The sequence below is a fragment of the Pinus tabuliformis genome, chromosome J (genome assembly GCF_031772625.1).
Source record: "Pinus tabuliformis cultivar Carrire ecotype Pingquan chromosome J, CPIR1, whole genome shotgun sequence".
NCBI lineage: Eukaryota > Viridiplantae > Streptophyta > Pinopsida > Pinales > Pinaceae > Pinus > Pinus tabuliformis.
The window spans coordinates 1,121,912,494-1,121,984,582 of NC_142295.1; the positions used below are offsets into that span (position 1 = coordinate 1,121,912,494).

The 72,089-nt window shown below is 36.3% G+C and overlaps 1 long non-coding RNA gene across 1 annotated transcript; it reads left to right on the plus strand.

Moving 5' to 3' along the window:
* The first annotated feature begins 70,789 nt into the window (after nt 1-70,789).
* LOC149231015 (uncharacterized) lies at nt 70,790-71,755 on the plus strand. The gene is made up of 3 exons (XR_016247408.1): nt 70,790-71,149; nt 71,243-71,307; nt 71,392-71,755. It is a non-coding gene; the product is annotated as an uncharacterized LOC149231015 (long non-coding RNA).
* The last annotated feature ends 334 nt before the right edge of the window (nt 71,756-72,089 follow it).

A 72,089-nucleotide genomic window follows, 5' to 3' on the forward strand; every position in this document is an offset into this window, starting at 1 on the left:
TCCAACGACTGTAATTTTTCAAATCAGACGACCAAGATCTATATCTGACGACTGTGATTGCTCAAATTGGATGACCAAAATCTACTAGATCTGATGGCCAAGATTGCCCAGATCAGTCGACCATAATGGCCCAGATCTGACGGTGATAATTTCTCAAATCGGACGGCCAAGATTTACTAGATATGATGGTTGTGATTGCTTAAATTGGACGACCAAGATCTACCAGATCTGACGACCACGACTACCTAGATTATATTGCCAAAATGGCCTAGATCTGATAACTACCATTTCTCGTCTCAAATGACCAAGATTGACTATATCTATGGCCATGGTTTACTAGATCGGATGACTAAGATCTATCATATCTGACGACTATGATCGCCCATATTTGATGACCAAGATCTGCTAGATTTCACGACTATGATTGCGCAAATCGAATAGCCAAAATGGCCTAGATTTGATGGCTACAATTTCTCAAATTGGACAGCCATGATCTCTCAGATCTAACGACCACGATTTGTCATATTTGACAGTTGTGATCACTCAAATTGGACTGCCAATATCTACCAAACCTGACAGTCAGAATGACCTAGATATGACGACTGCAATTTCTCAAATCATACGCCCAAGATCGCCCAGATGTAATGACCATGCTTTACCATATTGGACGACCAAGATTTGTCATATTTGATGGTCTAGATTGCTTTGATCAAACAATCGAGATTGTCCATATCGGATGACCAACATCACCTATATCTGACTGCCACAATTTCAGATGTTAAGGCGGAGATTACTTTGATCGAACTGCCAAGATTATCTTGATTAGATGACCAAGATCACCCAAATTTGATGATCACGATTTCTGAGATCTATGATCGATATTGCTCTGACCAAATGGCTATTAGAGGGCCAAGATTGCCCAGATATAAGGGCCACTATTTATTAGATCGGATGGCTTCGATTTTTTAGATTTGACAGTCACGATCGCTTTGACTGAATGGCTGAGATTGTCCATATCGAAGGGCCAAGATCTCAGATTTGAAGATCAATATCGTTTTGATCAAATGACTGAGATTGTCCATATCAGAGGACCAAGATCAAACTAGATGGCCACGATTTCTCATATTTGACTGTCAAGATCGATTTAATCGATCAATCGAGATTGTCTAGATCAAATGACCAAATTTTCCTAGAGCTGGAGCCCTTGATTTGGGTAGTGGATCTCACGCCACTTGGAAGTTAGGTTGATGGTTGGTGTGTATAAGTTGTTTGACACATGGCATCCCTACAGTCATAGATCGATCGGTGAGTCGATATGTGATTTTTCACAATATGGTAAGTTTGTCAGTTGGAGGCGTTGTCTGGTAATTTTGTAGGAATGTGTGTTTGTGAGGTTTATAAAGGATCAATATGATTTAATTTTAATGTATGTAGGAGGAATTCAATGTGGTCGCCAAAGGAGATGTGCAACCTGCAAAACCTTAGTAATGTAGACAACCATTTAAATCACCTCACAGGGCCTATAATTGCAGTATTCTCCCTAAAGAGTGGGAATTAGAGATGGCGGACTTGTCCCAAAAAAATTTAGGGGCTCAATACCTTTGAAAGAGGGCGATCAACACAATATGCAATAGTTGGTTGTGTCGCACAATTCACTGAGCGAAGTGATACCCTCTTTAATCAGCATGATCTCAGCTCCAATACCTCTTTTGTTGGGAAATTTGGCATGATTGAAGACTCTGGAGCTCAATAAAAATCTTTTTAGTGGAGGAATACCCAATACATTTCTAAATCTCACATCTCCATTGGAATTGAACCTATCCTAAAGCTTTCTTGTTGTAATAGTTTTGGTATTGACCATCAAAGAATTCACTACAAATATAATCACTCTACCATAAATCAGATTTGGTTTGTTATGTTTTAAACTTCTTAAACTAATAAACTAGCCATTTTTTAGTAATAAATTAGCCTTGAAGTAAAATCATGAGCAAAAGGCATAGCCTAAGATGAGATATAGTTTATAAGCCACTAGCCTTAGGGTGAAACGGGTATACTATTGTGTTTAAATTTAAAAATTGAAAATTATATATTAAAATTTTCTTTGAAGTTTAAAGTCTTGAAAAACATAGTCACATCACAATAAATTTATGTTAGTAAAAGGCAACAATACCTTATGGTTATGGTTATTCCCATGCTTATTCTTAGTGTAGAAAGATCATGTTATATATTAATGTTTTTATCGTTGATGTGAAGTCTCTCAGCTAATGTGGAATTTTTGACATAACAAACATTATATAGTAGAAACAAAGTCATTATGTAGGTGTATGTTGGGTGATCCCATATCCAATAATTGTACCATCTATGTTGACTTGATGGTGTAGGTTTGGTAAAGATTATGTGTTAACTTGATGGTGTAGTTTTGGTAAGATTATATGGTAGGTTTTTACCACTAAGTTCATCCTCTATTGTGCATACCATGAATTACAAATATGTCACCTCCAAGGAGTTTGTGGTGCACTACCTGGTTAAAGATCAATAAGGGTTAATGAGGTTTGACTCACTTGACCCCATAAATAACAAGTTCAAAGTAGATTTGGATTTCCATGTGCCCAAAATAAGGTATTCTAACTATGGTCTAATAAGAACTTTGCACGGATAATTAGATCCATAAATGTAGGAATTGCCCAAGAAAGTGTCCAAAATGTCAAAATGAGTGAAAGTTGGTGAACAAGGGATAAAAAGAATCCAAGGACACCACCTAAGTGTTATACATCGTAGCAAGGCCCCAAATTTATGATAATGTGAAGGGTATTACAAGGAAATGTTCATCACATTAAAATAGTAATTGAGAGGTATTATTTTGTCATTGGGCAAGTTACACATGAATCTAGTGTTGGGTTGAACCACATAATGCACTTCTTATTCTAGATAGGCACATAGGAATCAAGGATGAAGTAGGTGAAAATGCTAGGTTAGATGTATAAAGGGCCAGAGAAAGGAGGTGGAAACACTAGGGTGGCCTTATTGAGTGAAGAGAAGAGAGGTGACTATTCTAGGCTAGATTAGTGAGGACAAAAGAGAAGATAGAGTAATAGGTGTTATTAGTATGATCGGGAAAGTGACCATGTAGCTACAATTAACCACTTAACACTCAATGTCTTGCAGGAGTGGTTGTTGACTAAGATTCCATCTTCTTAATTTGGCCCTACTCAAGATAATGATCCATGAGGAGACCAACCAAATGAACAAAGTAGAAAAATGACCAAGAGCTTGGAGAGATGGAAGGAAAATAGACTACCTTGAGTAGGCTTGAGTTGTCAAGGAGAGTAAAAAATGAAGCATAGGAGAAGTACAATTCCATCAACCCTTAATATAGCCATTAATATTAGATAATAGAGGGCCAAGTTGGCCCTATAAAGGTCTTATTCAAGTCGAGTTTTAATTTGACTTGTTATATCCTTATTGAAAACACTTACAGATAAGAAAAATTGTATTAGGGCACTGGTGAAATATGGATGATAGAGGAGAGACCTACATCAAGTGTTTGGATGATAAGGGAATGAGGGATAATTAGAGCTCCTCTAAGCTAGTTGAGAACAACGAAGATGTGACAAAGTGGGAAGCCCATGTGGAGTTCCCTTGAGGATAATCATGTATTAAAATAAAAATAAAAGTAAGTCTTGATAAGTCTTACCTAGTCACACAAACTTTTGAGTAATAAGGAGAGGAAGCAAACTTTGAAGAAGATAGGATACTAGACTAAAGAGACAAGGGATAAGCCTTGGAAGTGATATTTGGAAGGTGAGAAAAGGGAACGAGATAATAAAAACAAAATAAGTCATCCCCTCATGAAAAAACAAGAGCTCTTCCTAAAAGGTATATAGAATCATCATCATTGCATCCAAACAAGGGTGGCCATGGAGGATGTTATACTTCAAGTCTCATGGGAGAAATGAAAATTGGAAGGGTGGCCATGGAGGATGTTCTACTTCAAGTCTCATGGGAGAAATGAGAAATGTGTATTCATTATCTCGATGCCAAGGGATTAGGGAATTTCAATGACTTTGAGAGGTCTTGTCTTATATTTTTAAAACTTTAAATGGTCCAAGGAGTGGTTGAAAAGTGCATAGTGTTGAGGGCATGCCATACATGAGTTGTTATGATGTTACAATCACTCATTTGATCATGAATTCATTGTAGCAAATCTCAATAAAGAACAAATTCACTACATTAACCTTTCATTTACTGAAAAAGGGTATGTTGGGAAGGTTAAAGGAAAGGAATTGGGCATGTTTCCAGGAAATCTTAGGGGAGAACTCAAAGAGGGATTCAATTATGAGGTAATTTTGATTAGGGCTTGCCCTAAGGATATCTATAAATTACCTTTGGGAGGAGTGAGAAGAGAGGACTTAGAAAAAGGGAGCATGAGGGAGTTGAGGAAGCCATGGTGTGAACCATTGTAGGATGAGAGAGGATAGGAGGGTCAAATGTTTTTTGTCGACTTTTCATTAGAGAAATTTTGAGGTAAAAAATGGGCCTAAAAAATGTACAACAAAAATTAACTTTATAAGAACCAATAGGATTCAATATGATGCTATCAACCATGGGGGATGATTCACCATTTTTGGAGTAAAAAGCAACATGGGTACTCCTTGGATGCAAAATTAAATTCTGTATCCAAAGAGTACTCTTGCTTGAAGTTTGAGTAAAATCAAAGGGAGATAAGTTGAAAATATGAGTTGAAAAAGTAGTTTTTTCTTTTTACCCTCCAAAACTTGATGAGGTAATCTAATCTTATTTAATATTTCCACTAATATTTTATAATATTCCTTAGGAGGCCCATTTTAGACCTCAAAGTTTCTTTAATTAAAAATTGCTTCAGTCCAAGGAGAGGGAAAGGTGCATTCAACATCACTCAAGATAAGAGGGGAATCATGCATGGGTTTGTTTGGAGAGATACTTACATGATGAATTAGGAGATTGGTGTCAAGGTCAATGAGGTTAGGGAGGAATCCTATGGAGGGAATTCCTTCTTAGGATATGAAACAATCATAACTCTGATCTAATAAGTAGTGGATATTGACTACTTATTTCTAGTTGACTAATGACTCTTCCACTGTAATTCCTTCATAGAATTGTAAACGAGCAGCGAGTGCAATGAAACATTTTACCTAAACAATAGTTAATTTAGAGTACAAGACAATAATATATTATCTAAAAACGTTGTACAAGAGGCAATAATCATTGCTTACATAAAAAATTACTAACAGATGCTTAACCTCGATACAAGAAGTAAACTTAAATCTAAAATATAGTACATCTATCATTCAAAATGATAGACCATATCATCTAACCAAATTTTTTAGAAAGCCTCCTTCGACCTATTCCTCCTGATTATACACAATGGATCCCCACACACCAAGCATATAGCCCTCTATTGGATAAAGAAGTCACTTCAGAAAGAATATACAAATCCATTAGAAACAACAGAGGCATCACCTCCTCTTCAAGCATCCCCTTATCTATTGAATTTCTTGTTATCCATATCATAGTGTACTAAAATGGAATAGGTTGTTTGTGTAACGATACCTTTAGACACAAACCAAGCTCCTAGCATCACTGCCACATAACATGTGAGGTGAGTGCACATCTCAATATACCCATTGCAACAAATACATATTATATTCCAATGATTTTGTAGTGAAATTTTTACATCTCAACACACTCCCAACAATGGGGACAATCATATAGAACAATAGTTGCACAATATCCAAATATTTATCTCAACCACAACACCCTCTTAAGCCTCTTCGCCCCAATGATTTTAATAAGTATACATGTCAACAATGTTACAAATCCTAGTTGACACACATCAAGGCAAGTGGAACACAACCTGCCCTTTAGTTCAAGCCCTTCTCCCAACCAGTATATAAACTAGGGATAAGGTAGCCCCTCTTAAGAATAATGCTTCCCCCTTTGGAGAATATCCCAAAACCTAAATCATGGTGGTAGAAGGAGGTGTATGACAACAATACTTCTATTGAGTAGATATTTAAACTTCCTTTCACTCCACATATTGTACAAACACAACTTCCTCCAAATCAAATTTCGAGGAACATTCTCAAGCCTCTTTGCCCCATGGTTTCTAATAAGAATAGATGTCAAGAACGTTATAGGTGCTATTTGACACATATTAAGGGAGGTGGAACATATCCTTAAGTTTCAAAAATAACCTTTCCTCCTTTAGTTCAAGCCCTTATATCGACCAACTATAGAAAGTCGGGATAAGGTAGCCCCTTCTAAGAACAATACTTCCACCTTTGGATAATAAGGCTAGTTAAAACCTAAATCATGGTGGTAGAAGGAGGCATATGTCAATAAGGACTTCTTTTGATTAGATATTTAAACAAATTTTCACCCCTTACAAACATGGTTTCATCGAGATCTATCAAAATTACTTACCCAAATTTGAAGGGAACATTTGAGAAAATCCTTAGCATTACTTAGGACATTTTCACCATGACATCTTCTAAGTTCATTAACCAGAACAACATCTCATTTAAAGTCTTTTCTATTATCTATAATAGGGAACTCGCTCTGTTGGTTGCACCAACTCTGTTAGGCTTTGATATAGAACCTATGCTTATTAGTAGAATAGTTTATCCAACACTTTGACACGCTGAGGGAACTCTCTCGGTTCTATCAACTCTTTTAGGCATTAATATAGAGCCCAAGCTTATTAGTAGAATAGTTTATCCAACACTTTGACATACCAAGATCGATTGTTATTTCATAAAAAATGACAAAAAAAAAGTGAAACAAATCTACTTTGCCTTTCCTAAACATATGTTTTTTTGTGAATTTGTTTTTTACTCAAAAAATTTATCCCTATATAAATTTTTTATTTTTTATTTTCAAATTTTATTTATGATAAAAATTATTTTAATTAGTATATAGAATAGCCTACCATCGAACCATATTTAAACACAGATGTTATAAGTTTAGAATGCACTTACTTCTTTATGTAGCATAAAGAATATAACAAAAATGCCTTACCATGATATTATTATATTAATATAAATTTAAACTCGGTCCCAAAGCTGTTTTTGTTTTCAAATGGAATACATTACCTTCATCTCATTTGCTAACACATGCACTGCTTAATAAAGCTACAAAATGAAATAGGTGGAGATTTTAGTTGTAGAATTTGGTGGAAAGTTTAGCTGTAATGTGATCAAAGTTTTGGTAAATATTTGTCTATCAATGTAAGTTTAGAGGGTGAAGAAAAAGGACGGGGATCCCTATCAAGTAATCTGCCGAACGTGAACACTCTCTCCGACGATCACATTTCCACGCTTACTTATAATGCGTGTGAAACAACAACAAACTCCTTTCTCTCTCCATCCAACAAATAAAGTATTCCAAATCGATCTTTCCACGCTCTATAACCAAATCCACGCAAACATGAAACTGCAGGGCCACCCTTAGCGAATTGAACCACGCCTCCGCGAGATTGAACAATGGAAAAATGAAGCAATGACCACGACCACCCTGAATTTCGTCCCACATGCATTACAAAGATAGTATAAACAGATTTTATAGACTACCAATGAGCGACTGAAAAATATAACGTGTCCGATTGCATTATGTTTCGTAATGAACAAGTAGCGCTGAACCTAGCGTTTATATGATGCCAACTGGTGCCCTTTAAGCTTTCCAACTGTTAATAGATGAATGTAGAGAGATAGTGCCGGGTGTCCATAGATGAATGGTCCACGTGGCAGAGGTGTTGAAATGTTATTTTCAATTGCCGGAATCCACCATCAAAACGGCGACTGCAAACAGGCTTTCGTTCCGGAAAACTGTCATGAGTCCATCGGACCACCTTTCTCGCAATGGTGGTTTTTCCTCAAACGCCCCCGATACAATCAGCTGCTGACATGTGCTTGGAGGTACTGTTCCAAAACAGCTCTTCATCGGAGCATAAAGGTCAGTTAGAAAAGTCCGCCCGATATTGATTGCAACCGTCCGATTGAGTTCAATCAGCTGCTGACATGTGCTTGGAGGTACTGTTCCAAAACATCTCTTCATCAGAGCATAAAGATCAGTTAGAAAAGTCCCCCCGATATTAATTGCAACCGTCCGATTGAGTTCAACGCTGGCCACCGTTGATCAAAGTCAAAGCTGCGTACAAGTCTGCAGGGTATGGCTATTGTGTGAAGTTTCATTCTGACCGCATGAGAAATAAATTCACCGCCATGCTGAAGTAACTAAAGAATTTAATGAAGTGTACTGAGGGCAGTAAAAGTAGGCGAAGTCATTAATCTTATTATTTTTGTATTCATGGGAGTTGTTTTTTGTTTTTATGGCACAAGTAAAAACAAAAGTCTAGTTCTGTTTTTTTTTTGTGTGTGGAGGATGTATTACAGTGCAGCAGAGCACGAATGTAGTTTTTGTTAATCCCTCTGAAATGTAATATGCAATGGCATTAAAACATGTAATGTTTTCTGCTTTGTTTTTATCATATATGCAAGGCAATATGCACAGAAGTGCGGAGAAGAAAAAGTGGCAGCGTTGAAATGTGAAGTGCAGCAGCACGGTGAAAAGAAATGTTTTTACGCACAGCAGTGTGAATCAGTGCAGAGGTAAAGCAGCAGCGTGAAAAACAAAGGGAGAAACAAAATTTACACAGTAGTGTAAATGTAATTTTTGTTGGTGAAGATATGCAAGTAATGTGAAGCAAGTAAAGAACGCAGCAGCTTGAGCATAGTAAATGAAACTAGAAGACTTTCACAGCAGTAAAAGTAAATTTTATTTTTCTTACTCAGCAGTGAAAAAGAGTTATGTAAATTTTGTTTTGTTGGGAGATTGAAATGCAATGCGAATGTAATCAGGTTGTATGTAAGAAAATTTTTATTTTACAGCAGTGAATGTAAAAGTTTTCCACATAGCAGTGAATGAAAATTTTTACACAGCAGTGTAAAATTTCCTAGAGAGTTAGAGTAATTTTTTTTGTAAAAGTTATTGGTGAATCCCTCTGTTAAAGAGGAATATGCTTTTCAACATAATCTCCGGTGAATCCCTCTATTAAGAGGAAGATCTATTGTCTTTGGTGAATCCCTCTGTCAAGAAGAAGATGCTTTTCAGCATAGACTGGTGAATCCCTCTGGTTAAGAGGAAGATGCTCTTCAGCATAATCTCTTGGAGAATCTCTCTGTGTGAGGAAGATATTTTTGTAAAAGCAGTGTTGGTGAATCCCTCTGTTAAGAGGATGACTCTTTTGTAACAGCAACTGTGTAATCCCTCTGTAAGAGGAAGAAGTTTGTATCAGGCATTTTATTTATGAATACAAGTTTTATTTGTGTGTGGAAAACTCTGTCTGCTCAGAATTTTTTTTGTTCCGCTGTGTTAAAGATCCTGTGGCAGAAATAGAGCATTGTCTCTGTGTTCAGTTATTTTGTTTTTGTAATTTTACCAGAAAAATCCCCAACAGTGGTATCGGAGCTAATCCAGGCTCTTTGAAGGTGTCAAAGAAGTTGAAGGAAGGTTTCTGGCTACAGCAGCTTCTCCAGCAGAGTGAAGACAAAGTCAAGAAAGGATCCAGGTATTTCTCAGATTAGTTTTTTGTGTTACTGTTGAAGAAACAGTCAGTGATTTTAAATACATAGTAAGGTATTTGAAGCATAGTTAAGAATGGCAAGGTCAAGGAAGAAAGTCTCCAATCCTCCAAAGGATGTGTCTCCCTCTACTATTAAAATAGAAAACAATCAATTTGAAAGCATTCTATTTGAGGCTCCAAGGTTCAATGGGAACTTTGATATATGGGAAATAAAAATGAGGACTTTGTTAAAGTCTCAAGGGATTGAAATTTGGGAATCAATGATTGATGATAGCAAGATGGATAGAGAATCCAAGGAGTACAATGCAAAAGCAGCAAAGACAATCTTGGATGGACTGCCTGATTCTGTAAAGAAGAATCTAGGAAAATATTCTTCAGCAAAGAATATATGGGACAGACTTCATGACCTTCACGCAAAGGGAGCACTGACCATGACCATCAGTCAAGAAGAAGATCCTGAACCCATCATAGAAGCTAAAAATGAGAAGGTTGACCTCATCAAGCTTCGAGTATAGGAAAGGGATGAAGAGCTCGCCAAGCTTAAGAAGGAACTTGATCAAAGCAAAAGGAAGCATCATGAAGAAGTCATATCCATGACTAATCAATTGAATAAAGCAAAGAAGCAGGAAGATGCCTTGTCAAGTCAACTTGAACAAAGGCACAAGAGAGTGAAAAAACTTGTAGAAGAGATTGGACAGTACAAGGTAGAGGTCTCCTCCCTTAAGTCTGAATTACAAGAAGCCAGGAAGCAGGGACAAGGAGCTGAAAAGAAAATGGAGAGCAGTCAAGCAAAGAATGAAGAAATCTCCAAAATGAAGTCAGATATCATCTCCCTTAAAATAATAGCAGCTGAAGCTACTCGTAGCAAGGAAGAAACTGAGGAACAACTTGCAAAGAAAAATAATGAATGTGAAAGATTGGAAGAAGAGATTGTACTCCTCAAGAAAAAGGTTGAAGGGATGAACAAAATCATGAAGAGCTCTCAAGCCTTGGATGACATGCTTAGCTATCACAAATATCCATCTGATAAATCAGGACTCGCGTATGCAGGTGAACCCTCAAACAAGAATGAAAATGCTTTAAGCAAAAGAGATGTGAAGAAGGCAGAAAGAAATTGTGATGCTCCTAGTTCCAGCAAAGGCAAGGAGAAAAATCAAGGCTACAATAGAAGAAATCCTACTCCAAGTAGAAAACCAGCTCCAAAAAGAAATGTAGATGATGTCAAAGAGGCAAGAGGCAATGGTTATCATCAAAGGATCTCAAGGCAGAAAGGCTTCAGAAGTACATCAAGGAAACCTCCATCTCCCAGGTACCAAAGTTCATTTTTTGGTTACTGTTATTTTTGTTCAAACTTTGGTCATATGGCAAAAGACTGTAGAGCATTTCATAGAGATAGATGTTATGGTCTCCGACAACCTCCAAGAAACAATTTTACAGGAAGAAATTATGAAATCTTATTCATGAACAATGTAGAATGTTTCAAGTGTCATAACATTGGGCATATGGCACTTGATTGTAACTTAACATGGGCTCCTACACAAGCTAGACCCATGCAAAAGAAGAAAGTTACACAAGTATGGAGAAGGAAGGAAATACAGTCTGAAAGTCCTTTGAGCTCCCCAGTCAATCTAAGTTTCTTTTGAGAAGACTCTGTCAAAAGGAGACAATGCATACAGTTAGGGGGAGCCTGTAATTCTTGATCATTATTGCTGAACTATATTAACAATCATTCTTTGATGAATATCTTCTTATAGGGGAGAGATATGGAATTAAATCTGCCATAAGAGCAGAGAAGAAAAGGTTGCAGGATAGCTTGGAGATGCAAAGATTGGAAATCTTGCCTAAGGCAGAGAGAAAGAGGATATTACATGATTGGAGTGCTTGAGCATAGTAGTGAGAGCGATGAAAGGAAAGCTGATACGAACAGGCAGAAAAGTCTTGAATTTTTGATGAAATGACTGGGTATAACTGATAACCCAGCAGTTGAAATTAAAGGGGAGTGTTGAAATGTTATTTTCAACTGCCGGAATCCGCCATCAAAATGACGACTGCAAACAGGCTTTCGTTCTGGAAAACTGTCATGAGTCCATCGGACCACCTTTCTCGCAATGGTGGTTTTTCCTCAAACGCCCCCGATACAATCAGCTGCTGACACGTGCCTGGAGGTACTATTCCAAAACAGCTCTTCATCGAAGCATAAAGGTCAGTTAGAAAAGTCCGCCCGATATTGATTGCAACCATCCGATTGAGTTCAACGCTGGCCATCGTTGATCAAAGTCAAAGCTGCGTACAGGTCTGCAGGGTATGGACATTGCGTGAAGTTTCATTCTGACCACATGAGAAATAAATTCACCGCCATGCTGAAGTAACTAAAGAATTTAATAAAGTGTACTGAGGGCAGTAAAAGTAGGCGAAGTCATTAATCTTATTATTTTTGTATTCATGGGAGTTGTTTTTTGTTTTAATGGCACAAGTAAAAACAAAAGTCTAGTTCTGTTTTTTTTTTTGTGTGGAGGATGTATTATAGTGCAGCAGAGCGCGAATGTAGTTTTTATTAATCCCTCTGAAATGTAATATGCAGTGGTGATAAAACATGTAATGTTTTCTGCTTTGTTTTTATCATATATGCAAGGCAATATGCACAGAAGTGCGGAGAAGAAAAAGGGGCAGCGTTGAAATGCGAAGTGCAGCAACACGGTGAAAAGAAATGTTTTTACGCACAGCAGTGCGAATCAGTGCAGAGGTAAAGCAGCAGCGTGAAAAATAAAGGGAGAAACAAAATTTACACAGTAGTGTAAATGTAATTTTTGTTGGTGAAGATATGCAAGTAATGTGAAGCAAGTAAAGAACGCAGCAGCCTGAGCATAGTAAATGAAACTAGAAGACTTTTACAGCAATAAAAGTAAATTTTATTTTTCTTACTCAGCAGTGAAAAAGAGTTATGTAAATTTTGTTTTGTTGGGAGATTGAAATGCATTGAAATGCAATGCGAATGTAATCAGGTTGTATGTAAGAAAAATTTTATTTTACAGCAGTGAATGTAAAAGTTTTCCACATAGTAGTGAATGAAAATTTTTACACAGCAGTGTAAAATTTCCTAGAGAGTTAGAGTAATTTTTTTTGTAAAAGTTCTTGGTGAATCCCTCTGTTAAAGAGGAAGATTCTTTTCAACATAATCTCCGGTGAATCCCTCTATTAAGAGGAAGATCTATTGTCTTTGGTGAATCCCTCTGTCAAGAGGAAGATGCTTTTTAGCATAGACTGGTGAATCCCTCTAGTTAAGAGGAAGATGCTCTTCAACATAATCTCTTGGAGAATACCTCTGTGTGAGGAAGATATTTTTGTAAAAGCAGTGTTGGTGAATCCCTCTGTTAAGAGGAAGACTCTTTTGTAACAGTAGCTGTATAATCCCTCTGTAAGAGGAAGAAGTTTGTATCAGGCATTTTATTTATGAATACAAGTTTGATTTGTGTGTGGAAAACTCTGTCTGCTCAGAATTTTTTTTGTTCCGCTGTGTTAAAGATCCTGTGGTAGAAACAGAGCATTGTCTCTGTGTTCAATTATTTTGTTTTTGGAATTTTACTAGAAAAATCCCCAACAGGAGGCAAATGGCCAACGTGGTTCCCCGTAGCCCATACTGACTGTCCATGCAGTGCCAAATGGCTCTGAATTGAGGAGTTAGATTGAAACCAAGTGTCAAGAAATGAACGACCCATCTTATTCCAAGTGTCAACAGATGAATGGTGCATCATAAGCCAACCGTCGATAGATCAATAGTTCAACTGTTGTGCCAACTCACAGAGATCTCATCCGTCAGATCAACTAGACCTGGCCAAGTGTCAACAGATGAATGGTGCACCATAGGCCAACCGTCGATAGATCAATAGTTCAACTGTTGTGCCAACTCACAGAGATCTCATCCGTCAGATCAACTAGATCTGGACCGTCCGATGTGCCCAATCTAGACTGTTGAATTTGACGATATGGACCGTCCGATGTGCCCAATCTAGACCGTTGAATTTGTGCGATATGGACCGTCAGATCTACATATTCTCAGCCGTCTGATTTAGAAGATCTAGACCGTCAGATCTTCTTAATCTAAACCGTCCGATCGACATAATATCAGCCGTCAGATCTGGGAGATCTGGACCGTCAGATCTGCATAATCTCAGCCATCGAATCTATGCGATCTGGACCGTCCGATCTTTGTAATATCATCCGTCATATCTGCTGAATTTTAGCCGTCAGATCTACCAAATCTCAACCGTCAGATCTGCCGAATCTCAGCCGTCTGATCCATTGAATCTCAACCATCCGATCTGCACTCTCTGGACCGTCAGATCTTCTTAATCTTAGCCGTCGAATATTCGAGATCTAGACCGTTCAATCTGTATAATCTCAGCCGTCAGATTTGGGAGATCTGACCGTCAGATCTTTGTAATATTAGTCGCCAGATCTAGATGATCAGGATCGTCAGATCTGCCAAATCTAAGCCATCAGATATGGAAGATCTTGACCGTCAGATTTGTTGAATCTCAACCGTCAGATCTGTTGAATTTTAGCCATCGGATCTGCAAGATATTGACTGTTATATCTACTCAAGCTCAACCGTTAGATCTGCGCAATATAGACCCTCATATGTGTCAAATATCATTCGTCGGATTTGCGCAATCTAGAGCGTTAGATCTGTTAAATATCAGCCGTTAGATCTATGTAATCTTAGCTGTCAGATCTGCATGATCTGGACCATTCGATGTGCTAGATCTCAGCCATCGGATCTATGCAATCTTAACCATCCAATCTGCGTGATCTCAGCCTTCAGATGTGCGTGATCTGGACCGTCATATCTGCTAAAATTTCAGTCATCCGATGGGCGCATGGACATTCTCTGCTAAGGTGGGGCATGAGATCAAACTCACCAAATCTGTGGTTCCAGTGCAGTGCAGCCTTGTGGTGATAGATCAAGGGCGCCCATAAGATTGGTGTTTCTGATTTCGAGATCGTTTTCTTCAAAAAGGGTTTGGTAATGGCGATTTTGAAAATGGTAGCAGTGGGCAAAGGGAAGTGGATGGAAATTGCTCCTTTCCATAAGATTTGAGTGCAATCCTTTCCAAATTCAACTGAAAAAATATACCCAGGAAAACTCCAAAAACGCAGAAGGAAAACTCCAAAATGCAGAATGTTTGTTCCTCTACACCCAATAACGTTAAATGAAATCAATGCTTGCCACCATTATACTTTCCCGTCTCCAAAATCTGGCCGGGTGAAGCGCCCTTGAATCCCAAAGGGACAACAATGGGCGGCCACTGCAGGAACGAGAATTGTTGGTCCTAAATCCTCTGAGCAGGCGACCCAAGGCAATCCCCTGATCCTCCAATTTTGCTGAGTTCCGGCAATCCCTGTGATGAATGCATTGAAATGGTGGCAGACAGGAACGGTTTGAAAGTAGCAAACGCCGTGTTTATATTTCATGGCTCCTCGCAAGATTGGCATAGCCTACAAATTCCAGAAATTCTCCCCAGGAATCGAACCTGCGTTTATCATTTCCAGGAGCGGCGTACTCTTCAATGGCGTATACACTGTTAGGTTATCTACTTATGGCTTACTTGGTGATACCTTATATCCTGGTAGTTTATAATCTGATAGATTATCTGCTATGGCTTATCCACTGATAGCTTATAATCTGATAAATTATCTGATAATGGCTATTCTATTGATAGCTTCTTGCCGGATAGATTATCTTCAGATCGGTTATTTGCTGGGGCCCTGGGGGATTATCTTCCAAGCTTATCTTTCATAGGTTATTGGCTAGTAGGTTATCTCCAACTAGAATCTCTCTTTAGAGCTTATCCTTCGATAGGGTATATTGTTAAAATTCTTCGGGATGATAACTTATACTCTGATAACTACGTTCTGATAGCTTATTTTCCAATAATTTATCAGATGATAATTGATATGTCCATATCTTATCGGCCGATAAGTTATAGATGATAGCTTATTAGTTCTAAGTTATCATCCTATAAATTATAATTGTTTGACTTATTATCTTATAAATTATCTCCCAATAATCTATTAGCCAATAAGTTCTGGGTAGATAAGTTCTTAGCCCATAAGGTATCTGCCAATAACCTATCATCTGAAAAGGCACAACACTTATGCACTTATCGTTTCTCGGCCGAAAAGCAAACTACTATATCTGGACCGTCAGAATCTCAGACGTTAGATTTGGGTGATCTCAACTGTCAGATCTACTGAATCTCAACCCTCGGATCTGCGTGATCTGGACCGTCAGATCTGCTTAATCGCAGCCATCAGATCTTTGTAATATCAGCTTGTGGATCTAGGTGAGCAAGACCGTCAGATCTGTTTAATCTCAGCCATCAGATCTTTGTAATATCAGCCGTCGGATCTGAGTGATCAGGCCTGTCAGATCTGTGTCATCTCAACTGTCAGATTTGAGCAACCTAGACCGTCAGATCTGGGTAATTTCAGCCGTCATATCAGCCTAATCTTAGCCGTTGGATCTGCGAGATATTGACCGTTAGATCTACTCGATCTCAACCGTTGAATTTGAGCGATCTAGACCCTCAGATCTGTCAAATCCCAGCAGTCGGATCTGCACGATCTGGACGGTCAGATTTTCTGAATCTCAGCCGTCGGATTTGAGCAATCTTGAGCGTTAGATCTGTTAAATACCAGTTGTCGGATTTGAGCAATCTAGAGTGTTAGATCTGTTAAATACCAGCGGTCAGATAAGCAAGATCATCACCACCAGATCTGCGAGATCTGGACCATCCGATGTGCTAGATCTCAGCCGTTGGATCTGCACAATCTAGACCGTCCAATATGCTACATCTCAACCGTCAGTTTCATGCGATTTGGACCGTCAAATCGGCTTAATCTTAGCCGTCCAATTAGCACGATCTCAACTGTCAGATCGGCTTAATCTTAGCCATCCGATCAGCATGATCTAGACCTTCAGATCTGCTAAATTTCAGCGCAATATAGGATATTTAGAGCTATGGGGGGGCATGAGATCAAGCTCAACAAATATGTGGTGACAGATCAAGGGCGCCCATAAAGATTCTGATACAACAGGCATAGTGCTTGCGATTTACAGTTACTGGATCACCTGCAGGAAAGCAACGAGAGTTGACGCTTAAACCTCTGCTGCTTCTTTCGCTAGGTCTATTGCTTCGCTGTAGTGATTCATGAAGAGTTTTGTCAATGCTACAATGACTCCGCCACTTTTATGGTATGTCATATATTACATGTAGCGATTACATCAAAATCCAATATTTATATAATCACATCATAAATATATATCTTTGTCTTTTCTTTTATATAATCACATTAGAAATCTGATTGATTAATAAGAGCTTTGTTTAAACAATGCTTAAATATTATGTTTCATTTAAAATAATATTATTGGGTTTATCCTGTTGAGGTAAAATTTATTTATTTTTGCTTATCTATATATATATATATATATATATATATATATATATATATATATATATATATATATATATATATATATATATATATAGTTTGGTGGGATTATATATTTATCATGGAATTGAATCAGTGACTTCACATCAATGAAAAAGTGCCTTAACATAGCACCTGATCACCATCTATCCAAAAATCAATAGACATATAAGCAAACATATTATTAATAATATTTATTATAGATAAAAACTATTGTTGATCATTATGTTTTTTTAATTAAATAAATTCTAAATATTGAAATGAAAATATAAAATTATAAAATATTTACAATTTTATTTTATTTGTAATTATAGACGATAAATCTAATTTTAAAAACAATTTATATATATATATATATATATATATATATATATATATATATATATAACATCACATCACATTAATGTAAACAAATTGTTTGAATCTATATTCAATAATAAAACTATAAATGTGAAAATATATAAATTTATTTTATGTATAAGATTTACATAATCTAGATGTCAACAAGCTATCAATTATGATATAAATTATTTATTGCAGTTTACTTTATTATTATGGATGGAACCACTATTCCCTGGAATTGTCTTTGTGTTCTTCTTGCGCAACTTAGGTGGAGGGCGAAGAAGGCCCCCTTCTGAGGGGAACTGAGCCACCAGTGAGATACCACTCTAGAAGAGCTAGAATTCTAACCTTGCGTCAAGTCCATAGCAAGATTATTGCCAACTGACCAAATTGGGAAGCAAAAATTTTGCATAACCTAGATCTCAACAAACTGTCAATTATGATATAAATTATTTATTGCAGTTTACTTTATTATTATGGATGGAACCTCATTACACTTAATAATGTAAGAAATGGTATTTGTTTTTTGTAATTTTATATACAATGTTTATTTAAATGTGATATTTTACTTATATCCATTGAAACCTTAAAATATTGAATATTTGAAAATATTTATATCTAATTTAAGAATTTTTTGTTTGAATGTTATGTATAGTATTTCTTTAAGAGTCCATATAATACCTATCTAAAATTCCTTAAAGAAAAAAATGTATTAATTGTCCCGCTCTTCACAAGTTTATAGTGCCTTGAGGGAGAACAAGATCACTAATATCACAATGTAATGTACACACTATTGCATACCCTCGGAATCATATTCTTGAACTAATTCAAGCCCTTAATAATATTTTAAATCAAACAAGAAACACACATTTTATTAATTTTTTCTTACATGGATCTCACCCTATTTGAAATTTAGATGAACCTCGAAAAATATGGAGAATTTGGAAACTTGTAAACTCCCTAAATGTGAAAATGTCTATTACATACTTTGTTTTACTGTTTAAATTTATGAATGATTTATAAAGAACCCTTGGAATCCTTAAGCTTCTAATTTCTAATGATCTTTGAATTCAATATTTAAAGGAAGATTGAGTTTAAAAATATACTCCAAATTCTCTCTTAACTTAAAAATCTCGAATTTCCATATTTAACAAAGGAAATGGTTTAAAGGAAGAACAAAATACTAGGATTAGGATTCTCCAACTATATGAACTCAATATCAACAACTTTCTAACTAGATCAATAAATTTCTTCCCAACCTAGAGTGGATTTTATTTTTTAATGTATTTAATACCATGAAATGAGGAGATATGAATAAAGTGGCTCATTACTACATGGGGCACATGTAATTGAGTGTTAAAGAGTACATGGGGTCATTACTAAATTGGGACTAAGTTTAGATTATGGTAAGTAATTCACACCATTGATAAATAGAGATATGTTGATAGCATTAAGAAAAAACTAAACTCAATTTCTCCTCCTCTTATAAAAGTAGATGTTGATTAACATCTCTTTGCATTTCCTACATTAAGGTTTATAGGTTACTAAAGAAATTGTTGGTGAATTAACCTTAGTTACTTGTTCAATTTCCTTTCCTAATTTATGATCAAACCTAATCTAGTACCTAAGTGAAAGTACCCTAATTGTTTACAACCAAATATTAACATTATCAAGACCTTAAAATCTGAAATACCTTGTGTCCTACCCTTTCTTTTCACCCTTTGATTTCTTAGTTTGGTCCTAAAATCAAGTTGAAACTCCATTCTCATCTTTCCCTATTTAGTAGTGTGCACACTTGGGTCATATCCCATTCCTACCCTAAAATTCATGTGGTAGAGAATCCACTCATTTTCTATATTTTTCACAACTCCACTTGGGAGTCCATATCAACCCTTCCATATTCAAGTGAAGGCTCATTGTTCTTCTTCCATTTCCATCCCTCAATCCCAACATAAGGTTGTTGTATCTTATTTCTTTGTGAGAGGGAATGTCCTTATACTCCCTTCCTCACGTTCTTTGCATGAATACTTCTCTGAGTACCACTCACCCCCCAAACCCACACCAGAGGATTCTATCTCTCCACAATGGAAGTTTGTTTAGGCAAGCACCATTAACATGGTTGATTATGTCTCCCCCTTCCTAGCATTACAGCTTGACAATACTAACATTGAATCATATTTTCCTCCATACCTCAACTACTCTTGAGGTTATCACGCATGGACGCTTAGAACCATTTACAAAAGTCATTATCACCTTCCTATTGAGCAAGAATGTTAACGGGAAAAGTGTCTATTCAGAACGACCCTATCCCACTAAGGTGTGACAGTGACCTTAGAAACAAACAGAGAAAACTACTTTTGTATTCTTCTTTATGAACTATAAACGAAGAGGAATAGGATGAACCAACCTATGTCTTGCGCTAGTCATTTGATCCAATCTCTCTCCTCTTTGACAGCTTCCAGCTACCTGCTCCCTTACTTGCCCAGCTTCACCAAGTTCCTGTAAGATCACAGAAGAAGAAAACTACACAAAGACATGGATTTATATTCATAAATAGCTTAGGATCAGATTTAAGCTAAACATACAAATGTAACAAACATCAATGATACACAAGCATGTAGGAGAAACTCAAATAGTTTTATTGATATAACAAGAAGATCCAGGAGGAGTTACAACCGATGATTCCTGATCCAGCATCAACCTCCCAGCATAGAATCCCCTCTTCACCTCCAACAAAGCATAAATCACCCAATACTCTCATATCTATCTCAAAACCAACAGCAATTCTCTGCAATGTACAAAATTCCAGCCTCTGGATCTCTGGGATGAGGGATCCATATATAGATGTATGCAAAGAGGATGAGTCAGCTTATGATTTGACTAGTGGCTTCTCTCTGTCAGTTCTTGTTTCCACTTGGAGACTGAGAGCCTCTTACTCATCCTTGGTCGAACTCAGTGAGGCAAGTGTCATTGGGGAAGATTCTGGAAGCTTCCATTGTCTGTCCACCTCGCGGAATGACACTGCCATTTGTCATTTCCCGCTCAACGCACCCTGGTAGTGCATTTAGGTGCGTTGCAATGCACCTAGCTAGTGTACTTGGGTGCTATGCAACACAGCTAGCTAGTGGAGCAGCTGAAATGATCCTGATTTGACTGATTCTGAGCAGTTTCTGGTGGAGAACTTCTGGGAGAAGCTGTAATTTGTTGACCTTATTCCTTTAGGGGCCAGAACAACACTTTTAGGGACTTAGGATCCCTTGGTTTATGGACATTTCATGCTTAGAGCTGTAAGGCACAAAAATGTCTATAACACTTGCCCCCTAAAGTATGAGGCCTTTTATCGGGTGAAATGCTTTATTAGGAGGATCCGAAGTTCTTTCAATGCTGGGAGGAGACCTGTAATAAGATACAATACCATGCATTATCTTCATACTGTTTTCATGATCTAGCTGAGGCAGGCATTCCCATGCTCAGCTTTATAAATTCATTTTCATGTACATAGGACAGACAATCGTCTGATGTTAGACTGATGATTTTGATAGAGCCATCATCCTTTTGGTAGGATGATTATCTATGCTGCAATGATGTACATTTCAATGTCTTTATTTTCCTAAATATATATCGCAGCCCGGATGGATGGAACTAGATCCGGGGTCTTCAATCTCGTCCGATCTTCTCTCGAAGTACAAGTCGATCCATGTGAGAAATGTTTTGAAGTCGAACATGGAAAGACATCGCTTGATTACCAGTCAATGATGTAAACTGTTAACAAGCGCGAGAGGAATCACCGATAATGATGATGACCCTCAAGGTACTGCAGTACAATTCACGTGGTGTGAATAAAGGACTTGGCGTCGAACACCACGCAAAATCTTTCGGTCGAAGGTCATTGATGTATACCTTTCGCCGGAAGTGAGAAACTTGCCATTGAGGCATGCAAGCTTCAAAGTACTGAAGGGGTTGTTCCTAGATCAACTTCTTGGATAATGAGCTGATGTCGACAAGAAGCGATCCGTCAAAGGAGGGCCTTAATGAATCCCACATCAATGACACGGAACGGAGCAAATGATTTTGATGGAGGTGAAAACAATCTGATGATATACGGTTCAGGATGGCGGTCATGAAAGAATGAAGTATAATGTATGGTAGTGGATGGGACACAGGTGACTTCTCTGGATGACTTCTCTTGAACATGTCGGCAACACTTATGTGATGGATTGGTAGCATTTACCCCAAATGTGGATGGTATGGCGTGACCATGGTGATGTGGCCGGTGAATGAAACAACCCAACCCGACTCAGACACGGAGTGGAAGTGTCATGTTCAAGAGCGACTTGCTACCAATAAAGATTCTTTGAGTTTTCTTCCCAACTTTTCCCCAGTCATTGCTGACCAGTACCTCTTTATTTTTGTCAAGCTTGAGGAGGATAACATATGCTTGTTCTATAATTTGCCCTTCGGGCAAATCCATTGCTATGTTTTAACAAGCCTAGCGATAGTGAAACTCGTTCTCGTCTAAAGACAAGTTTGTCGCTATTAATATTTTTAATGAGTTTAACGACAAAGATAACTCGGTCCTTTTCATTTTTAGAGAGTCTGAAAAGGTACGTAAAGGTAACTCCAAAATTCCTTTTTCGTCATCTAATCCTTTAAGTCCGAAAAAGTATAAAACAATACAGAAGGGATGAATTTTCGATAGTTTTAACGAGCCGAACAAAACAAGCGCTCGATCTTTTTGTGAAATAATCCCTTAGGTCCAAAAAGATTAAAATCTAGAGGAGGGATAGCACTTCTGGTCGCTTTAACGAGTTGGAAGGCCAAAACTCGGCGATCTTTTCATATTTTACGAGTCAGTTGAAAAGAGCTTAAAGAAGACTCGTCTTTTGAGGAATGAGTGATAAAATGGGTAGCAGCTGATTCCAGGTAAGGTTTGGAATTTTCCAATCACGGCAGTGTCACAAGGATGGCTAGTGAAATCACTCTTCGCAGCTGTTCCTCAAAATGGGTAAACAATCAAATGGAGGTGAATGATCGGCCAACGGAAAAGTGGAGGTGACGGTGCAAACATGACCAAGGCTTTAATGGCTGAAATGTTACATTCACGGTGGTTATTTACCGGGGAATAGTTCATTTTTTAACGAGCTTAAACGCGGGTGGAAACATTTGCTCATATCTTATGTTTATTTTTTAACGAGCTTGAACTATGTGTTAAAACTGCTCGATTAATCCAGTCATATGATAAGAATGTCTCATATAAGAACGGCAAGCTTTCGAGTGTTGCCTCACATCCTTTCTTTATGCAAGTTAGGAAACGACCAATCCTACGAGTTTAAGGGGTTAGAGGTCCTAAAAAATTTAAAAAATAAATAGTCGTTCTTCGCTTTCACTCCAAAAGGTTTGCATGCCCCCACGTATAAAACAGAGTTTCAAGGTTACCTCTACTTCTTTCCGCCAAAACATTTGTTTTACCGAGAGAGGCCTACCTTTTACAGGTTACCCAAAGATTGTTCTATTTACGGCGTAAACAAAACACTTCTTCGGCGATGTTGCTCGAAATAAACAAAGGTGAGTGACGATGCCCGCCAATTCACATAACTTTGACAAGAGAATCTTATTCTAGAATAACCTCTCTTCCACTGACGGACGGGGTACAGACTAGTCATATTCTCCCGCGGAAACCTACCCTATACCTGAATTTTTCCTGCCGAAGCAAACCAGGATGCATGCCCCCTGGGTTTCAGTCATATCCCTCCGAATTACTCGCGCTCATCGAGAGGACGGACTGGGGATTGAGACATTTCTTGCGTGAAGAGACCATTTAGGGACGGTATATGACTATTTGCTATGCGTGATCCGGGAAATGAAAGCTGGTCCACGAGCTTGACCACCCTTCCTTCGTGCGGAAAACACATTACTCTAAAGAGTGAGGAGACGATGGCTCCATGCAATAAATATAGTCTCGTCCAAGGAGTAGGTTATAATCCAAGGGTCCTTGAACTACCATTACGTTCATGCGAACAGTCTTCCTTCTCAATGTTATGGGCACATCGGGAAGGATCCCTAAAGGTCGACTGGTTCCTTTATCAAAGCCTGTCAGATTTCTCATCTCAGGCAAAAGCGATGGCGATCCAAGCGCTTTCCAAGAAGTAGAGGAAAGGATACTCATAGAAGCCCCCTCATCTATGATGGTACCAGCCATGACCATTCTATATATTTGAACGATAATTCAGAATGGTATGCTTGCTGGTAAACAAGGTCTGCCTAGTTGATTCCAGTCGAAGGAGACAACTGGGTTGCTTGGAGGTGGGACCGAGTAGACGGCCGGGTATGGCTCTGACGAACTTCCCTCCTGCAGTAAGGGAATGGGTAGATTGCCCCCATTTTCGTCGGAGTCTGTGTTGATGAAGAGAATTTGGACGATGTCATCCTTGTTCTCTTCAGTGACTGTATCATCTGAAGATAAAACCTCTGAAGGCAAGACCGGGTCAACTGCCGCCTCGAACTTTTGACTTTCGTCTGGTATGGATTCAGTTGGTTTATCTTCAATGATAGGCGCTTCAGCCGACCACCTGAGTGGGTCAGCTGGATTCTCAACTAGTGAAGGACTCGGCAAGAGTTTTTTATATCCAGGAGGAAGTCGTAACGGTGAAACCGGACGATCATCCAAAACTCTTTTTGCTTCGTCTAAGAAGGGACAATGGTGGATGGCATGATTGCCTTCGCACAGTTTACAAGGAAATCTAGCTTTCCCTTTCTGTCCTGGGGCTTCACTTTCACTAGTTGACGGTGTGCTTTCAACATGATCACCAGAGGTTGATGACACCAGATTGTGCAAACGAGGAGAACAGTCCCTTAGTATCCAAGGGATGCAAGGACAATCTCTGTGAAAGTGGTCTCCTTTGCAAATGACACATGGCGATTTAGGCCTGGTCGGTGCAGTGTGTGGATTTTCGTTAGACGACACTCATTTTCCCCCATTTGCCTTTGGCTCCTTCTTCTTCTTCTCTTTCTTCTTCTCTTCCTTCTTTTCCTTAGGAACTTGACTTTTGGCTTTGCCAACCCCATCAAGCGAAGAGGAAGGAGGAGAGGAAGAATTAGAGGAAGTAGAAGGTTGGTGGGCAACTCTGGACTCGTCTAATTTCTGATTCGATTTTTCAGGAATAGTGGTGTTCTGAACGACATTGGTTGAGAAGAGCCATACCGGTAAGCCAATTGTCAATCCTGGAAGCGACAATGTGGCCATATGGGGTGCACCAACATCTCACCAAGAGGAGAAGGGACTAGGATTTCCACCAAGGGGAATTCCTTGGTTGGTAGACTCCATTTTCTCAACCTAAGATCAACGTAGGAAAAGGGTAATGAATATTCCATTTAAAATAAATTTTTAGATGCTTTGACACAACTTGTTTTTTCAATTTTTAAGAGTCGAGAAAAAACAAAAGATGACCCTAGTCTCCTTCGATTTTTAATGAGCCTGAAGTGACAAGTGCTCAGATGGACCTTTTCCGTTAAGGAGTCTGAAAAGGAACGAAAGGGACTGCTCTGGAGATCTAGGTAGAGGGAGTACCAAACCAATCGTAAAACTGCAGAATACTTTTTACGGTACGGCAGTCAATCTTCCCGAATGCTGTGTTCGGTGCATTGCGATCAGTAGGGCGGCCGACACGGCTTCCTATGGATAAAAGGTTTTAAACCTATAGGGGTCTCCCAATATATACTCGACGGTACGTGGGAGCACAAGTCCGTACTGGCACTTATCGTCTCAAAGTGGAGGAATCACCCAACCATCAGTGAGGACAACAGTTACCAGGCTTTACGACGCCGGAATACGTCTCTAGCCTAGACCTCTAAATGTTGTGCGTTAAGTTCCAAAGCGTTGTTAAGTTCATTCAATTTATTTTAAGTTGATCTTTCTTATGAAATTTGCCTTTTGGGGTCACCACGAGATGTAAATGTAATTCCTAAAATGCAATCTAAAGATGATAAGCAAATTTTTATCTCTTTTCAGCAATGAAAATCCTAGCTACAAGGGGAAAAGAAAGACACAATATTTTCACAAAGAGCAAAGAGCACACTGTAAATGCACTTTCCTAAATCAAGCCAAATAGACTATCAATATGAAAATGCACATGTGCATGTATTTGTTTTTCACTTTCTTAATATTGATGCCTAAAAAGAAAGTTGATGTACAAATCTGAATTTGCTTTCAAGTGACAAACACAAACAAGCTTCTTTTCGAAATCAAAAGGTAGAGATGATTACGACACTTTATGATTTTGACATAAATACTCGTTTCAACACTAGGAAGTCACAAATTCAAACCAAAGGCAAAAGTAAAAGCATAATCGACTGTCAACAGCAAATAAACTTTCTCCTAAGATCAAAATCGACAGTTACGACAGATCTAAATCAAAGGACGACAGTATGACTATTCTACTTTTTCAATGGAAAACTGTAAATGATGTAACAAACACACAAAAACATCTACAGTATCTTTGTACAAAGGAGGCAAAATTAAGGCAAAGAAAAGGGGTTTTTTAAACAGACACATACACTGATCACAGGCTGCAAAAATCAGAGACAAAACTGAAAAAATGAAGCAAAGAACCTCAGCTGCACAAGGCTAGGCTGATCAGCGCACCTGTTACACAGAGAAACTGGAATGCAGCGCAGGTAGCCCTCTCGGGAACTGCGTTGAAATGCAGAATCTCTTCACAAAGCCTGCGCTAGGGCAGAAACAAGAATTCTATCCGGGTTTTGGGCCACGACTTGCAGTTTAATCTATGGTTTTTGGTCGAGTAAAAGCAATCAGTAATGCACAATCAGAGGGTAGATTTTAAAGGAGGTCTAAGAGCTATCACAAAGGGCAATCAGATCATTTGTGAATCAGCTGTTCAGATCATAAACAGATCCAGTGAATGGATTGAAGTAGCAAATGTCTACTTTGCATTTGTTAATGGCAAATGCAGTTCGATTGCTACTTCTAAGTTTATGAAACAAACAACAAGAGAAACACAAACAAAATAATTAGACACGATCACCAGCGGAGTCGCCATTTTGTTAACGGGAAAAGTGTCTATTCAGAACGACCCTATCCCACTAAGGTGTGACAGTGACCTTAGAAACAAACAGAGAAAACTACTTTCGTATTCTTCTTTATGAACTATAAACGAAGAGGAATAGGATGAACCAACCTGTGTCTTGCGCTAGTCCTTTGATCCAATCTCTCTCCTCTTTGACAGCTTCCAGGTACCTGCTCCCTTACTTGCCCAGCTTCACCAAGTTCCTGTAAGATCACAGAAGAAGAAAACTACACAAAGACATGGATTTATATTCATAAATAGCTTAGGATCAGATTTAAGCTAAACATACAAATGTAACAAACATCAATGATACACAAGCATGTAGGAGAAACTCAAATAGTTTTATTGATATAACAAGAAGATCCAGGAGGAGTTACAACCGATGATTCCTGATCCAGCATCAACCTCCCAGCATAGAATCCCCTCTTCACCTCCAACAAAGCATAAATCACCCAATACTCTGATATCTATCTCAAAACCAACAGCAATTCTCTGCAATGTACAAAATTCCAGCCTCTGGATCTTTGGGATGAGGGATCCATATATAGATGTATGCAAAGAGGATGAGTCATCTTATGATTTGACTAGTGGCTTCTCTCTGTTAGTCCTTGTTTCCACTTGGAGATTGAGAGCCTCTTACTCATCCTTGGTCGAACTCAGTGAGGCAAGTGTCATTGGGGAAGATTCTGGAAGCTTCCATTGTCTGTCCACCTCGCGGAATGACACTGCCATTTGTCATTTCCCACTCAACGCACCCTGGTAGTGCATTTAGGTGCGTTGCAACGCACCTAGCTAGTGTACTTGGGTGCTATGCAATGCAGCTAGCTAGTGGAGCAGCTGAAATGATCCTGATTTGACTGATTCTGAGCAGTTTCTAGTGGAGAACTTCTGGGAGAATCTGTAATTTGTTGACCTTGTTCCTTTAGGGGGCAGAACAACACTTTTAGGGACTTAGGATCCCCTGGTTTATGGACATTTCATGCTTAGAGCTGTAAGGCACAAAAATGTCTATAAAAAAAAAGGGAAGGATTCCCTAAAAATTGAAAGGAGGAGAGATATCTCACTCTCCATCTAAGGATTTTTTTTCTCTCAATCGTAGTTATGCTCCCCCCTTTAGAAATCATTTTGATGATAATTGAGCCTCCTTCTCTCTTGCAAGCAAGCCCCATTTAATACTTTATCCTAAGATATGTCTTCACCTAGTAGCAAGGGTCCAAAGAAATGGTGGATGCCTCATCCAACCACCTCCTTGTCCTTGGTTTCCCTAAGCATTAGCATTGTTACAAAAACCATGCATACTTACTCTATACATGAATCTAGACAAGTACACATACAACTATATCACTACCAAGTCAACACTCATTAAACTTTAAAAAATGAAATACCAACTTCCTTCATAACCTTCAATAATATCCCCTCCTCGCACAAGTGTGCATGCAACAATACCTTCAAACATGAGCCAAGCTCCCATGACAACTACCACATAACCTGTAAGGTGAGTGCACATCCCAACATATCCTTTATAACAAATACACATTCTAGCAATTTTCTAGTGACAATTTTACATCCCAACACACACCCAATTATGGGTAAAATATTATATACCAACAATTTCATAACATCCAAAAGTTCACCTCAATGAAAACACCTCGTTAAGTCTCTTTGCCATAATTATTTAAATAAGAATACATGCCAACTATGTTATAAATTCTAGTTGACACACATCAATGGAGGTGGAACCTAACCATGAGTTTCAAAAATAATATTCCATTCTTCAGTTCAAGCCCTTCTCTCAATCAATTATATAAAGTTTGGATAAGGTATCCCTTTCTAACAATAATACATCCCCCTTTGGAGAATACCCCAGTTAAAAGCTAAATCTTGGTGGTAGGAGGTGTATGAAATCACATTATTCTTTTGCTTGGATATCTAAACAACCTTTCATGTCATATATTGTACAAATATGGCTTCCTCCATACCTAACAAAATTACCCAAATTTGGGGGGACATTGGAGAAAACCCTTGACATCACTTGGATACTTTAACCATGGCTTGCTCCAAGTTCATCGATAATAACGACATCTCAACTAAAGTTTTTCTATAATATATAATAACTAACTCCCTTGTTGGTTCCATCACCTCTATGAGGCATTGATACAAAACCTATACCTATTAGTAGAATAGTTCATCCAACATGTTGACATGCCTAGATCGGATAACTATGGTATGTTTACTCTCGTTGGCCTATATCTCCTTCAACTTTCATACGTTGATGGCATAAGGATCTAAATCATTTCACTTTAGAGATACTCGAGGAAACCATTTCTAGAATTTTTAAATGGATCCTCGACCAAGTAAATAGAGTCAAAGTGTTTCTTGAAGACCCCAAATCAACAAAATATACAATCGAACATCTATTATGCATGAAGAACACCTACATTGAGGTTGTTGTGGGAGAAATAAAATCCAAATAAGCTAAAAACCAAAACTCCAATAGAAATGCAACACGTGATGGAGTGACAAAACATTAGGGGAATTTTGAGGTCTAAAATGGGCCTCCTAAGGAAATTATAAAATAATAGTGGAAATAATAAAATAAGATTAGACTGCATCATCAAATTTTAGAGGAAAAAAACTAATTTTCCAACTCGTATTTTCAACTTATCTCCATATGGGTTTACTCAAATTTTGAGTGGGAAAACTTGTTGGACGCAGAATTTGATTTGTCATACAATGAGTACCCATGTTGCATACTTTTGATGGACCCTGCTACACGAAAAATGAGAAATACATGAAAAAGGTGATTGCAATCACATGTTTTCATGTATTTCTCATGTTTCATGTAACAGGATCCATCGAAAGTATGTGACATGGGTACTCCTTTGATAAGGAATTAAATTTTGCATCCAACAAGTAATCTCGCTTGAAATTTGAGTAAAACCTTAGGGAGATAAGTTGAAAAAGTTGTTTTATTGTTTTATTATTTTATTAATTTTTATCTTTTTACTTTTTTACCCAAAAAATGGTGAATCATCCCCTACAGTTGACATCATCATCTTGAATCCTATTGGTTCTTATAAAGTTTATTTTGGTTGTACATTTTTCTTATGAGGCCCATTTTAGAACTCAAAAGTTCTTTAATGGAACCCACAACTAAAATTGACTCTCTAACCATATTCCACACTAAAGAGGAGAAACCAAACATTTCCACATCAACCACTAGTATGTGGAGAAAATATGGAAAGTGGGACACAAACAATACCAAATATTGGTGAATATTCAAGTAAATAAATTAAGAGAAACACCAGACCAATCACACTGCCAAACCCAAAACAATGGTTGTAGAAGAATTTAGTGTTATACTTGAGATACACAAGGTACCCAAGCCATGGTTTTTCTTCCAAATATTTTATGAAAAATAGTTTTACTCTGAGGAAGAAGAGGCTTAATCTCCTTCCCTTGAGGAAATGAAGATTTCTCATGTCAATCCCTCTCTTATCTAACCTCTTAATATCACATAAAGAATCCATGTGATGTTGAAGTTCCTAAGAAAACCAATATCCACTACTTATTACATCAAAGTTATGATTGTTTCATATTCTAAGAAGGAATTCCCTTCATAGGATTCCTCCCTAACCTAATTGACCTTGACACCAATCTCCTAATTCATCAGGTAAGTATCTCTCGAAAAAACCCATGCATGATCACCCTTTTATCTTGATTGATGTTGAATGCACCTTTCCCTCTCATTGGACTGAAGCAATTTTTCATTAGAGAAATTTTGAGGTCTAAAATGGCCCTCCTAGGGAATATTATAAAATAATAGTGGAAATATTAAAATGAGATTAGATCACCTCATCAAGTTTTGGAGGGAAAAAAGAAAAAACTACTTTTTCAACTTATTTCCCTATGATTTTACTCAAATTTCGAGCAAGAACACTCGTTGGATGCAGAATTTAATTTTTCATCCAAGGAGTACCCATGTTGCATACTTTTGATGGACCCTACTCCACGAAAAATGTGAAACACATGAAAAAAATGTGACTGCAAATTAAATTCCACATCCAACAAGTGCTCCTACTCGAAATTTGAGTAAAATAATAAGGAAATAAGTTGAAAAAGTAGTTGTTTTTTTTTTACTCCAGAAATGGTGAATCATCCCCCATGGTTGATAGCATCATATTGAATCCTACTGGTTCTTATAAAGTTAAGTTAATTTTTTTTGTACATTTTTTTAGACCCATTTTGATCCAGGTGGATGTGGGTGGCCACTTGCCTATTTCACTTGGACCCCTACCACTGTCTCTTTTAGTTTTTCAGTTTCCTTAATTGTAGCACAATTTACTATTTTTGGCAGTTTTTCGGGTCTTGAACTTCCGGAGCCATTTTGAGGCCCTAAACGATGGTTTTTTGGCAAAATAGAAATTACTAGTGCTTTTGCTCACCTTCTGTTGGGTTTCAGACCAAAAAACTTGTGTTTTTGCTTTGCCCTAGGTGACTTGACTTGAAGGCAAAGTGATATGAGAGAACCATAACATGAACGTGAGGTACAAATTGGCAAGACCAAGAAAGTTGCAGAGCTCTATTAGAGTGGTTGGGGTTGGCCAAGCCTAAATCACATGTATCTTGGTTGGGTCCACATGCACACCCTTCCCATCAATTATATACCCTAGATATTTAACTTAGGTCATGCCAAAACTTCATTTCTCCAAATTGGCAGACAACTTGTGTTGTCGCAGGGTTTGAAGGAATTTTAGAATATGGTGGAGGCAGTCTTCCCAACTCTGGCTGAAGACCAATATGTCATCTAAATACACCACCACAAATGCATTGGTGAAGGGTCACAAGATTTCATCCATCAATCTCATGAAGGTTGTGGTAGCATTCGTCAACCCGAAAGGCATGGCCAACCATTTGAAAAGGCCCTCCTTGGATTTGAAGGTAGTCTTCCACATATCATATGGTTCGATAGGAACCTGGTGATAACTAGACTTAAATTCAATCTTTCTGAAATATTTGGGCCCCTTGAGCTGGTACAAAAGGTCATAAATTTATGGGATTGGGTACCTATTCTTGATAGTGATCTTGTTTAGCACGTGATACTCAATATAGAGTCTCTCGCTCCTATCCTTCTTCTGTACTAATAAAATTGGGATCCCACATGGTGATGAAATTGGCCTAATGTTCCCTTTCTACAATAACTCTTGAATCTACCTCTTTATCTCATCATTCTCCAAAACATAGCGTCAATAGACTGGTCCATTGGGTAGCGACACGCCCAGGGTCAGATCAATGGAGTGTTTGACCTGACAGTGTAGAGGTACCCCTATAGGTGAGGTGAAAATGACCTTATACTCCTCCACGACCTTGTCCATATGTTGTTGCTGTGCGGAGGAGCCCTGTCTTGACGCTGTGGCCACAACCTTCTTCTTTCCCTCAGGGCGAATCACAAGAAAAAAAATCTCTTGGTCTGAGAAATGATCTTATTGCATTTCTTTACAGTGATAAAAGAGATGGTGGTAGGAGGGGCTACGTCCAATATCTTGTACAACTTATTTCCCAATGTAATAATCACATAGCAAGGTCTAGACTCATATACAACATATTTCATTCATAAGTATGGTTGCCATAATAATACGTCACAAACTTCAAGAGGAGAAACGTCACATAGTACCTCATCTGTGAAGGGCTTGATGTTGTAGGGAAGACGGCACTACTGGTTGACACAAAGATCTTGTCCTTAATGAAGCCACCCAATGGTGTATGACTATCGATGTGATGTAGTTGGTAGGCCCAACCGCTTCAAAAAATATGCTGACATGAGGTTCTTTTGGCTCCCACTGTCGATAATGAACTACAATGGAGAACCCTTCACCATATCTATGAGTGGAAGAAGCATTCCCCCTACTATGGATCTCCAAGCTCACTCTTTCGGATCATAGTGGTGGCCACAGTGGCATTGGGATCCGCATCAATGATCTTCTTCCCTTTGTCATTCCCCTTGTCAGGTTTTGACTCAAAATCAAAAAATGCGTCTAATTTGGAAGCCTTCATCTCAACCACCAGTAACTGCTTAGCCCGACACTCACTTGTGTTGTGAGTGGAGTGCTTATGGAACTCACACCATTTTCCCGTTTCCTTCTTTGTCTTCCCAGTTTTTTTATTTTCTTGTGGCTTTGGCAGGCTTTCCTAGGTTACCCTACCTTGCTTTTTCCCTTTTATCTATGGTTTGGGGGCACCTTTTCCTTGATTTGGATTTGTATATCCAAAGTCTAGCTTCATCTATTTAAGTTTTTTCTCAATCTTGACAGCATATCCGTACGTTGTGCCGAGTGAGAAGATGTCTAGGAACTCCATCTCGTCCTTGATGTACTTGTGTAGACAACTGTGGTACTTGAGTACCAAATTCCGCTCAGAATCCTTGATACCCAGCTTTGTGTGAAGGGTATGGAAAAAAATTGTGAACTCTGCCACATCTTGGTCCCTCCCCTATCGCAGTGTGGTCCAATTTATGTATTTATCTTCATAACTCCCGACAAGGTAATTTCTTCCTTGATGGCATCTCCAAAATAATACCAAGTGGGTACGGCTGAAAACAGTGAGGATTCCCACTCATCCTATTGTTCATAGTAGGCTTCCCACCATTCCTTAACATCTGGGGCGACTTTGAGAAGTGAAAATGTAATATTTTCCTGATTGGAAAAGTCATGAACTAAAAAATATCCTTCCAACATATTTAACCATTTATCTACAACGTTTTCCTCTATCTAGCACTCAAATATGGGAATATCAAATTTTAACTTGTACCTTAAAAGGAGTGGTGCCTCCGGAGTGACTCCTCGATGAAGATGCATCGCCTGTGGGTAGTCGTTGAAGGATTTGGGAAAATTTATCCATTATCTCATTCCTCTGTCGCTTGGGGGCTTCCTTGAGAAATATTTTGAATCTCCTGCCCCCTTCCCTTTCTTTTCTTCTACCAGTGGATTTCGTCGGGTTTTGCGAGGCTGGTCTTGCAAAGGTTCAACCAGTTTGAACCCTAACTCCTTATACCTTGACCTCGTTGGGGACATGGAAGGAATATAAGAGAAATAGAAGACCACTTTGATACCAATGATCTATACTTATGCAAGAACACAACAAAATACATAAATACCCATATACACAATGATGCAACAGAAATAAAACTTCAGTTCATTAATATCAAAGAACCGATATATGCTTACATACATAAATAAAAATAAACTATCTCAGGCAACGGTAGCTTATCTTTGAGAAGAGATGTGGTGCCTACATGCCTATGAACCATGTTACAATGAGGCTCAAGGGCCTATTTATTATTGAACAACAAGGGAAAATCGTAACCCCAGGAGATGGAACACCAAGAGCTTGTGGGCCCCGTTGGGGTTAGTTGTGCAGCCAACTTCCCAGGTTCGTAACTTGGTCATATTATCTCCGTTTGCGGTGTATGGTACTTTGTTGGAAATATCTCTCCTATTACTACAAGATTTGTGACAGGAGCAATGGGCCTGCTGCGGACCTCAAAAAAATTTCGTTTAGGGGGTCAAAACTTCTCCGGAAGTTCAAAACCCATAAAATTGCTAAAAATAGTAAATTCTGCAAAAAGCAAGGAAATAGATGAAACAAAATAGAGGTCTATGTGGAATAAGAGAGTGGCCACCAATATCCACCTGGATCATGTGACCCTTGGTCTTCCACACATTTTACATTTTCTCTTTTTTTCAGAAATACAAAATTTCATTCCACAAATTGTGGCAAAATACATGCACAACATAAGACTTTCTTCATGACACTTGAGAAGCCAAAATTTGGTGATTGTGACATAAGAATTCATTGTAATGTATTGGTTCCAAGTTCCTATATTTGTTGTTATGTCTTCAGTTCTTCACGATAGATCTGACTCGTACTTTATCTTCACCCTCCAAAGGGTATGGATAAGTATTGGAACCTTCTAGGTCAACATGAGTTTCCATCTATCTATTATAGTTTAATATTCCTTTATTCCTACATGATAGAATATTTGTGTCTTATATCCACAAGTGTCCTTGTAACCTCTTCTTGATGACCTCCTTGAGAATCATTTTTCCATGTTAGGATGATAGCACCTGGAAATGAAGTTCATTCATGATAAGACAATATGAGTACCAAAATCACCTATTCTATCTTTGTTTGCTCATGCGAGGCTGAATATGATGGGAAATGCACAGGGGTTGAGGGAGAGGCCTTCTTAGGTGTAGAGTGCAGGACTAGGAGGCAAGGAGTGAAGGATGGGGCACTAGGAGTGTGCAGTGTGCAGTGTCAAGGGAAGAGGAGGCATGCTTGTGCACATTGTGTAGGTCCTGGAGGAAGAGATGACAAGCTTTCTTACTGAGAATGCATAGTGTGTAGCGTTTGATAAGAGTCTAGGTGTTGCACATTTAAGCACTTCAAGCGCTAAAGGATGTCCCCACTCCTCACTGAAAGTGCGCAGTTCCCAATGAAGGAAAGGGTGGTCAGGGTATTGCGCATACGGAAAATTCAGGAGACAAGAGTGGTAAGCTTGGGCACTATAACAACACAATGCACAGTGGTTGAGGAAGAGAATTTAAGGACTACATAAGCATTGTAAAGGTCTAGACATGGCCTTCCTGTCCATTGACAATGCACATTGCATAATTCAAGGCAAGGTTGGTCCAACATTGTGAAATTGAAAGTGTAAGCAACAAGGTTGAGATTTTGTGCTATGATATTTCTCAATGTGCAATGAAGGAGGCTTTCCTCAAGAGGGGAATAGTGTAGAGACACACGAGGTAAAGATCTCATCACTAAGGCTTAGGAATGTGTAGTGCACTCATCACTTGGCTAGAAGTTGAGTGCGCTCATGACTTGCATAAGAGGCAAGGATAGGGAAGAGCTCCAAAATTGACTAAGTGTGCTTAGATCAATGAGACAAGAGAGTGAGAGCACATAATAGGTCTTAAACAATTATAATGCACACACATACACCCATGCACATGAAAATAAGATACATAATACCTAAAACCAACATGTATACATTAAAATGACACTCATCTCCAAGTGCAACATTTAAAATATATCTTCATGATAAAAGTTTCAACTGTAACCAAAATGTGTGCTATGCCATGATAATGTGTCCATCACATGTTCTAATAATAAATGGGATCAAATAATGCAAGAGAGTGTGTTGGAGCTACCTTTGGAAAGTGTGCCAAGGTGCTATTAGGATGTGTGAAAACAAGTGAAAGCGACGCATGAAAAATAAAAAAATAAACACAAGCAACGCGTGCAAGAGTGAAAGCAACAAAACGTGGCACATGCAAAAGATAGAGGAAACAAAAACAACACATATAAGAGAAAAAGAAAGAAAAATCGACACTTGCAAAAGCAAAAGAAATAGTTGAGAATCTCACCTGAAAGATTGGGCATTTACAACCATGAGAGAGAGAATAATCCTTGGGCTCCAAAAGTGCACAAAGCTCAAAAGCGAAATATGAATGTCAAAATGAGTTTTGGACTTGACTCTTTATATAGGGAGAGAAGACATGTGATTAGGGTTAATATTTGTGAGTAAGCTTAGTGCATGTTGAGAAACTAGGAGTGAAGATTGAATTGACTACCACTAAGAGGTGTGATAGTACTGACTTGAAGAAGGAATCTCACTTTCAACAAAGAGTGTACAATCACTATCTATATAGGATTCCCTTACACTATCTCTAGAAAGTGCACAAATTAAGCATTTTCTCAAGAAAATATCAGAAAGTTTCATTAATATGTAGTGGACGAGGAGGAGGAGTTGCTTCCATGGCTCAATGTTAGAGACATCATCCAAGATTCGCACAAATTATTTCGTTGTTCGTGAACATCCACACTTGGAATTCTTTCTACATTTGGATCATTGCCCCCTACCATGCCTTCTAGACTTTTATTTCCTCTAGCTTAGGGGATGGGGAAGTATTTCTACTTCCTTAACGATTTATGTCACTTCTATGTAGTATTATTTGTGGCATGGAATATGTTTGTGTAGGGACCAATTTTGTGCTAGACCGCTCCAATAATTTTTCACAGTGTGACTTATTTCCTTCAATCTAAACTATTTTTTATTCCCTCTTTGAATCTACCTTCAAATACAAAAAGAGTAGTCTGAATTTGAGGTGAAAAAGTGAAAAAAGCAAAGACTTTGTGTGTTTTAGTAGACCACACACCTTTGTTGAAGCTTTTGTTACCTCTCAATACATGACCACAGTGTAAGGCAATCAATGCTTAACACAAACTAATTTCACATGGAGAGATTATTTCTATAGGGAGGTAACTCCTTTGTGTTGTGCATGGCTCACATAGCCCAATTCACAACAACAATAGTTGTAGCTCCTCTTTTCGTCCCTCCAACATCTATTCTCATCTCCAACAACTCCTCTAGGAATACTTATGCAACATAAACTTCAAATATTTACATCCATGGGATGGCTCCAGCGATGCCTTTAATGATAGTAACAGTAACATCACCCTTCTCTGTTGCAAGGTATTTGTGTCTCTAACTCTTCCTAGTCCTTCATAGTCAAACCCCAACCACATTGACGATGACAATCACAAAATTGATAGACATGTCTACAAAATTGTGTGTTACCTTTAAAACATGATGGATTGCATAGAATGATGCACAACCAATATACTCTAAAACTTAAAATTATCTATCCTACTCTCCCATGTTCCTAGGCTCTTCGAAGAAAAAGTCAGATCCATCCTTGTTCTCATACCATGTTAATATGGGAGAGTAAACACTATTGCACAAATAAAAAACTGTAGAGAGCTAAGATAGGGAAACTACCTTGAACACACAATCCTTCAGTTGAGAAAAATATCTCAATCTCATACCAAATTAGGAAGCTAACTATGATTGGAGAGAATATCTCAAACCAACTAAGATTCAACAACTTCCTACATAAGAGGAACAAAATTCTTGTTGTAGAGACTAAAAATATACCAAGTATGAGAAATGAATTTAATAATAAAATATAATCATGTAAGCATAAGAGAAGTAGGATTTACATAGTCCAACTTCCTCTACCACTATCGATATCTTTACATGGTACTTTTCCACAAAGGTTTAACATAACTATGCTGTTTCAATAAGAATAAGAGTATAATATATTAATTTGGAATAAAATACCATCAATAAGAATATATTATTGTAATGATAATATCATATTTACAAATATGAAATAAATAGTAATAGTAAGAAATATAGGACCCATAAACATCACTATAAAATTCCCAATTATGTTTGTATTAAAGTGGGGGGAATTTAAATCAGGTTTTTATACTTTGAAGGAATCAAATTTTTTTACTAGCAAACATTTTTGTTCATTAATGTTTCATTGCACTAAAGGAAGTAAAGTGAGGGGCACGTGTAAGTATATGCATCTAACCCTAACATGTAACATGTGGCATGAGATAACTAGTGTAGTATTTAAAAATAATAATAAGAAGAACTTAATATGGATTAGATCTATCAAATTAATGCTAAAAAATTAAAAATTGGAAAAAATTAAAAATAAAACTCATATATATATATATATTTGCTAGAATATGTAAATGAAGGGTAAGGTGATGCAAACTTGGTAACATCTAGAAACTTGAATGGATTTAAACTAGTGAATATGATTTAAACCTGTCTATGGAGTTTTGGTGTTTGGAAACAATTTGCAAAAAATCCCACTCCTTTTCTACCTATAATATACCTTAAAATCTTAAAATTACCATTATTAATTTAGTAACAATTTCTACTTATAATATACCTTAAAATCTTAAAGTTACCATTATTAATTTCGTAACAATAATTATAAATTATAATATTTAAATTTAAAAATAAATAAATTTTTTATATTATAATTGAAAAAAAATAATTTGTTAACCTTTAATTAGATAAAAATTTAAATCTCTTATTAGTCCCTGTCGGGGACTATATGCGATCGATCGATCGCTGACCCTGCGTTGACCGAGGTGATTTTTCGATAAATTAAGGATATAACCTAAGTCGAACTAAGGTTTTGGGCGTGGAAAGGTTTTGGGGTCTTATTGCGGGCTTCGCATCGTTCGAGGTGAAGGCCACGTGGTCCCGCGGCTCCCACGCGGACGGCATGTACTGTGGTGGTCTTATGGGCAGACAGTTGTCCCTCCTCGAGATCCTGGAAAGTTACTCGGCTTGGGTTTTACCCTGTTCGCGGCGTTTGGGTTATTATTGTTACTTGGTTGTTTAGCTCTGCAGTCTCTGCGATTTTTCCTTTGTATTTGTTGTATTGTCTGTGGTGAAAACATAATGCGGTTAACTGTATAGCAAACGTTTGGTTGCGGTTCTGTTGTTCCAGGTCCGGCTTGTATGCCTCAAGTGTCTGGTGTCGCTTTGGTAAGTTCGGCTACTGTATTGTTTAGATGTTTGTTCCTCTGTCGTTTGGCATTTTCCAGTGGCATTGATGTTTGTCACAGTATTGGCATTCTGGTTAAATACTGAGGGTTTCTGTTACCTGCATGGGTTTTATGGAAATTTCCGTAAATGTCGGTTTTGACCACCACGTGAGTTCCTTGTCATTTGGGCCGAGACGACCTGGGTGAAGCTATGATTCTTGGTCCAGATTGAGCGGCACGTGGTCTCGCGACTCCCAAGCGGACGGCATGTACTGTGGTGGTCTGCCTGCTCGAGATCCTGGAAAGTTAGTCGGCTTGGGTTTTACCCTGTTCGCGCCCTTTGGGTTATTATTGTTACTTGGTTGTTTAGCTCTACAGTCTCTGCGATTTTTCCTTTGTATTTGTTGTATTGTCTACGGTGAAAACACAATGCAGTTGCTACCTGCTCGGTTAACTGTATAGCAAACGTTTGGTTGCGGTTCTGTTGTTCCAGGTCCGGCTTGTATGCCTCGACTATCTGGTGTCGCTTTGGTAAGTTCGGCTACTGTATTGTTTAGATGTTTGTTCCTCTGTCGTTTGGCGTTTTCTAGTGGCGTTGATGTTTGTCACAATATTGTCTGTTCGTTTCCCTCAAGAGTCCATGGTTATTTGAGCATTATAAGTTAATGGCATTCTGGTTAAATACTGAGGGTTTCTCTTAGCTGCGTGGGTTTTATGGAAATTTCCGTAAATATCGGTTTCGACCACCATGTGACTTCCTTATCATTTGGGCCGAGACGAGCTGGGTGAAGCTGTGGTTCTTGGTACAGATTGAGCGGCAGTCTTTTGTAGTTTGAAGTGTTTTTGCACATGAAGATTTAAACAAATTGGGGTTTTTGAACTGTTTGAACTGTTTGTGCCACATATTGGGTTTTTAAAGGAATGTATTATGGTTTGGAGAAAGAAATAGGTACTCCTCTGTTAAATTCAAGGGTCTGGTGCTGGGTTCTGCATGAATATGGTCTAGACGAGAAGGAATTCGAACGCTCGGCTTCGTTGCAGGTACGGCGTTGTTCTACTAATTACTTTTTGTCAAATTTTCTATTAATTGCTTTTTGTCAATTTGTTAGGCTTTTAATTTTTGCATTGTGTAGGTTTATGGTCCAGTTACTCTAGGTTTATAGTCCAGTTACTACGTTGTCCCTGCCGGGGACTATATGCGATCGATCGATCACTGGCCCTTTGTTGACCGAGGTGATTTTTCGATATATTGACAATGTAACCTAAGTCGAACTAAGTTTTTGGGGGTGGAAAGGTTTCGGGGTCTTATTGCGGGCTTCGCATCGTTCGAGGTGATGTGTAACGCTGCTATGAATCGAACAGTATACAATTGATTTGGTAATAAATTCAGATTGATTTACGATCAACTTGGGTTACGGCATGTACTGTGGTGGTCTTATGGGCGGACAACTATCCCTCCTCGAGATCCTGGAAAGTTACTCGGCTTGGGTTTTACCCTGTTCGCGCCCTTTGGGTTATTATTGTTACTTGGTTGTTTAGCTCTGCACTGTCTGCGATTTTTCCTTTGTATTTGTTGTATTGCCTGCGGTGAAAACACAATGCGGTTCCTGTCTGCTCGGTTAACTGTATAGCAAAAGTTTGGTTGCGGTTCTGTTGTTACAGGTCCGGCTTGTATGCCTCGACTGTCTGGTGCCGCTTTGGTAAGTTCGGCTATTGTATTGTTTATATGTTTGTTCCTCTGTCCTTTGGCGTTTTCCAGTGGCGTTGATGTTTGTCACAGTATTGTCTGTTCGTTTCCCTCAAGAGTCCATGGTTATTTGAGCATTATAAGTTAATGGCATTCTGGTTAACAGGGCGGAGATAGGAAGAAGGTTGGCATGTACTGTGGTGGTCTTATGGGCGGACAACTGTCCCTCCTCGAGATGCTGGAAAGTTACTCGGCTTGGGTTTTACCCTGTTCGCGCCCTTTGGGTTATTATTGTTACTTGGTTGTTTAGCTCTGCAGTGTCTGCGATTTTTCCTTTGTATTTGTTGTATTGTCTGCGGTGAAAACACAATGCGGTTCCTGCCTGCTCGGTTAACTGTATAGCAAACGTTTGGTTGCGGTTCTGTTGTTCCAGGTCCGGCTTGTATGCCTCGACTGTCTGGTGTCGCTTTGGTAAGTTCGGCTACTGTATTGTTTATATGTTTGTTCCTCTGTCCTTTGGCGTTTTCTAGTGGCGTTGATGTTTGTCACACTATTGTCTATTCATTTCCCTCAAGAGTCCATGGTTATTTGAGCATTATAAGTTAATGGCATTCTGGTTAACAGGGCAGAGATAGGAAGAAGGTTGGCATGGTTTCTGAGAAGGACAAAGAACAAGAGCTTACCAATTGAATTAGCTTAGTTTGCTGTTGTTTATATATTCGATCAAATGTTTCCTTTGCGAAAATTATAAGCTTTTCCCTAATACTGAGGGTTTCTCTTACCTTCATGGGTTTTATGGAAATTTCCGTAAATGTCGGTTTGGACCACCATCTGACTTCCTTATCATTTGGGCTGAGACGACCTGGGTGAAGATGTGATTCTTGGTACAGATTGAGCGGCAGTCTTTTGTAGTTTGAACTATTTTTGCACATGAAGATCTAAATAAATTGGGGTTTTTGAACTGTTTGTGCCGCATATTGGGTTTTTAATGGAATGTATTGTGGTTTGGAGAAAGAAATAAAGACCTGCAAGTATTTATGTATTTATGTGCTGCATATTGCCTTTTTTTTATTGATGGAATGTATTGTTATTAATGGAATGTGTTATGGTTTGGAGAAAGGAGCGTTGTTTGCCTGGTACTCCTCTGTTAAATTCAAGGGTCTGGTTTCACGAGTTGTCAGGCTTGAGCAGACTGTTGTTCCTGTCGCTAGGTTTTGTTGTTCTGCTTGCCCAAAATGTTAAAATATTTAAGATTGCAGTCTGTTTTGCAACTGCACGGTTTCCTATCTTAGGCGTGTATTCAAGGTTTTTCGCTTGTATAATTTATGTGTATGCTTACTTTGGTGCATAATGTTTTTTTAAGTTTGTAATTCTGTTATCGATGTATGAATATTCGACTCTGACATTACTCCTAGAGCAGAAGGTTGCTTTGTTAAGAACTCTGTTAAGTTCATTTAGTTACTATTAAGTTCATTTGCTTTGTTAAGAACTGTTGAATTGAAGGTTTGCTATACTGGTACTAGATGTTCTTCGTTTGCTGTTGTTTATATATTGGATGAAATGTTTCCTTTGCAAAAATTATAAGGTTTTCCGTGATACTAAGGGTTTCTCTTAGCTACATGGGTTTTATGGAAATTTCCGTAAATGTCAGTTTCGACCACCATGTGACTTCGTTGTCATTTGGGCCAAGATGACCTGGGTGAAGCTGTGATTCTTTGTACAGATTGAGCGGTAATCTTTTGTAGTTTGAAGTGTTTTTGCACATGAAGATCTAAATAAACTGGGATTTTTGAACTGTTTGAATTGTTTGTGGCGCATATTGGGTTTTTAATGGAATGTATTGTGGTTTGGAGAAAGAAATAAAGACCTGCAAGTATTTATGTATCTGCTGCATATTGCCTTTTTATTAATGGAATGTATTATGGTTTCGAGAGAGGAATAAAGACCTGCAAGTATTTTTCCAGGGGCTTCTGGAGACTTCGTTAACCAATTTCGTCATTTGCATATTTTCTCATGGTACTCGTATAGGCTGTGTTGTGCATGAATATGGTGTAGACGAGAAGCAATTCGAACCCTTGGTTTCGTTGCAGGTACGGTGTTATTCTACTAATTGCTTTTTGTCAATTTTTCTATTAATTGCTTTTTGTCAATTTCTTAGGGTTTTAATTTTTGCATTGTGTAGGTTTATGGTCTAGTTACTCTAGGTTTATAGTCGAGTTACTGTGTGATTGTTTTAAAAAATATAGATATTTAAGCTGTATTGGCTCATTTATATTTTTTCTGTCATTCAATTATATTGCAATTCAAATCTGGAATCGTCGTTGTTTATTCTGTGTTTACATTAATATTAATATTAATATTATTAATTATCATAATCATAACACTAATATTATTTGAGATGATCCCAACAAGTAGAAGTTGGGTAATGCATCCAACTAGGTCCGTATAATGATGTATCAAGACATTTTGTCTATTTAAACCTTAGATTAAAATCTCATGTTAGCTAGTTATAACCAGATTGGTTCTGATATGATGTTCAACTACCTTATTCTCCTCAAAGAGAAAAAATAATTTTATTATGAAAACAAAATTACATTTACTATATATGTTTTTGCATTTCACAGATATCCTTAAGCATAGGAAGTGATAAAAGTATTGCTGACAACATATCTTGCTTCATAAACAGTTTTCAAAAATGTCAATATGACAGCCCTATCATAGTCATTCTAACATATATCAGAGCTTTGAAGCCAATTTTGTCTCATATGAAATTAGCTCCTAGATATGTCCATAAACAGTCCCATAAAAAAATATATATATAGAGATATCCTTAAGCATAGGAACTGATAAAAGTATGGCTGAGAAGATATCTTGCTTCATAAACAGTTTTCAAAAATGTCAATATGACAGCCCTATCATGGTAATTCTGACATATATTGCAGGTTTGAAACCAGTTTTGTCTGATAAAAAATTAGCTCCTAGATATGTTCATAAACAGTGCCATAAAAAAATATACATATAGATATTCACATTTAAACAGTCCCATGATTATATCAAAAGTGTGTCAAGACATTCCATGAGCTGCCCTTCCACTTTCTCTTGAATGATCCAAGCTCGTGCTACCAAGTGTAATCTAGCTTTTGACAGTCCATCAGTTTCCATGTTCCTGTATTTGTAGACATGTTGAAAGATAATGTGTTAAATACTCTATTCAAGCAAGTTGAATATGCTGAAATATAGGGTGAAATTTATAATTATCCAATGAATTTGTTCCATTCATCCAATTCACCACAATTTGTGAATCATCAAAGATCTGTAATTTTTGGGCATCTTTTTTCACGTGCCACAATTGGCAACAGTCTTGGGACAATTTGCTCAAGCAGACTGTTGCTGTGTTTGCCAAAGCTGTCCTTTGAACATATTACATGTTCATCATTTATATGAATCATACCTCCAGCATCACATAATAATGGATCTTCTTGACAAGCCTTATGGAAGTACGCTTATGCACTACTCGTATCTAGTTCTCAATGGCTTCTTTGGGTTCCTTGACCCTTGAATTCTGTTTAGATCCATATAGTATAACCATACTCTGATATCGAATAGCAGGAAACTTTTTACCTTGAAATATATTGGAGTTGCAACCTAGCACAAATTGGAGACAATACTTTTTATATTTTGACAGTTGAATTGGTGCACCACTTATGTAAAACTCATAAATAGCCTCAAAATTATTTTATTTCACAAATGCAATTGACAATGATGTTAACTTTCAGAAATATTCTTAAACTTATGCTGCATTTTTTCATTTTGTCTTTCCATTGCTTCCTTTTGTTAACTTCATTTTGTCTTTCCATTGCTTGCTTTTGTTAACTTGCACAAATATTCTTAAAATTATGCTCCTTTTTTTCATTATGTCTTTGCATTGTTTCCATTTCCAACTTCTTTGTTATTTATAAATATGGCTTCTTGCTAGAAATTTTATATTTGTTTAGCAACATAATGCAATAGCCTATTTTTTTAATATACATACATTTTGTTCAAAACAATCATGTTCAGTTTTTGCTAACTTCATCAATATTTTTTGCAAAGTTGTACAAGACAATTGCAAAAGGCAACTCTGGTAAGCAATTGCAAATGATGGAAGAAATAATAGATGTTGACAATTACAAATTCAGATTGCAATGCATTTTCCCTGAGAACATTGATATTGTATTAAAAAGAAATGGTCTTTTTAGACTAAATGCATTTTCATATACTGTAGGAGATTGTCTATTTGACTCATTCGAAATGCTCCTACATTTTCGTTATACTTCAAATGAATTGCGAAATGGGTTAATAGACCACTTTCTTTTTTGCTTAAAGAACAATGACGTTGAAGCAATACAGTCATATCAGTATGAACTAGCACCTGATTTCCTATACGAGTTACATGGTGTTAATGATATTGGTACATATCTTCATAAAATGCGTTATTCTGCATCTACAAATATAAAGGAATCTGACCGAGGTTTATGGGGTGATACCTTTTGCATACGTTGGTTAGCTAAATGGCTAGATATATCAATTGCAGTTTGGTCATTGACAAGAAAAACGAGATATTTGCTCTTTAATCAACATGAAAATGCAATTCCATATTGCATTCTCTTTCATGATGCAAATCCTATTAGTGGTCATTATGAACCATTGGTTTACCAAAAGTTTCCAATTTGCATTTGCAACCAGTCTAATATCTACCTGTCACCTATTTGCAAAGATATTGAAAGCCATTGGATGGACATTGCAAATAATATGCTTTTAAATGGACTAACAATTGCAAAGCAAGTGACATCTAATTGTGGTGACAGTCTCTTTAATGCAATTTGATATTTAGTAGCAACAGAATTCAATGCAGAGTGTTTGCAACTTTACATTGTGCAATCTTTTTGCAATGCACTTATGCATAAGAATCAAGAGGCATTGCATCGTTTAGAGCAATACCTAGTAGTTGACGCGATACACTATACAATGAATAGCAACTGGCAACAATATTTTATAAATATGGCAATGCCATATGAAAAAGGACAAGTGGAAGGCGGACCATTTTGTCTACAATGGATATCTGTGATATTCAAAGTCAATATCCAAGTATGGTCCTCTGTTGCTAATAACTTTGTCAATTACAGTTCCGCTTATTCGAGATGTAGTGATATTGTTAACATCTTGTCATTCATGACAAATACATCACATATTCACTACCATGCAATGATACAAGAATATGTTCACAATTCTCAAGAACTGCACATGGAAGCAAATGACGTTTGTAATCAATTGCGTCATAAGCATATAGTAGAAAAAGAGCAATGCATATCTCAAGTACATTTTAGCAATAATATTGCATTTGAGATAGCATGCCATTTAGATCAAATGCAAACAACTAAGGATTGTAGGCTGAATTATCACAAGCTAAAGCAATTCATACGTACAAAACACAAATGCAATGACAAATGCAAAAAACCATTTTCTAATAAGAAGTCAAGAATTACAAGCAAGAAAAATGCAATACAAATTTATATGGAAAAAGTCGAAGACACGCCTAGGAATACATGTGCAGTTTGCAACAAATTGCATTTTGCAAAAAATACTAGATTCTTCACTATAGATTTGCAAGAAAAGCATATGAATTTGACATTGAACAATAGGACCTTTAGCAATGAAAACATATGTGTTTCTTGCAAGAAAGCGCTCGAGAATGGAAAGCTACCATAATTTGCAACACCTGAACAAATAAGACGTAACATTTCATTGCCAACTGTAAATATACTTTCAGACCTAGAAGAAAGACTTGTGTCATTGAGAATTGCATTTGCACAAATCAGACAATGGGGACATAGACGATCACAAATTGGCTTAACAGGATCAATTATCAATGTACCAGTTCATATGGACATTGTGCAAAAAGCATTGCCACAATATCTAAATGATACAATGACAATTGCAGTTGCATTGAAAAGACGATTGCAATACAAAAATGCATACCAAACAGGTAAAGTACGTCCAATTATTGTCATGAAAGCATTGAACGAACTATGTTCTAGAAGTCTTTATAAAGCTAGCAACATTTGTATAAATGAGAATTGGGCCCATGTTTTACAAGAGAATAATGAATACATTGTACAAAATTCAAACAGTGACAATGAAAGTGATACAAATAGTGATGCAAATAATGAAACACCTACTGAAACATTGGTGCATGGATTAATAGAATCACAACGCATCTACGATTTGCAAGACAAGATTATTGAATTGGCACCTGCTGAAGGACAACGACCATTAGGCATTTTCAAGGACAAATATGCAGAAGAAATGAACTTTCCAACATTATTTTATGGCAATGCACGTGATCATGACATCACAAATAGGTTTAGTTACCAAAAAATTGTGCAATGGGAATTGTTACAAGCAAGTGGTGACTTCCAATATCATACAACAAATTTGTTTTTCAAGACAATGTGAATAATAATTGATAAAGTGCTTTCTTGCATATGGGTACGAATAAGAAAAGGACAACTAAAAGGCAGGAAAATATTAGCAAAAGGTGTCAAGTATCGAGCAAATTTGGAAAAGTTATTGAAGTCTGACATTGGATACATAGATTTCAAAAACATTCGCATATCTTCTGACCATTTGGAACAAATTAGGAAAAGCATATTTGCAATGATACGACAACTAGGGCCTCCAACTTTCTTTGTGACATTCACAAGTGTAGAACATCGATGGAAACCATTAGTAGATACACTCGTCACATTTTTTAGAAATAAAGCAAATAAAAATGCTATTGATATATTAGAAGATGATGACATTGACTACCTTATAAGAAAGTATCCAGTCACATGTAGCCAATACTATAGACATAGAATTAATGCTATAAAGCAATTGATATCTCAAGATACTACATTCTTTGGAAAAATATATGATTACTATTTCGTAACAGAATTCCAAAATAGAGGAACTGAACATGAACATGGACTGTTATGGATAGAGAATGCTCCAATATATGGAAAAGAAAGCAATTCAGAAATTGAGAAGTCTCTTGACAATTACATCACTTGTAATACAGATCATTTGGAGCCAGATGTTGTTAAATTGCATAAACATCACCATACAAAAAGTTGTAAGAAGCGAAAAAATTCAAATTGCAGATACAACTTCCCCATGCCACCAATGAAATCAACAATGATCATTGAACCAACCAATGCAGAAAATTAAAAAATCGTAGAGAAATCAATATCGTTTTTTGCATTCTTGGAGCAAACAAACTACAATGATTCAATAACACATGACAATTTCCTCCTAGAAATAGGGCTACTAGAAAATGAGTACATAGAACTATTACAACATACAATAAAGCAACCAACAATTTTCCTAAGACGAAAAACTTCTCACATTTGGAATAACAGTTTTGCAAAGGCTATGCCTACTTTATGGAATGCAAATACAGATGCACAATTTGTGCTAAATGCATATGCTGCAGCGTCATATTGTAGTTCATATATGACCAAAATTGACAAGTCTATGACAAATGCATTTAGAAGAATACGCAAAGAGCATCAGAAAGATGAAATTGATGCTATGCAAATGATTCGTAAACTTGGAAATACATTACTCAATCTACAGCAAATGTCAGCTCAACAAGCAGTGCATATAGCACTTTCATTGCCATTGAGTTCTAGTTCAAGGGAATGTATATTTGTAAACATGTCTCCAGTCGATGAACGCATATTTATGCTTAAACCGCCTATTCTTTTGAAACAAGAACCTGATGATTCAGAAGATGTTATGTGCCATTCCATTGTTGACTACTACATTGGACGACCAAGTTCCATTAGCAAAATCTGCCTTGCAGAATTTGTATCAAATTACAAGAAAGATGGCAGACCCATATCTAAAAGGAAAAAACCAAATGTTATACGATTTGTCAAATACAACAAACACAATGATATTGAAAACTTTTTTCGAGAGAAATTATTGTTATATATGCCATTTGAAAATTATGAAGATACATTGAAACAAGAATTGCCTACATGGCTCTCTACATATACATTACATGAAAAAATAATTCAAGTCAATGAAGCCAAATTTACATATAACATCAATCCAACATGGGGTGATTTAGAGACTGTAACAAATGAGCAAATTAGTTCTTTGAATAGTAATCAAATGAATATGCAAAACCAAGAGAACAATTCCCATTATGAGGAATATGATTTGCAATCGGACTTGCAATTTTCAAAACAATCTGAAATGAAGAAAAAAATCAATCTTGGATTTCAAATTACTGCCCATCCATTTTTAATGGAGAACAATGAATATTACGAACTTAGAAGAATCTTGAACAAAGAGCAACAAGCAATTGTAAAAGACATTGCAATTAAAAAAAAAAAAAACCCCAAGGAACCAATTTACCTTTTTATTACAGGTGGAGCAGGTGTAGGTAAAACGCTCACAGCAAAAGCGATTTTCCAAATGCTTATACAAATTTATGATTCACAAAAAACAACTGATCCTATGAAACCAAAGGTCTAATATTAGCATACACAGGAAAAGCTGCATATAATGTAGGTGGAACAACAATCCATTCTGCATTGCTAATGCCTTTTAACAAGTCTCAACTGTTTTCACTAAGCAAAGAAGTATTGGACAACTTATCAAAGCTATATCAAGAATTGCAAGTAGCTTTCATAGATGAGGTCTCGATGATTGGAAGTCGGTTCTTATATTCTATTGACAATAGACTCAGAAACATAAAACATGTCCAAACGAAATACTTTGGGAACATTGACATGATATTTTGTGGTGATTTCTATCAAGCACAACCTATTCAAGACTCTCTTATTTTTGAACAACCAACAATCAACAATCAAACAATAACACATGATTTCTGGAAGGATAATGTCAAGTGCTTCCAATTGCATATGACGATGCGACAAACAAATAAGAGATTCATATCAGTGTTAAATAGAATGCGAACAAATTGTCAAACATCTGACGATATAACATACATGAATACAAGTTGCATGCGCCCTGTACCAAATGATCCAACATTTCCCTATTTATTTTACAAAAACAAAGATGTTGCAATGCATAACAAGAAAATGTTGATGCTGATTCCTGGCAAAGAAATTTTAATTAATGCAATTGACGAAAATGAGAAGAATAACAACAATTTCCCAACTCATCAACATACAGTTGTTTTGCCTCCGCACCTTTTGATAAAGTTGAACATGTTAGTTGAAATGTATGCTTGCAATTATGATGCACCAGATGGGTTAGTGAATGGTGCAGATGGAATAGTTAAAGCATATACCCATACAGATAACGTCGATGTTCTATGGATTAAGTTCCATGACCCTAATATTGGTCATCGACAATCTAGAAAACTAGCTCATTTGTATACTTCAGAGATAGCACATGATTGGACACCAATATTGCGAATATCAAAAGCAATGCCTATGACATCAAAGATGGCGCCATTGAAAATACGAAAACAATTTCCAATTCAACTTGCATGTGCATGCACAATACATAGATCACAAGGCTTAACCTTGGATAGGCTTGCATTCGACCCTACTGGAGTACAAGTGCATGGCCTAGTATACACAACACTATCACGTGTCAGAAACATAGAATCATTGTATTTGCTTAATCCTCTTAAACATAATAATTTCAAGGTCAAGCAAAAAGTAAATTGTGAAATGCAACGTTTGGAAACCACTGCAAAATGGCAATTAGAATATGGCTCTTCATCAATACAATCATTGCGATCAATCTTTATTCTTTCATTGAACACTCGCAATCTTCATGCGCATCTTGCTGACATACGCAATGACTATGACACAATGCAATCTGATATCTTGTGCTTACAAGAAACACATATGTTGCTGTGTATGGAAAATGAATACTTCAAAAATTTCAATTGCATCTCAAGTTGCATTAAGCATGGAGTAATGATATTGATAAAGAAAAATATCATTATCCTTGAACATACCCATTTTGAAGACTGCTTTGTAGAAGCATTGCTCGCAAAAATAAAAGCTCACACATTACAAATTGCAATACTCAATATATATGCATCGCCACGTGCAAACCTAAACAATATCCTCAATGTCATTGCAAAAGCTTTATACCACTTAGATCTAAACAATATCATAGTTATATTAGGGGACTTCAATATTGATATGGTACATTGCAATCAAAAAACAAAGCAGCTAGAAACCTACATGCAAAACTACAATCTTCATTTCCTAGTTGACAAAACTAATAGCATGCACAAATCATTGATTGACCATGTTTGGGCAAATCTAGCTAATATAAAATATACAATTTTCGTATTGGATACATACTGGTCTGACCATGATACAATATCTCTTGTCCTTCAGCTATGATAACCAATTTCGTCATTTGCATATTTTCTCATGGTACTCATACAGGCTATGTTGTGCATGAATATGGTCTACACGAGAAGGAATTCGAACCCTTGACTTCATTGCAGGTACGGCGTTATTCTACTAATTGCTTTTTGTCAATTTGTTAGGCTTTTAATTTTTGCATTGTGTAGGTTTATGGTCACTTACTCTAGGTTTATAGTCGAGTTACTCCGTGATTGTTTTAAAAAATATAGATATTTAAGCTGTATTGGCTCATTTATATTTTTTCTCTCATTCAATTATATTGCAATTCAAATCTCGAATCTTCGTTGTTTATTCTGTGTTTACATTAATATTAATATTAATATTATTAATTATTCCCTCCGACATTTTCCAACATTTGCCAACAATTCCTCTACTGTCCCTCTGTTACACACTATGCATTCTATTGTACATTTACATATATGGCGTTCTGTATCGATCAATGCAAGTTATGCCAAAGACAGCCTTTTCAATTAACCAACACAAGTATCCTATCATAAATTTGCAGATATGACCTCATCTATTTATGGATGCAGATTCTGCTAGTAAAACCCTTTTCAATTGAACAGAACGACCAAGAAAAAAGAACAACAACATGCAACATAAACAAACATAGTATATTCTTTTTGCCTTTCCTTTCCTATGGATCTTCTGTTCTTGTTCAAGTTTTACTTTTATATGTTCTTTTGACTTGCACTAAATATGTCTTACTATTCTATAACATAGCATAAATCTTGAAAAAGGAAATGAAACAATTGAAGAAATAGAATGCATAAGCCAATTAGAAAGCGCAACCCAACCACTTGTTTTGCAAAGGTATGTCTATGAGAACTACAGAAATATGCTAATTTGTATTTACAATATTAATGTTTACTATATATGCATTCTATTTTTATTTTTACATATGTATGGTTCTATGGTTTTAATGTTCTTGTTCACTTTTTACTTCTAATTTGCACTAAATATATGTTACTATTCTATAACATAGCCTAAATCTTCAAAGACGAAAAGAAACAATTGAAGAAATAGAATGCATAACCCAATTAGAAACGGCAAGCCAACCACTTGTTTTGCAAAGGTATGTCTATGACAACTATACAAATATGCTAATTTGTATTTAGAATAATAATGTTCACTAAGGTATGTCTATGACAACTATACAAATATGCCAATTTGTATTTAGAATATTAATGTTTACTATATATGCATTCTATCTTTACATATGTATGGTTCTATGGTTTTAATGTTCCTTGTTAACTGTTTACTTCTATATGCTCTTTCAAATTGAACTAAATATATGTTGCTACTCTATAACATAGCATAAATCCTGAAAAAGGAAAACAAACAACTAAAGAAATAGAGCGCATAACTCAATTAGAAAAGGCAAACCAACCACTTGCTTTGAAAAGGTATGTATGACAACTATACAAATATGCAATTTTCTATTTAAAATATTAATGTTTACTATATATATCTTCTCTTTTTACATATCTATATTTAAATGTATATATATCAGATTAATGTTTACTATATATATCTTCTCTTTTTACATATCTATATTTAAATGTATATAAATTAGAAATTCTTGGACGAGTGAAGAAAGCACTAGTAGTAAGTCCCCCCAAACAATGCAGCAAGAAGACATGTACAGGTTACATATCACAATTTCTTTATTGATTGCTTATCACAAAATACACGTGATAATATCCACATCATATTGAACCATGCCTTTGCCTGTGTTAGTCCAACTGAAACAATTGCAGCCAAACTTCATTCAGCAAATGTACAAAATGATACATCAAAAAGGTATGCATATGAAACACAACACTCTAATCTATTTCTACTTATTCAGTCTTTAGGAGAAACATACTATTCTACAAATGTTTATGGCAATTTCTAACTAAGCAATTTTAATAGGCAAAAACAGATACTGCCAATTAAAGTATCAATTGAAGATCTCAATAGTCGTAAAATTGGGCAGCTATTTGTTGGAGACATAATGGTTGTCTATACTGCATTCCTTGATAAAGCAAACAAATCATGTCAAGTATTGCGAGCTGATTTGACAGATGCTCAAGGAATGATGACTATAACGTTGAGTGTACCTGCACATTTGGTGGAGAGACATGAACACAAAATTTTGCAAGGCAACAACATCTCAATTACAAATTTCAAGATATTGCCTAAAACTGTATATGATCGCGGTGATTGTGACAAAATAATATTGCTTAATGAATCAAGTATCATAGAAACTGTACCTGAAGTTTGCAAAGAATATTGCTTCATTCCCAATACAACCATTAGGCAATTTGCAAACAAAAAAGAAATGTACCCAATTGGCACAATCGTTGCTGCCGTTACACTTGCCAAACGAGTTGGATTGCATTACATACTTCATATCAAAGATGGAGATTCTGAAAACGACAATGCAACTGTATGTATTCAGATGTTACTTATTCCTAATTTTCAGTAGATAACATGCATCACTTCAATACATAGTTGTTGTAATTTGTCTATAGTTTTTGTAATTTGTCTAGTACAATTGCAATTTTTCAATGCATACGAACAATGTATTTGCATATTACTTTTTGTATTTTTCAATACATAACAATTTATGTTTTGCAGTTGCAACTCTTTGACACATATGAACAATTTTTCCTTTCAATGGAAAAACAATTGCAAAAAGGACACTTTCCGCTCATCCTTTTCAAAAATTTAACAAAAAAGGTAAACACAAAAGAAACAATATTCAGAGCATCGAAGTCAACGTTCATGACTGAACTTAACACAGATGCACTCAACAATCTCAGAAAACTAACTACATCTACCTATGCTGTAAGTATAGCAATAATAATGTTTTTTCTCCCTTTGCATTTGCCATGTAATAATGTAAATTAACGCTTGAATGTTTTATAAACAGGTCGAAGGTATTCTGATCGCAACAAATCCATATTCAACTCCTTTCGAACCTGTTTGTGCAATTTGTAACTCCCCAGTGAATTCATCCATAGCAATAGCCAATGCAACAATTTTTGTTCACAATGCAATGATAATTGCCCTTTCCTCTACAAGCATTGTATAAATGCTGTAATAGAATCCATTACAAATAACTTTGTCCAGTGCATTATCAGGGAGCCCTTATTACATGACTTGCTTCCTGATTTAAAATCAATGTCATATGAAACATATTTGCAACAGAAAGCTACCACTGTTTACATCTTATGTGACTTCAAAATTCAGAGCAAGTTCACACTCAATGAAGATAGTGAGCTATTACATGTCAACTAACAAATGGAAGGTACATGAACATATGCCTTAACATGTTTTCTCTCAAATATGTCCTCTCTTCAATTTACAATGTTATCATTTTGTTCTAACTAACCATTTGTTATACAGATTACAAAATCCAGGAACATGGCAGCCTTCACATCCCCAACAAATGCAAAAGTAATATGAATATGTTTCTTCATATTATGTTGTTACTATAATACAAGTATTTGACTTGCAATTTTGACTCATTTACAAAGAATATGTAACGCAACGGTTGATTAAAAAAGGCTAGAAAGTCTTTATGCATCTGTGTTTGTATTGTTTCTGTTTCTGTTCTCTATCTCGAATGGAACGCATTCTGCATCATGCTTTATATCATTGAATACAACAAATGCAACATGAGATCAGCAATAATTTTGTATCTACAACTGCTGAATGCAAACACCAAAGATTCCATAGATTGATTAAACATGGCACTTATTATCTACTCAAGTTAAATGACAAATTGTATATTGAATCAGCTAGTCATTTCTGTTTCTTCCTATGTTATAGCTGAATGCTATGTTAGTTTTTGTTTCTGCAACATGCTTGAAGCTAGACTTTATAAATAGCACCAAACTATATGGACTTTAAAATGAATATATGTTGTTTGAAAATGGAATTATGGCATAATGCATTTGGTATTATTAGTCCTTCCCTGGGACTATATGCAATTGATCAATTGCTGACCGTTGGTTGACCTACATGATTTTTCATTATAATAGCATTATAACCTAAGTCGAACGAAAGTTTTGGGCTCGAAAGTTTTGTTTTATTTTACCTATGTTTCTGTTACCTGTACAAGGAATGAAAATCTCATCTAAACATAAGTTTCATAGAGGAAAACAATGGTGGCAATGTTGTTGCAGCACTGATGACTTGGCTGGCTCCAAAGAGCAAGGTCTGTTCACTATCTTTTGTATGAGTGGCAGCCCCAATATTTTCAGTTTTCTATCCTAGTTTTTGAGGGGAAGCATGCAATTGGATGTTCAGAATCCTCTTAAGATCATGGGTGCTGCAGTTTTAAATTCCTTGGTCAATGACTTAAGACTTTGAACTTAACAAGTTCTCAGAGATGTACAATGGAATGAAGAAGATGCAGCAATACTTGTTCTTGGTGACATAATCAGCATCAAACTTAGAGATATTGTTCCTGCGGATGCACGTTTTCTTGAAGGAGATCCTTTAAAGATTGATCAGGTCTTAATCCAATCCTTTTCTTTACTTCTTATTTCTGATTACAAGTGCTCGAATTTTCGGTATGCTTTTATATCGTTTCTGCGATTAACTTCAACATTTGGTACTTTTCCTCAGCCACGCTTTATGACAATATTTTTGAATGTGTGTAGTCTGCCCTCAGTGATCAGTCATTACCAGTAACAAAGGGTCCTGGCAATGGGATTTATTCTGGCTCTACTTGCAAACAGCGTGAACTTGAATGTGTTGTCATTGCTACTGGGATCCATACCTTTTTTGGTAAACCAACACATATTCTCAACAGTACAAACCAAGTTGGCCACTTCCAAAAGGTTGGTATTTATTCTGGACTTCTGATTCTTCTTTTTGTCCTTTCTCTTATTTCATAAATACATAATTTTTGGTGATACTGCAGTTGTACCAAATTGGCTAGTTAGGGTTCGTGGTAATATTGGATGATCCTGTACTGTTAGCTTCCTTCAAACAAGTATCAATTACTAATTGTTGTCATGAATAGGTTTTCACGAAAGGATATGACAAGCATGTTGTTGTCTTGATGGCTGCAAGAGCATCCAGAACAGAGAATCAAGATGCCATTGATGCAGCAATTGTTGGGATGCTTACAGATCCTAAGGAGGCAAGTATTTTTTTATGTCATCATATTAAATTTTAGTCGATAAGCAGGCCTATGCTTATTTTACTAATTTGTATCTTTTGTTGTGGCTTTTAACATCCATGCATCTAAAAGGCACAGGCAACCATTCTAGAGCTCCATTTTCTTCCTTTTAATCCAACTGACAAGAGGACAGCTCTCACTTATATTGACAATGAAGGGAAAATGCATCGAGTTAGTAAACATGCTCCAGAGCAGGTATTGTTCTTTGGAAGTTTGACCTTCTTCATTAGACCTCTTACATATATGGATCATTTTCTGGATCTTTAAATGAATCAAAAGAATAAACAGCAACAGGTCAACAACATCTCAACTACAACGTATTGATATTTTCCAATATACGGATATTTTCCAATTTTAAAATGATAGAATTGATATTTTATGGCCTAATATAGATGTCCTTTACCAGATATCATTTATCAAATATAGAAGCCTTCATTTAACATTATCTTTCAATGCTTGTTACCCAGAAATGCTTAAATTCTCTCAGTTATTATTATACACAAATACTTACGAAACTTCAGCCATTATTATACATAAATACTTACGAAACAGGGGAGGTTATGAATAATGATATAGTAGACAACCATATCCTTCAATGCGATGTCAATACAGTCTGATGCATTAATAAGTCCAAAATGATGCAATGGAATTAACAGCTTCCTTCTAAAAGAAAGGTTTCCACCAAATCTCAATTATTTTTATCTTTCACACAGAAGTAATGAATAATATAAATTTTCACAGGAATGCTGAATAATATTCTTCTTTTTATAAGAAAAATCAATGAATTAGGGAGATAGATTTAACCCTAAGGTTGGTGTTTGTTGTCTCCCTCTAGAAATTGGTACATAACATTATGCATAAAACTACTAAGATTCATAGTACGTAGCTCTCTATTTCAGGAGAAGGTGCAATCTTTGCATCACTCAACCATTAGATATCAGTTCCAGTCTTATTTGTATTTTTGGGCTAAACAACACAAATTCTCAACTGGGACGGATGGAAATCTATTGGAATGCATACTTGCTCACCAGGATATCCAAGTCCTATGCAATAAAAACGCGCACTAATGCTTTGTGAATGACCTGGTAGAGTTTATAAGAATAATTTCATTTATGAAAGATGAAGACCTGTAATTTCTAACCCTATGATGGCCAAAGGTGTCAATGGAGCAGAGTCATTTTGGATACTAGGTTATCCCCACCCTGAACTCCTAATCTTGTATTCTATGGGGATTTATACCTCTGGAGGTACAGAACCCTTTCCTCTATGCTCTCCTTGGCACATCCTAATCAAGTGGTTCCATATCCCCACTCGTGGAAGCTGCATTGTGTGTTACAGATCGCCTGATCAATCTCTCTTTCGACATTCCCTAACTGTTGGTTGGTATTTCTTTCCACACCAGCAAGTTTTTTTTGTCTTTTCCACCAAATTCATTAAACAGACCTTGTCCTCCGCATTTAGGGTCCTATCAAGAAACTACCTTTGGAGTTCTTCGGCAAGGGGACTTAAAGGTTTTTATGAAACCCGTGCCTAGAATTTCTAGTTGACTGTTTGCATTTTCTTGCACCATTTTGCCCCTTTTTTCTATACTAAGACAATGGCAATGACATGGTGGTCGAAACCGACATTTACGGAAATTTCCATAAAACCCATGCAGGTAAGAGAAACCCTCAGTATTTAATCAGAATGCCATTAACTTATAATGCTCAAATAACCATGGACTCTTGAGGGAAACGAACAGACAATATTGTGACAAACATCAACGCCACTGGAAAACGCCAAACGACAGAGGAACAAACATCTAAACAATACACTAGCCGAACTTAACAAAGCGACACCAGACAGTCGAGGCATACAAGCCGGACTTGGAACAACAGAACCGCAACCAAACGTTTGCTATACAGTTAACCGAGCAGGTAGGAACCGCATTCTGTTTTCACCGCAGACAATACAACAAATACAAAGGAAAAATCGCAGAGACTGCAGAGCTAAACAACCAACTAACAATAATAACCCAAAGGGCGCGAACAGGGTAAAACCCAAGCCGAGTAACTTTCCAGGATCTCGAGGAGGGACAGTTGTCCGCCAATAAGACCACCACAGTACATGCCGTCCTCAGCAGTCTGGAATATTTTGAGCCAATGTTCGTATTAGATCTCGTTGAAAAGCATTAGCTAGTTAGCGTGAATCTGAAGTTTGATGACACATACAGTTCTATAACCAGTAATAGGATTGCATGTGATAAAGTACCTTTGAACAGCTTGATCTTATTTTGAAATTTTGTTATCTAATTAGCAGCGCTGCTGCAGTGACTTCTGAAATGATGCACACAACAGCTGCCAATATTAGAATATCACCAAGAGAAGACCTTCCTCGGTGTGCTTTCGAAACTGATCAGTTGGTTCAGGTATATACAATACTCAGTTTCTAATAAATTGTTTTTGCAAATTAAAAGAGATCTCGTCAAGATTGGAAAGCTGCAACAACCCATGTTAGAGATCTGTTTTACTCTTATACAGCTTTAGTCAATCAAATACTCTTTTTAATGTTAAACAAACTTTTGACACATTGTACATGATATAAGGATTGCACAAGAAGCTTTAGTTCACATAACTCCTTAAGATGTTTTGTCTCAAATATGTCCTCTCTTCAATTTACAATGTTATCATTTTATTCTAACTAACTATTTGTTATACAAATTACAAAATGCAGGAACATGCTGGTCTTCATGTCCAGAACAAATTCAAAAGTAATATGAATATGTTTCTTCATATTATGCTCTTACTGCAATACAAGTATTATGACTTTGTAGCCTCACGGTTTTGATCTCTCCTTCTGCATTGTCATGTTCAGCTAGTTAGCATGAATCTGAAGTTTGATGGCAAATACAGTTCTGTAACCAGTAATAGGATTGCATATGATAAAGTACCTTTCAGCAGCTTGATCTTATTTTGAAATTCTGTTGTCTAATTGGCAGGGCTGCTGCTGTGACTTCTGATATGAGGCACACAACAGCTGCCAATATTAGAATATTACAAAGAGAAGACCTTCCTCGGTGTGCTTTCGAAATTGATCAGTTGGTTCAGGTATATACAATACTCACTTCCTAATAAATTGTTTTTGCAAATCAAAAGAGATCTTGTCAACATTGCAAAGCAATGCGAAACCTGCAATAAGACCCCAAAACCTTTCCACCCCAAAACTTTGGTTCGACTTACGTTATAATCACTTGGTTCAATGTATCATGTTTCAATTTCAGAATTTTAGCAAATGACAGAAGATCCTTTATTGATCAATCACATTCATCATCAAGCTATCCGACTATGCAGTCTTCACTAGCCCCATGGTCATCAAAGGTCAGCTTTGTTTAAACATTTTTATTTATTTCAAGTGCACCCATTTTGTATGCAGTTCTTGATTTCCCTCCGACATTTTCCAACATTTGCCAACAATTCCTCTACTGTCCCTCTGTTACTACTTTTTCATTTTGATTTCTTAGAATAAAAGCAGATTCCTTGGTGCAATTAAATTTGTATTTAAGATAATTAAGCATAAATCTGTCTGCAAACACCAACCCCTGTAGTACTAACTATATGCTTTGTTTCAAAATTCAGTCAAATTGCGATATAAACAGTATTGGCAATTTCTCTAAGTTTGAGCAGCCAATTCTTCGTCAAGGGAGTTCTTCCAGATTTGGAAGGTACACAAGATTTGCAAAACTTTGTCAATTGCTGCTATCATGGGGGGTTTTGCTGATCACCATTTCTGTACTAATGTCCCTAGCATTGTATATCACCTTTGGCAGTGTCACAGCAGCTCGTGAGCTTATCACAAAAACTACAGTTGAAGTTGTAATATCTGAACGCACAGTTGCAGCCATTCTAGGAAAGTCTGGAAATGATGTTGTTAAAATTCAGCAGCTAAGCTCGTATAAAGAAGCGTAAATTTCTGCAAATTCCATGGGATCCCCTTCAACTGAAATTTTTGAAACATGGAGACTTGGAATGAAGTGTTGTCATTGCTGACAAAATGACATTGTACTGACAGAATGACAAAATGTTACAGCACAAAATTTGACATTGTACTGACACAATACTTCTTTATCCAGCCTATAAAGTGCCATTTCTTTGACTTGACATAAATGTATTTTGATAAACATGAACTGCATTATATTTTGAATTTGGATTCTACTGCCACTGCTTACGCTCCAAAACCAATGTTCTCTGTGTAAAAAATATATATTTTTATATATATTCAATATATCATTACACAATGTATTAGCTTATCATTTTAAATTATAAATTATATTTTTTAATTCGAATACTATGATATTGCAGAAAGCAAGAGTATAGAACACCAAAAGATAATGGATTTTTTCTTGGAGATCATGATCAATTTACATTTCAACTCGTAAAGTTAAATGTTTTTTTAATTTTAATTTGTTTATTTTAATTTTTAATTTATAAAATAAACTTATCAAAATTATTTTATTATTGTGCTTAGATGCTATATTTACTAACCCAAAACTATAAAAAAGGTCAAAAGTCATGTCCTTTTGCATCACAACAAATTATTAATTAAATGCAACAAATTACTAATTAGAAATTAGATGCATTTCAACTCGTAAAGTTTAAATGTTTGTTTAATTTTAATTTGTTTATTTTAATTTTTAATTTATAAAATAAACTTATCAAAATTATTTTATTATTGTACTTAGATGCTATATTTACTAACCCAAAACTATAAAAAAGGCCAAAAGTCATGTCCTTTTGCATCACAACAAATTATTAATTAAATCCAACAAATTACTAATTAGAAATTAGATGCAGGGTTTATTTTCTTTGCTAATTAGTAATTGGACAAATTTAAAGTTCACACTAAAGTTATGATGAACAATATTTTTAAATAAATATATCTTTTGTTCTTTTGACCATGGAATAATTCCTCAGTCATTGAGATTAACCTGAATGGTATCATTTATGTCCAAACATGTTACTAGATATGTAATCTTTCAATCATGGGTTCAAGACTCCATAACTATAATTTTTAAATGCTTAAGTTCTTCTTTGACCTTCGAGAATAATCTATGTAAATATTGAACACTCTCCACCACGAATTTAATTAACAAATTTATATTCATAATAATGTTTATTTGGTCATTATCATTTTATGAATATTTCCATAATATTCAAATGTAAAAAAAATAAGAAAATTCTATGTTTTGTGAACCATGGTTATTAAAATACATAACTTACTTTAACACCTTCCTATTATTTTAATATGTTTTCTGCACAATGGTTGTTACAATACATAACTCACTTTAACACTTTCCAATTCTTCATACATTATAATCCATTATTATGCATTTCAACATATTTTATACCCCGTGCTCATTAAAATACATAGCTTACTTTAACACTCTCTAATTCTTCATACATTATAATGCATTATTATTACCTTTTATAGTTTTTTTCCCTCAAGTTTTCTATGATTCACTGTGCAATTTTATTATATTTTAATTATTAGTCTAAGCATTTTCTAAATCATGAGACATTGGAAAATTATATCTAAAACTAATCTTATTTTAAGAAATACAAACTCAACATTATAACAAGATATATGAGAAGTGTCTTTTGAAAATTATTTTTAATCGTAATAAGAAAATATAGGACCAATGTCTTTTAAAAATTACTTTATAATTGAAAATAATAAGACAAGTGATAAGGTAATTTTACTTTATACTTTTAAAACATATTTTAAATATATATGTTAATGTATTAAGATACAAATTAAATTATTATTTTAAATAGATGGATAAATTTGTAATATGAAACAAAAAATTTGAGATATAATAAAATTGTAACAAGCATTTATCAATTCAATGACATTTATGACAATTCTTACTTAACAAAGGCAAAGTTCATTATATTTTACTCTTCGCATAAAGTCAAAAAGTTCATACAACAATTGGCCATCCAATTCATTAAATCTTAATACAAGCAAGCATGCCTACAACACACTACTAATGGAAACCAGCTCTCTCATGATAACGCAAATTAAATCTCATAATAATAACTGACCAAACTGTTTTGTTAACCGGCAGGAACTAGCGCCACAACAGTGGCTCCTTGTTTTACATTTGGTGTCATTTATCCCAATAAAATTGGCTAACCCTGAACTATCATCCTAAAAAGGTTGGCCGCATAGATCTCATATTATTTATGCACACTCTCCCCTAAGTTTTTTTGTCACCACATGTTTCCACAAGAGCTTCACACAGTCGGCCATGGCCAGGGACTTTGCATCCACATGCCTCAACACCTCCACCATAATATCTCCGTTGTACCATGAGTGCGATGAATCCATGTGCTCGGGATTACTTTTACGACATAGTGATTTGTGATTTATGCAGGGATTGGTCAAGTGCAAGAGTATTAGTTGAGCATAACATAGAGAAATTCTTGCGATTCTATATACAGGTGTAGTGCGCAAGTCTCTGCCTCAGAGCTGTCAGTCTGTAGTGGTTTGAATGATAGTGCAATGCGAGGATATAGTAGCACATGGTCCAGAGTTATAGTAGCACTGCGAAATTAAAATTTTGTGAAATTCTCGTTTTAAACGTGTCAAAACATATAATTTTGATTGTAATATATGTTATTTTTCCTAGGCTCTATATACTCTGATTTTTCGAGATGATTAATGATTCTTTAGTTTTTTGAGAAACCCTTTGAAGCTAAAATAACCGTTTAAAATTAAAATCGTGTGAAGTGCACATTTTAAACATGTTAAATATATAATCTCTGTTATAATTTATGCGATAATTTTTAATAATCTAATTGGTTTTGGGTTTAAAACTCTGAATTAATATAAACGTTTTTCACTACTATACTAACATTTTTATAATTCCAATTTCATAATTGGTAAACTCTCTTTGACATATTGAAATTTTATTGTGATTCTTATCTATATTATATTATAGACTATGGCGAAACACAAGCTTATGTTTGGGATTTCCTTGTACATTAAAACTCATTTTCTTCTTATTCTTTTGAAACACACTTTATATAACAAGATTTTGGAAAAATATCATTATTACACCTATTGAATCATAGCACATTAGTTTGAAAAATATATATCATAATCCTTCTAACATTGTGGCGTGTACTTAGTAACTTACTTCCAAATTTCCAAATTAGTCTGAAAAATATGTATCATACTCAGGATAGTGGGGCATGTGCTCTCTTTTTAACATAATTGATTTGTAAATGATTGATCATATGTGCAGAATGCCTGCGAATTTCAATTTTGTATTTACGGTCCATGAGTGGGGTTGGGTATTAATGTCTTTCATCGCTGCGACGACGAACTGACAACGATGTGAAGAACAACTGGAATACTCGCTTGAGAAAGAAATGTTGGAATATTAATTCCAACTGCACAGCGGTTTTGGTAAACCGGCCCGGTCTCCCCGCACCGCCTTCGGCAGAAGGCTGTACCCACAAAGGAGGCCCCGACACAATTAGGACGCGCCACGCGTCCCCTGTACCACACCAAATCCGCCTGCTCCCCGGACGTTAAAGTTCGTTTGGTTTGCCCGAAGTTGGCTCCTGAACCTCGTCGGATCAGCTCAGCGATCTGGGCGCGCGATCTCCACCGTCGATCTCCTGAAGGTGCACGGGCCTGCGTCAATTTAAATTTTGCGTGGAGTGAAAGACTTTCTCCCGTTGACCGCCGTAGAAGAGAATTTAATGCGATCTGGGCGGGCGATCTCCACCGTCGATCTCCTGAAGGTGCATGGGCCTGCGTCAATTTAAATTTTGCGTGGAGTGAAAGACTTTCTCCCGTTGACCGCCGTAGAAGAGAATTTAATGGAGTTGGTGGTTGTTCGTAGTTTTTGGTGGAGACGTTTAATATGGTTATGGGCACATTATTATATATGTTTTTTTATGTATTGTGATATACGTTGTAGTGTAAAGACTACGTGCTGTAGTTTTATGGGCATGGTGGCTGCGCACGATGTATGTGCGTGTTTTTTTTAAGTGTGTTGAGCCCGCGCGCTAAAGAAGGAAGAGGACAGTGAGAAAAACTGTATTGTGCCCGCGCGAGAGGTTCATAGAGAACAGGGAAAACAACAGAGAGCCTGTGCATTTTGTATGTAGTTCATGAAGAACGGAGAAGAGCCCGCGCGAGAGTGTTGAATGAAGAACACAGAGATATAGCCTGCGCGCTGGAGTTTTTATGGGAACAGGGAAAAGATATGGCAGTGTGCCTGCGCGCGGAGGTAAATGAAGAACAAGAAAAAGGAACGCACTGCAGTGCGAGACATGACATAGAACAGGGCTGAAATGCTTGTCTGCCATTGAGAAACACAGGCATAGCCTGAAACTCTTTTTGCAATATCCACAGCAGTGGAAAATCTGTGAGGGCAACAGAGTTTTGTCTTGTAAATCCCTCTCTGCGTAGAGGATGAAGTTTGTAACAGTTTTTTTTTTTGTTTTTAAGCAATAGAAAATGTTTTATGCTGTGTAATGGACTGTTATGAGTCATTTGTTTTTAAAAGCTTCCCTGTCCAAAGGTCCTGGAAGAAATGGAACAGAGCATTGGCTCTGTGGTATTTGCTTGATTGGTTTTAGTATTTTCCCATTTAAAAATACCCAACAAGAAACTCTGCAAGATGGGTATTGACCACATGATGCACAGGCCGGTATCACAGATTTTTAGCTGATTATGCAGCCAACGTGGCGCATTCGTGGAAGTGAGGACCAGATAGCAAAGGCCAGGATACGTACTGCATACCCAAAATATAGCTAAGATAATTCGTCGTATACTGTCCCATAGTATTATCTTTTGAGACCGCGGTACTTTAAACGTATTCTTTCTAATATTTTGAATGGTTTTTACGGTGAGACTCATTGTTATTTCTTATTTCACTCGTTGAGTTCTTTATGTTTACCGTAGCAATGCGTTTATTATTCATTGCATAGTTAGCAGCGTATTCGTGATTACGTGTGTTTATGGTCCAATTTAAATATTTCAATTTAGCAGAAATAATTTTATTGGCAATGTGATTTTTCAGAAAATCTTTATAAATTAACGGAAAATTTAGCAGAAATAATTTTATTGGCAATGTGATTTTTCAGAAAATCTTTATAAATTAACGGAAATAATTTTATTTGCTCTTATGTTAGAATGGTCCGTGTAAATTCAGCATTTCTTTTCATAATTTAATCTTATTCGCTCTCTTTTTCCCAAAATCTTCATGAATTAATAGAAATAATCTTATTTGCTCTTATGTTAGAATTGTCTGTGTAAATTCAGCATTTCCTTTCATCATTTAATCTTATTTGCTCTCATTTTAAAATTGTCTATGTAAATTGGGCATTTCCTTTCATCATTTAATGTTATTTGATATTATGTTAGAATGGGCATTTCCTTTCATCATTTAATGTTATTTGCTATTATGTTAGAATGGTCCGTGTAAATTCAGCGTTTCCTTTCATCATTCAAGGGGATGCAGTCTTTCCCAAATAAAGTCTACATCAAATTTAAAACAAAATATTTTGGAACCGAAGATATATTTGTTAGAGAAGATATAGTTATTAATAATATTTAATAAAAGTATTTGCACATTAGAAATTTATCTTAAACAAAATTTTTGGATTATTTATTTATTTTATTTTTTTAACTTTCTAGTATATTTTTAAAATATAAATATATTTTTTATTTTTAAATAAATATTATAATTTTAAATAGTTTTTTATAATAATAATAATAATAATTCAATATTATTTTAAATATTTTATTAAAATATAAATTATGATTATAAATTTTTTTTTAAATTTAGTATATCAATAATTTATATTTATATTATAAATTATATATATATATATATATATATATATATATATAAAAGTTCATCTAAATAGTTAAACATTTTTGTAATTATCCAAATTTGTTATGTTTTTTTAGAATGCTATAATGTTTTTGATATTAGATTTGACAATTTTTATATAATAATAATAATAATAATAATAATAAATAAATAAATACCATTGAGTGCATCAAACAACACTTGTTATAATTGGTAATTAAATAACTTTTCTCTAAATATTCCATATACATACATTTTAATATAATTCTATATACATACATTTTAATATATATATATATATATATATATATTATATAATTAATAAATAATTAATTAAATTAAAATTTAATGATAAATATATCTCACATAGCATTTTTTATTATTTAATAAATTTGGAAATAAAAATACTTCCTAATTATAAATTGAAAAAAAAATTTAAGATAAAATTTTTATCTTAAAGTGGATTTTTTTTGGCCAATGATTATGATATTGTTATAAGAAAATTCTCAAAAAACAACCTAATTAACCTGAAAAGAAAATCCAAATAAATAACCAAATACGTTACAAACGGCAAAATACATTTCACATTGGAGCTAAATATAATCAGCAGACAAGCCCAAAGCCTCATTTAGTGTGCATCAAACAACGGTTCTTTCGTAACAAAACTTTGTTACGACAAAATCCAATGCAATGGAAATTGATCTAATTGTAAAATCCAAAACAAGGGTATTTTCTTGACAAAATATTGTTACTACAAAATGCAATACAATGGAAATTGATGTAAATACTAAATCCAGAACTACAACCACAGCGCGGAAAATTGGTGACTACAACGTTTTTGTTTTCACGTATTGAAAAACGGGTAGTCTAGCTTGTCTAACTATGAGACTACTCCATTGGATTGAAAATTAGAGAAAAACTTAACGGAATTTTTAACTATCACTGTAACTTGTTTTAGATTCAGGCTAATGGAAGATTTCACAATTACAGCGCCATATAATTAATTATTACAGTATTTTATTTTCATTAATTAAAAAGTAGAGAAATCTAAACCTGACTATCAACCGATTATAAATTCGGATCATCGGAACGCTCGGCTTCAAAGCCACTGGTATCGTGGATGTTGTCGCAGGCATCCTGTTGGCGAGCAAGACTTGCCAGCGTCTCCATCGGCGTGATTTTCAAATGCCTTACGATTTCCGATTCTGACGCCTCGGGATTTAATTCGATGATTTTGCAAAGTAGCCCTTTCTTGGATCCGATCTTAGCGCAGCTGTCGGGGTCGTTGGCGAAGATTTTCAATATCCGTAGGCCCAGCACGGTGAAATCTGAGTATTTATATTTATATGTATCTGAGAAGTGACCCTGGTACTTACTGGAATGAATTCCAATCTGGTTTCTATCGTACAGCAAAGAGGCAATGGATTCCATGGACTCAGAGATGGCCATCACCCGAATGCGATTCCGGGGTATTTCCACCAATTTGTAGATGATCTCTGCAGCCGCTCTTCGAATCTCCTTCTCGTGAGGTTTGTCCCAATTCAGCATCTCGATCAGCCTTTCCACCACATCTCCCATGGTTCCGATCGTCCTCAAAATCTCCTCTGCAAATCGATATTTATTCACAAGCGCCGACATAACTCGAGCCCCCGTCAGCTGATCGAAATGATCTATGGACTGCAGCAGCTCCACGCTGTATGACACAAAATCCATCTTCAAGCCGTCGAAAACGCTTCCATTGATGCACCGACAATATGTGTGATACAGAAAACGCCGAACGGTGTGGAACTGAGGATTGGCAATGCCACATTCTTCTAGACAACCCGATGCATGCAAAAGCCGAAAGTTCTTGTATCACAAGCGAATACACATATATTAATGAGAGGCTGAAATCCGCAGAACATGACCGCCACGTCATCGCCTGGGTCGCCAGCTCGCCGCTTCGGCATAAAATGCGAAGCCCTTCTACCACCAATATTATGCTGACGAACCAGAAGTCTATACTTTTTAATGATTGTGAGAAGCCTCCAAGCAGAACGGCAGTAGCCCAAATGAAGTTCAATGTTCCAAGCGTGCTGGCGGCCTTCTCGAGAAGAGCTAGCTTGAACGCAAAACGAGTTAATTTCTTGTCTGGAGCTGCAGCCTTTTCACTGCGCAATGGATCACAAACTTCTTCTTCCGACTGTTTATCAATTCGGAAGCTGCCAGAGGATCCTTCCATCCTCTTCTTTCCTGAAGGAGGAACAGTAACATCTATAACCGACGACAGTATTGGGAACGACGGGCTCCCAGACCTGTTCTGAGGCAATGGAAATTTGTCCTATTCTCCGCTATTCGCTCTGTGATTATTTCAATATTCCAATTGTGTGACTTTTTCAAGTTCGTCCATTTAAGTTTTGTTTCACGTCCGCAATGTAATACGGACTACAATCTTTACTCATTTCAGTGAATCGGAGCCCATGCACTGCAGTGCGTAGGGAAACAATTATTACTGCTCTGTTTTTATGTAATGATTTTTTAATATGATTATTACTGCCGAGGCATCAATTTTTTTTTGGAAAATAATCGAAAATTTTGTTTATTTTAAAAAATTTAAAAGAAAAATTTATAGTAGTGAAGTTTTAAAATTTTGAATGCGAGAAATTTTTTAGAGTAATAAATCTACTTCCACTCATAAAAATGAGATTAAAAACTTATACTCAATTTTTTTGAAAAAATGATCAAATTTAAAAAAAAATTGATCGTCTGGTTAACAATGCTTTATTTAAAATAACTAGAAAAACTAAAAATTCATTAAAATCTCATAATTAAATTATCATTTCTACACCAGTACTAAAAAAAATCACCACATCTCCACGCCATTTTTATGCCATGTTTTGTTCCTTGTTTTCCTTTTGGATTATACCCTCTCGCTTTTTTTGCTTCCCAATAAATTGGATCACACGTTTACACATGCACTTTGTCGATATTTGTGGCAGTTTTTCCCGGAAACTCCTATTTCCACCACTATAGAAAAGTTAATGCACCCCGACATGCAAGGGGAATAGTGGCTGGCTTGCTGCTAACATGCCAAATTCAACTTTGAGGGAAATATAAATGCAAGGCAGCCACTATTCCCCTTGCATGTCAGGGTGCATTAACTTTGTTATAATGGTAAGCACTTATACGTCAGGTCCATTATTCACTAAAGCAAATCAGTCAATTAATTAGCGCCTTGTCGCCTTGTAAAGATAAGGTTATATTAAGTTGAATTAAATAGAGCATACAATTTCAAATTTGGAAGGATACGAATCACAATGGATTTGTAATACAAGAAACTCTTCAATTTTCTATTATATACTTGATTTTATGCATTTGCATTCCAAAAGTTCCTAACTTCTTGTTTCCCATAACTGTTTGTAAACATTGGTTATCCCCATACAAGATTAAAACCCGCACTCTAAGTATTATTACTATTTAAAAAACCTGTTACACATCTCAACCAAAATATATGTTCAGTATATAAATTTAATATATTAGTATAAATTCATTTTAACTATGAATTAAAAAATTAGTATATAAATTTATTTATATAGATTTAGTTTATTGATATAGATTTATTTTAATTATAAATTAAAATGTTAATTTGAAAAGTTCAAACCGAATGAGTTTTGAAATATTTTACTATTACATTATATATTTTTAATTAATATATTTTTAAATATATATAAATATTATATTTTTAAATACATATAAATATTATTATTTTTTCCTTATTATTTGTTTTTTATTTCAATTATTTAATTTCTTGAGATATTCCAATATTTTGTTAAAGTTAATATTTTTTTTTTATAATATAGATATTGAAATAAATTACTTAATAGGTGATAGCATAGAGTTGTGTTACATTTTTTGATTGACCTCCTCCAGCACTGAAACAATAGGTAAATCTTAAAAACAATTTTTAGGGATAGATCGAGCTATATTTTCCTATTAAATTGCCCTTGCAAGGTCTGCGCAAGCAATTTGCACAGACTTCAAGACAGACCTCAAGACATTTTAGCGCTCGACGAAGAGTGTTTAGGTAGTTCGATCGAGGGTACTAGAGTTCTATCAATCAAGAAATTGGAGCATGGATCGTTCAAACCAATCTTGCAAGCGAGGAAGGACATCACACACATCACAAACTCTGAAACAAAGGTGAGTATTCTATTTTTTATCTTTTTTTTTTTTTTTTTTTTTGTAAAATTAAATAAAATTAATTTGAAAAGAAAATTACCATACAAAAACCATGAAAGGTACCAAAAAAAACTCTTCAAACAAGTTAGAAAACCACAAAATCAACCTAGAAATGTCACACCTATATTCACATACATAAAAAAAAAAATTACTGTATACTTTATTTAACACCTTTGCTATATATATCATATGCTATTCCAACCTGTATGTAAGCACATATGTTAATTGACACCATACGCATGCCACGTATGTACAACTGTTAACCTATATTCTATTCCCATTGCAACCCGAGATTATATGAGCTACGTGACTTTGCAATGCCAGGTCATACTGGTTTATGTACGTGTTGACTTTATGTGACAGCCAACTCTCGTTCTACCAGCTCTCAGTGATTATTAATGAGGCTCGGGTTTCGGCGGTCCTGCCGCAGGCCTTGCAGGTGCCATCTCATTCCTGCTTTAAAGACTTCAGTCCTTTCTGAGATAGGTGGCAAGGTTTGGCTCTTTTGGCCATGTGACACCTCGGTCACAGAGATCTCGGACTCTACGCTTGGGGTTCCCGCCCTGCATAGACGGTCAGGATCTCACCGCAGAATCAAACGGCTGCAAAACACTCAAGGGTTTAGGTCTTTACAAAACCTCAACCGATCACTCTCGGGGTTTATTCACTTGCTCGGCCTTTCCGGCTCCGTCTCGGCGTTCATCCTCCGGTTCCACTCTACCAGTGCTATTTTCTTCACCTGCAATTTCTCGGCAAGCTGCGATGTGACCAAAACCAATCCTACACAGGTATCTGAACCTCGACTCTTAAATCTACTGCACATTTTTACAGGGATGATTGTCTGTAATGTTTTCTAAAGATTGTTTCCTCTTTGCTCACAGGGCACGCCCTCCTGGTGGAGCCAAGGCACCCATACCTGGAGGTTCCACCCTCTCGACGGCCGCAGGTATGTCTTCAGCTCTCCTTTGTTTTGCTTCTGCTTGCGAGAGCTCACGGCCATCGATTTGAGTGGTTTATTACAATTGTGCAGCCGCTGTTCGAATGAGGGTTTCCCTGCATTGCTTGACGAGGTATTCTCCATAGAGAACCCTCACCATTTGAGTTTAGGTCTTCTTTCGTGTTCTGGTCAAGTCCATGACCTGTTTTATGGAGGTGTTCACCACGGTGGAGTTCCTCCTGAGTTCTGTTGTATGTATTAAGGACTTATTTTTGTTGAATGCATCCCCTTGCGGCGTGCTCAAATTCTTGGTTTACCATGTCTGTTCTCGGACATGTAACTCAGATCTACACACAGACCTGGTTAAGGGTTCGGGTTCTATTTTTGAGATTCTCCGTTAAATAATGTATGAACAGTTCTATGCTTCAAGGGTTTTCGCCATTCGGGTATTGTTCTTTTGTGCTTTATATATATATATATATATGGAACCCTTGTAATTTATGTATGAAATACGATTTAGTCTGAGCCCTCAGGGCCGTTTACGTTTTTGCATCATCATATATGAATTAAATCTGTGTTCAACTGTGTTAGAATAGTGCATGGAGTTCATGTTTCTGTTACTGGTTTCACTCGCTTTTACGACGGCAACCTTATGGATTATCCCAGGTTGTGATGGTTGCTTCGTTCTGCATTCCTATGCGACTGTTGTTTATTAAGTCTGTTCGGTATTTGTACAGTATGCATTTGAAGGGTTAACCGAAACGATATTATAATTTTTCCCTTTCGCTATG